The 71,310-nt window shown below is 36.1% G+C and overlaps 1 protein-coding gene and 2 long non-coding RNA genes across 4 annotated transcripts; 2 read left to right on the top strand and 1 right to left on the bottom strand.

The window, feature by feature from the left end:
- The first annotated feature begins 6,312 nt into the window (after window positions 1-6,312).
- On the top strand, window positions 6,313-9,089 carry LOC119082886. Its single transcript, XM_037192545.1, has one exon. It carries the CDS (start codon window positions 7,351-7,353, stop codon window positions 8,266-8,268), a length of 918 nt encoding a protein of 305 aa, XP_037048440.1. The 5' UTR covers window positions 6,313-7,350; the 3' UTR covers window positions 8,269-9,089.
- A 14,837-nt stretch (window positions 9,090-23,926) lies between these two features.
- On the bottom strand, window positions 23,927-39,473 carry LOC119082879. Of its 2 annotated transcripts, none has more exons than XR_005088735.1 (7): window positions 33,587-39,473; window positions 33,277-33,504; window positions 32,923-33,168; window positions 31,785-31,982; window positions 31,554-31,730; window positions 26,198-26,374; window positions 23,927-26,125 (listed from the first exon to the last, which is right to left on the bottom strand). It is a non-coding gene; the product is annotated as an uncharacterized LOC119082879 (long non-coding RNA). The 2 variants fall into 2 exon arrangements; XR_005088736.1 differs by having other exon boundaries at window positions 31,554-31,722.
- Window positions 39,474-51,439: 11,966 nt separating this feature from the next.
- On the top strand, window positions 51,440-52,151 carry LOC119082881. Its single transcript, XR_005088737.1, has 3 exons — window positions 51,440-51,703; window positions 51,769-51,970; window positions 52,037-52,151. It is a non-coding gene; the product is annotated as an uncharacterized LOC119082881 (long non-coding RNA).
- Window positions 52,152-71,310: the final 19,159 nt, after the last annotated feature.

Here is a 71,310-nt window from a genome sequence, read left to right as displayed (position 1 = left end):
AAATACTTCACGTCACTAGATTTGTCACGAGGATACAATCAAATTCAACTCCATCCCGACTGTAGGACAAAACGGCATTTCACCAGTGGCTATCATTCCTATCGTTTTATAAGATTACCACTAGGCCTTCGTAGCTCTTCCCATTCTTTCAATCGCTGTATGACCATAGCACTGGCGGATTTAATCGGGAAAATTTTATATGTATTTTTAGACGATATTGTCATTTACAGCAAGACAATTGAAAACACATAGAACGAATACAAATAGTATTCGATACGCTAAGGACATACAATCTAAAACTGTCGCCCGAAAAATGCAATTTGCTAAAAACAGAAATACCGTTCCTGGAATTTTTCATATCAGAAAGAGGAGTTCTTCCTGATCACAGAAAGGTCATACCAATATTAAATTTCCCTACACCCAAAACAGCTAAAGCAATTAAAAGTTTTATGGGTATTGGTAAATTACTACTCTCGTCACATACCAAACTTGTCTGCATATGCGCAGCCATTATATACATTACTCAAAAAAGATACAAAGTTTGCATGGTCTGAGGAATGTCAAAAGTCTTTCGACCATTTCAAGACCTGTCTAGCCAACCCACCATTACTACAATTCCCGGATTTTGACAAGAAATTCTACATCTGTACGGACATCTCTCGATTTGCTTTCTCGGCAATTCTTTGCCAAAAACAGATGATATTTTACTCCCCATCTGTTATGCTAGCCGTATTTATCTGATGCAGAACACGTTATCCCGGCATCACAGGCAGAATTAGCCGCAATTGTATGGGGAATTCGTCATTACAAAACTTACATACAACAACAACCCTTCGAGGTACTCACCGACTGTAAGGCTTTACAATGGCTCATGCAATTGAAATCACCGAATAGTCGATTACTTAGGTGGAAGTTTGAACTAACGGGATACCGATTTTACCATAAGCATATTAAGGGAAAGACAATCATGTTGCAGATTGTCTTTCTCGATACATTTCTGACCCTCACCAAAAGAAATCAAAGTAGTTACGCGATCGGCAACCAAGCGTGCCAATGAAGACAACGTATCAAACGCCTAGCCAAATAATCAAGAAAATTAATTTAGATAAATCACAACGCATTGAGGAAAACACGATACCTACAGTAATCGAATCCACAGACGAGAAATTAGTCAAGGAATTTCCATATGAGTTGATTCTAGTACACGTGAAAGATGATAAATACCTCCAGAAATTCTCCTTAGACACTCCGCAGATCAAACCATGGTCGCTTCATCGTGATGAACCATCCAAACGTTTTATAATTTTAACGGACGGGTTGTCTATCGATCCAGATCAGTTATCTAAAATTATAACGCAACTTTTTACTCTAACGACAAAAAATAAGATAACCAAAATACATGTAAATCGAAATACTTTTAAATATCATTCTACGGACTTTTCGCTATTACAGGATACAGTTAACGAGTCTTTCAAAACTCTACCACTCATTTCCTATTTCTGATGTCGAAATAACAATACTAATCTTCTAAAGAGGATATTATGCAAACATTGCACGATTTCCACGACGCTCCTCTAGCAGGACATCAAGGAATTAGACGAATGTCTATGAAAATTAACCAACACTTTAAATGGGAAGGAATGCGAAAAGACATTCAAGAATATGTACGGAACTGCAAAACGTGTCAGTTCACAAAACCACAAGGTCTAAATAAACAACCGATGCAGATTACTAGTTTGGGGAGATCCGCCTTCTCTTCGGTGCATTTGGATTGTGTTGGGCCACTTCCCACCAATACTCACGGTTTTAAATATATCTTTCACTTTCCAATGTGACTTGACGAGATATTTTGGTGCAGTTCCAATTATAGACCACACAGCGGACACTGTGGCTAGAGCTTTTGTAGAACATGTAATTTTACGTTTTGGTGTAGTAGAAACTGTAATTTCGGATTTAGGGGGGAGAAATTCATTAATGACATAATGCAAAGGACTCTCAAACTACTAGGTTGCAAACACCACAAGACATCTGGCTATAGACCACAAATCAAATGGAATTTTGGAACGATCTCATAGTACTCTAAAGGCAATACTACGATCTCGCACAAATAACTTTGTAGAGAATTGGCCAAATTTTGTGCCTTATGCTGTTTTCGTCATTAATTCTTCCATAAACTCTTCCACGAATTATTCTGGCCACGAATTACTTTTCGGATATAAGCTAGCATTACCGTCTAATCTCAAAAAGCAACCAGATCCAGTCTACAATTATGACGATTATGTTTCTGAACTCAAATACAAATTACAAATCTCCCATCAGATAGCCAAAGAAGATATTCTCAAAAGTAAAATTAATAACAAAAAATACTACGATAACAAAACTAAAACGATTAAATATGTTGTGGGGGACAAAATACTTCTTACTAACGAAGACAGAGCCACAAAACTCCATAATCCGTTTGTAGGACCCTTTACAATCACCGAAATAGTGTCAGATGTTAACGTTAAAATCCTACGGAACAACAAAGCCAAAATTGTTCACATTGATAGAACCAAAAAGTTCTATGAGGATAAAGACAAATAACACATTAACGACGTAGTACAATTAATATTAACACGTTAGTTTCTGTTAGCAAACTAGGTTATAGTAAAACCATTTTCAGAAATATGGCCTACAAGACAAAACATATCATCCAGGAATTAGACTTTGACGCATGCCAAATAGCACCAATTACCCCCAGTTTCAAACATGGGAAGCTCGTAACAAAACCTACGAAGGATTTTGGCCAAAAACCATACCCGTGCAAATTAAGCGTCTAATATTAAATGGATTATTTTATACTCGGAGGGCAGACAAAGTAGTTTGCTTTCATTGTGGAGGAGGATTCCAATCGCTTAACGACAAAGACGACGTACTCAAACTCCATGCTCTCTTATACGGTTCTTGTCCTTTTCTTTACATTACCCATAGTAAAAATTACATTCTGAATCTCATAGATGCGGAGCCAGATAGACTACAGTGGTCTAAGTCATTTACGGTGCAACCAGAAGATTTGATCGTAATTCATATGGTTAATCCCCACAACCAAATTTCTAAATTAAAAAACCAATTGGCTACTATTAGCAAAGGCCATGCATGGAACTTAGCCCAATCAAATGCAATGAACGAAAATCGCATTCAAAAACTAGAAACATTAGTCAAACAATTCACGACAGAACTAGATAATTACGAAAAACTCGTCACCTGTCTCGTTTGTATGTCTCAAATGAGAGATGCAACAATTGACTGCAGACATACCTTTTGTATGCAATGCATCAAGCGCACTCAATCACTTCAAATGGATTGCCCTACTTGTAGAGCCCCTTTTACCACAATTTATCCATTCCTATTATGAATATGAATATTCATTTTCCTTGGATATTGTAAAGAAACATGAGAGAATAATTACGAGACGTTGTTCGATGAAACAATGTTCACGAATCAAAAGACTAGATTTACATTACCTCCTATGAAACACAAACCACTTACCTTTAGTGATTAAGATCGCATTACCTTATATGCAACAAACGTTTCTTTTGAGTCTAAGAACGATATGTCAACGGCGATCGACAATAAATGATATTTTTCGTACTATAAACGAAATCCGTTGTTTTCATACAGAAAACAGATAGAAAGTAACAAAAACCGACTCTTATCTATGTAACAGCAGAAGAACACATGGTAACATACCTTAAGACATAGTACTGTCAAGGTCAAATAAGATTTCGAATGACACAAGGAAAACCATCATGTTTTAGTTCAACAGTAATCTTTTTTCATTTAGGATTAACAGACGGATTTTGATTTTTTTTTTTTTTGCGATACATAAACAGTGATACTTCTTCAGTCCACTTACATAAATTCTACAGGTTAACTGTATCGAAACGAATTCAAATAAACACAGTAATGAATCAGAAATTTCTTTTACGCAAACAAGTAAATCATTCGACAGATTACGACGAATGGAAATTGTTGCAATACCGCCAGGCGGACTATAGTTCAAATTCGATCAAATCAACGCCATTTCTTTACATTCTGGCACATAGGCTTTACACGTCATACAAGATTCAAAATAAATTCAAGGGTGAACAGCATACAAGCTGATCATTTTTGAGAACGAAAGCTAATTTCTATGATAAATTATGCAACGATAAAAATAGTTTCAAGCCAGCTAAGCGACTTACGGTTAACTCTACAAAAATTTTTTTTTTCATTACCCGGACACCGCGCTCTCCATTGAGGTTTCATGAGACGTTGTTCCTGAACCAAGTACATTACTCTCAGGAAGTGGCGCCTGGAAGGCATAAAAAGCGCGATTCAAGCGTTGACGACTGTAGAATCAAAAAAAATTTTTTTTATTAGTACATTGCATAGCATGAAAAGACAAACAATTCAATCAATGAATCATACCGTACGTAACACCAAGAAACAAGCGTTACAAGACCAGCTACCAGCAACACGCTTAACGCGACAGCCCCAAAAACAGCCAGACCTAACATAAGACCACTATTCTGAGATTCCACATAGGTAATAGCAGTAGGGCGTTGTACGGTTACACACGGTAATCCATAATTAGAATACGGCAACACCGACAGAATCACCAATGTTTTCAACAGGAACGACAAATTCCACATGGTGACTAAAACAAAAAGAATTTCTATTTATCTCGCGATCGACATACAACACATCACTTTTCAGCATATTTATTATATGCATGACTAGAATAACGGAACGAGGTTACCATTCCGTGGTTTAATAAATACAATTGCTTGTTTATAAAAGTGAAACAACTTACCGGTCAGTTTAAGGTTATAAAAAAAAAAAATATGAAAATATAAACGCACGATTGACGCGTACACAAATTAACAACTTAGATCCTTCCAATAACGAAATCTGTATTACACGGACACAGCCTTTGAACACAAAAAATTCGGTAAATGAGTCACTTAATCGGAAATCGCGAATTAAACTTGCACAAGCTGATGCGTATACTAGCGAGTGACAATCTGGTAATGCGCGGGAAATAACATGTTTCCTCTGATAGTAACTACAAATGACATTTACAAACGTCATTTCATCCGTTCCATTAGGCTAAGGAGTCTGTTCATTTTCTTTTAGTACACAAAAAAAAAAAACGATACGAAAAGTCGATAACTTAGGCGGCAATTTAGTTCAAATTTTATTTTTAAAATTACGTTTCAATTCACCGAAAACTAAGATACTGTTGACCACCATTAAACGACTTGAAGGTATTCACAATATTTTTAGAATAAAACGCCTCTTTTCCATAGGATTATTTTAGCGATCCAGCTCTCACAGGGCCAATCACAAACGATAAACGTCACAAATCAATTCAGCTTCCAACCAATCACCGATTCAAACGGACTATACTTTGAAAAAGTGGCCCCTATTCGACTGTACAACAATGAATGGAATGTGGTATACCACATGAATTTAACACAGCTTCAATCAGAGTTTGACGAAATTGAATCTACAGTAAACACACTCACACAGGTGTGTGACACGCTACGACAACGATTTCTGATCACACCAGATGATGTTAACCAATCTTTAAGTAGTCACAATTATTCACGACAATGTGGAGCTTCATACGATCAAATTCAGTTATCGTTACATTATATTAGGGACTTTAATCTGCATTGGTTTTACGAAACCAAATCCAACAGACCAAAACGCGCTCCGTTCAATATAATAGGGTCCGTTTTGAAGTCTCTTTTTGGAACACTATCACAGGAAGATGCAGAATCATTCCTACATCGATTCGAGGAAATGGATAGGAAATTTATCGATCGACAGGTTTTAATGCAAGAACACATGACATTGTTACAATCTACATTAGACACAATGGACTCCATGTATAGAGAAAACCAAATCTTGCATAATAACACAATTCAACAGTTCGATGTTGTCTTTGCACTTATTGAAGAAGTGCACGGAAAATTTGATGACGTATGGCCAAACATGGCACTAAATACACAATTCGACAATCTTATAAAATACATAGATTCTTCACTTACGTTGTACCATCATAAACAAAAACAATTTTTAGAGGCCATAACATTTGGAGCTACTTCAGTAGCAGCAACCCCAATCATATTACCCCCTTCTATGTTTCTTAATGAACTAGAATATATTCAACAACAAATCAGTGGCGAAAACCTAGATTTACCACTCCCAATTACGAAAGAAAATATGGCTTCATATTACCAAATGGCTTCTACCAGATCAAGAATTATCGATGACCAGCTCATATTATCAATGTCCATACCTCTTATTAACCTCAAACAATATACGTTGGTCAAAGTCACAAGCCTACCAACAAGACTTCCATCTGGACTATATCAATTCATAGTCCCTACACATGAATATATTGCAATCGACGATTTTCACGAAACCTATATTTCTCTAACTGATAAAGAATTAGATAATTGTCACGACCTTCGATCTCAATCTAATGAATCCGACATAGTATGCATACAAAATTCCCCTACGTTCCAAATTACACCCACCCGGGACGACTGCGGAATCACGCTTTTAACTGCATTTAATGACACAAATCACTGTGACACAAGAGTGACCGATATAAAATCTGAACTCTGGATACGATTAAGACAACGTAACACATGGATTGGAGTGTTCCCCACTCCACAGACTATTTACGTGAAATGTCAAAATGTACCGGCAAGGGAACATATGGTACAGGACGTCGGACTAATTTCAATCGGGCAGGATTGCCAATTGAAAACTAATCAAATTTTACTTTCAGCACAAAGCAGTTATTTTAGTGAAATTTACGGCCACATTAAACCCAGAGTAAATATCACATGGTTTTATCCAGAAATTATAGAACAAAAACATTTGACGTTGCCATTAATACAACAAATAGATGCGCCTAACGTAGTTTCTTTTGGAGAATCTGAAAAACTTAGAAAACTCAGTACAAGTATCACACAATTACGGACTCGACTACGACAGCTTTCTAATCAAGAACAGTACCAATTAACGACAAGACAGGACGAACATTCGTTTATAGACAACATTTTAGTTTCGATCATTACTGTCTTATCTCTAATGGCTATGGCAGTTCTTATATTAATAATATGGGAACGTTTTTCACCAACCTCTTATAATGTTACGGAAAGGGAAGGCAACAACACATATGGTCTAAACCATCCAGTAAATGCATGCTTGAACGCAACAGAAACTAATGCATAGAAATTTTATCTTATTATATAATAGCATATTTCATACAACAAAATCTTACCCCAATATTTAGAAATAATAACGAAAATGGTCAGAACACGTCGTCATACACCAAAAACTAACGTAACAACACACCTTCTCTACCAATACTATGGGCAATACGACAACCGTCTACGATCTTATGATATGGGACCCCAGAAATTACGACCGTTAGCTTACAAATTGGCAATTGCGGGACTTTATTACACCGGCAGAACTGATATCGTACAATGTTTTGAGTGCCATATACGTCACATGGATTGGAATAGTAATGACGACCCCATCCAGACACACAAACAAGCCAATCCAACATGCCAATACATACTTCAATGGCAACAAACACAAGTGCGACTTCATCACTTCGCATTGAACGACGAAGCGACTTCCATGATGACATTGGGCCAAAAACTATTCTTAACCACGGCAAGATTTACACACTATAAACATCTACCGCTATCAGGGCAACGCGATAATTTAATCGACCAGGGCCACAACATAATTTGGATGAACTGTTTACATGAGGAAATTAAACAATCTTACGTAACTGTCTACAAACGTTCACTACAAGTTCACAAGGGACAACTCAAATTACATTGGTTCAAAGTGGCACCATTCGATTCAGCGTTTCAATGGTACCGACGGTGCACAACTATGAAATTATGGCACGACAACAAAGGGAAACCAATTCTAGAAAACATTGAGGAAACCCAACAGCAGTGGTTACAATTATCCAACAAACAAAGAAGAACATACTTCCGTTTACAAAGACTCGACAGGAAGCGGTATCGTATACGGACAATCGAAACACATTTAAACAAACATGCCATTAATATCGGACTTTTGGGAGGCATCAACGGCAATATCATAGTATCTCCAATGAACGAGAATCTCAAACTAACACCGGTCTCGGAATTTTTTACAACTCTAATATCTACAATGTCCATGAAAATACTTCACGCTTCTTAAGACGCTCACACCATGTATTTTCACGATTGCAGACATAATGGCACCACACAACAACAACCACATAGTTAAGACATCAGTCAAACGCAATTGGTGGCAAACACTAGCGACTACCAATCAACGACTAGTATACTTCTACAATCATACGATAGCAATAACCAGACGTTTACCGCAGATCGACACTCTCACCAGAGCAACATTGAGACACCTGTTCCTCCAAACAATACACCTCGAGTTCTTCAACATCGAAAATCACTTTCTAACGACGCAACGAACGCTTATACTCACACCAGACAAAAAACACTTCATGATCTGCAAACGATGCCAACCGCAATACACTCTACGAAGTTCACTACTCAAAATAATCCCATACGACGGCGAAGACCACCTTACATTACCCGAAACACTAATCTTTTCACTACTGGAGATTACAGCATTATGGTGCCACAATTGCGACGTACAATTATTCACATGGTTCGACAAGAATGAATGCCCACATCATCATTGACGAAACTACACCAACAGGTTCTGACCATATTATTAACCTAGCGAAATTATATTTTTTATATACTCTTTACAAAATAAGTTGAAACGTTTTTTTTTTTTTTAACTTTGGTTATTTTTCTTTTTCTTAATATAAACATAATATGGTGAGCTATATTTCGCTCAACAATCAATTCCATTCTCCGAACCTCACATTTCAAATTACAACAAAAGAAAAACAACCAAAAGGTGTACGGGAGATCGATTTAGGATAATTATAATTACAAAAGGATAATTAAAAAAAAAAAAAAAAAAAAAAAAAAAAAAAAAAAAAAAAAAAACGATAAGAAAATACTATATTATAATGACGAGATGTTTGTCTTTCTGTCTGTTTGTCCGCTATTTACCGTCAAAATGAAAGTTCAGAGCAAAAAAAAAAAAAAAAACACTTTTTGATATGTTGTAGGGAATGGTCTGAAACGTGGAGAAAACGTGGTCCGGTGAAAAGTCTGTTCGGAGATAGTGAAGTTATGACTGTGGGGAGGTGGAAAATGGCTGAATCGGAATAACTCGGTTATTTTGAGAGATGGAGCGTCGGTGAGGGAAGAAGAAATGTTCCATTTATTGCGGTGAACAAAGTTGCAGAAGAAAGTTTTTTTCTAACTTTTCATCGGGAGGTGGTAGAGTGGATTTTATGGGTTTTTTTGAGGGTCTGGAAAATGTTTTAAATTGTGGAGTGGCTGTTTTGGAAGGTGGTGAGGCGTGCGCGGGCTCAAATGAAAGGTATTGATGGTACGAAGCGAAGAAAAAAAACTGGAAAAAAATTGGGGTCAATTTGTTGGAGTTAAGGTGGTAAGTAGGGTGTTTGCCCACCAACGGGAACACGTTTGTAATTGCGGAGCGGCTGTTTTAGAAGCTAGAGGGGCGTGTGAGGATTTCAACGAAAGGTAACAATCCTACGAATCGAGGAAAAAAAAATTTAGGAAATTCGGATCAATTTCGAGCGAGTGACAGCTCTCCAAGTGGGCCATTTTTGAGCTACTCCAACGTACAGCGATCGATGATGATTTTGAGTTTTTCTTTGAGAAAAATGGATTTGTTTTTGGTGAAAGTTGTGTGGGTTTGAGAGGTGAGTGGTGTGGTTGAATAGAAGTGAACACGGTGTACGCTTTTAGGTAATAGTGACCACCCCCTCGATTTTTGTATCTTTGGCTGTGAAGCAGATGGAAAGTTGGTTTCTTCGGCAAAGTTGTTGGTTATCGAAAGAGTGGTTGTATGGAAGTGACCACAGTGTACGCTTCTGTGTTTGAGTGACCACCCCCTCGATTTTTGTAACTTTTTATGTGAAGCAGATGGAGAGTTGGTTTCTTCGGCAAAGTTGTTGGTTATTGAAAGAGTGGTTGTATGGAAGTGACCGCAGTGTACGCTTTTGTGTTTGAGTGACCACCCCCTCGATTTTTGTAACTTTTTATGTGAAGCAGATGGAAAGTTTGTTTCTTCGACGAAGTTGTTGGTTATCGAAAGAGTGGTTGTATGGAAGTGACCACAGTGTACGCTTTTGTGTGTGAGTGACCACCCCCTCGATTTTTTTTAACTTTTTGTATGGAGCAAATGGAGAGTTGGTTTCTTCGGCAAAGTTGTTGGTTATCGAAAGAGTTGTCGTCTGAAAGTGACCACAGTGTCCGCTTTTGTGTGAGAGTGACCACCCCCTCGATTTTTGTAACTTTTTGTGTGAAGCAGATGGAAAATTGGTTTCTTCGGCAAAGTTGTTGGGTATTGAAAGAGTGGTTGTATGGAAGTGACCACAGTGTACGCTTTTGTGTGTGAGTGACCACCCCCTCGATTTTTTTTAACTTTTTGTATGGAGCAAATGGAGAGTTGGTTTCTTCGGCAAAGTTGTTGGTTATCGAAAGAGTTGTCGTCTGAAAGTGACCACAGTGTCCGCTTTTGTGTGAGAGTGACCACCCCCTCAATTTTTGTAACTTTTTGTGTGAAGCAGATGGAGAGTTCGTTTCTTCGGCAAAGTTGTTGGTTATCGAAAGAGTGGTTGTATGGAAGTGACCACAGTGTACGCTTTTAGGTAATAGTGACCACCCCCTCGATTTTTGTAACTTTGTGTGTGAAGCAGATGGAAGCTTCGTTTCTTCGGCAAAGTTGTTGGGTATTGAAAGAGTGGTTGTATGGAAGTGATCACAGTGTACACTTTTAAGTAATAGTGACCACCCCCTCGATTTTTGTAACTTTTTATGTGAAGCAGATGGAGAGTTGGTTTTTTCGGCAAAATTGTTGTTAATTGAGAGAGTGGTTGTGTGGAAGTGACCGCAGTGTCCGCTTTTGTGTGTGAGTGACCAGTCCCTCGATTTTTGTAACTTTTTATGTGAAGCAGATGGAAAGTTGATTTCTTCGTCAAAGTTGTTCGGTATTGATGATTTTCAGTGGAGTATCTCACGGGAATAGGTGTTTTTTTCTAAAAGGTGTATTAATGGTGATTGCGGGGGTCCAGGGGGCGGCAAGCCCCTGGCATGAAAAATAAATAATGGAAAGACGATATTAGGCGTCACAAAGAAGGTGTTGTTTCGGGCTAACTTAACTGTAAAAATGTGGGAGTGTGACACGGGAAGAGGTGTTTTGTTCGAAAAGGTGTGAGAGTGGTGATTGCGGGGGTCCAGGGGGCGGCAGCCCCCTGGCATGAAAAATAAATAAATAATGAAAAGACGATATTAGGCATTACAAAAGAAGAAGGTGATGTTTTGGACTAATTTTTCATAAGAATGTTTGAGCGGAGCGAAGCGATGTTTGAGCGGAGCGAAGCGATTTTCGTATAGCTCTTTAGCAGACTTAGAGTTGCTTTCGAATAGATGTTAGTCTCTAACAGGTGTCTGCCCGGTCTAGCTTGCTAGGATGCGACGTGGCACGAAGTGCCACAGGATGCAGACTAGTACACATATAACATCCATAAAATACAACATAGTTATAGGAATAGAACACAACATGAACGATATTCCACTCTTTTACGATCAAAACAAAAAATGGGACATTTTTTAGTTTTTTTTTAAGGGGGGGAGGTGATGTAGTGTACCAGCACCACGCCTCAGTACGTCCCTGTTTTAGTACAAATTATAGTAACGCCTGTTAGACTAATTATTTGGAGTAGCATAAATTAAGGCGATTTAGCAAAGATGAAGCATAAATAGATATCACTAATTGGGTAGATTCCCACAATATTAAAATAGCAGATAAGGAAAACATGGAAAAACCATGTAAATAAATAATTGGGGTGAATAGGTTAGTGATTTAGATAAGATAGGATTTATGAGCTTAGGATAAATAAATCTCGTGTAATCTTTATAGCTCAAAAGATAAAGGGTTTAACACAGGATCTTACGGGAGCCTTATCGAATTGATGGGAATTTAACGGGAGTTTAATGGGCCACTATCCTTCACATGTTAGTTCTGGGCATATAAGCGATAGTATGCCCAGATCGTAGAGTCAGTTGTAATAAGTAATCGAGAAGCATATTATCGTTCGTGTTGTTAATAATTGTAATAGTATATTTGTGTTAGAATATTTGTGAAATTAATGTTTTACTGTGAATAAAGTTATTGGTTTGCATAAAATAAGATCTTTACTTGGTACGCTTACATACGCTCGGTCAGCCTTACTGAGTCCAGTCCGCACTCTACAAATTCATGCAGATAATTTAATATGTTTAATTACTTATAGAGAGCATTTGTTTTATCGTAAGTTAATGTGAGACGTGAAGAAAGTGTTTGTTGAAATTTATTTGATTTTGATTCCCGTTAGTGTCATGGGTCACGAGCAGTCGTCACAAGCGGAAGTGGCTGGTCAAGCCAATACTAAGGTAATAGTGGAAGAAGTAATTAAGGATGTAGACATGTTTCATACAGTGGTCCTGGTCTTGTTGTTGATAATAGTTGTTACGCAGACTTTGTACATTCTGTATCGACAGAACCAACGTAGATTGAAGCGGAACTATTTAGAGCGAACCATTACCCCCCGCAAGACATAATTGCACCACGGGCTGCAAGTAGACAGACGTTTTCTCACGTCGACGGTTTTTGCTATGATTTTTTGATTGATTCTAATTTTTTTTAATTATTATTTTTTTTCTTTGATGATAAGTACAAAGTTGGGTGATGATATTTCCAATGGAGTGCAGATTTCTCGACGATACCGCTTAATCTGTTTTTTTTTTTTTTTGGGTGGTTGATGAGGGCATCTAACCAGTCGAATGGCCGAGTGTGGGTGTGGCCCAAATATTCAGTAAGAAATATTATGACTCAACGAATTGACAACGATTCCAATGCAGAATTGTGATGACCCACTTACGATGTTAGTGCGTTGCAACAATTATCATTGGGTATTGCTGAGTGCGGAGATATTGCACAGAAATGACTGTCAATATCTACGCCTAGTTTTTATGCATGACGGGCAGTTGTATTTAGACCTTTATAATAAACGGACGTGTTTGTCCCTTAAAACAAACATCTAAAGTCTTTTACAAACTCACAAAAGAAAACTTTATGAGTGTCAGTTTTAAATAAAAATTAAAAATTTCTGTTTCAACATAATTGTCAAAATTTTAAAAGAATCATCTGTTTAACCCTTATTCATTTTAGTTTAGTTTTAAAAGAACCTTCATACGTGGTAGAACGAAACAATATATTTTTCAAAAAATGATTTTGTTGTTTCATGTGATTAGTATCTCACACATTATTTATCAAATAATTGTGATAATGGTTAAAACTATTTTGGAAATTTTGTTTGACATATTTGAAATATATTCAACAACATTAAATCTTGTGATTAGTGTTATAATGGTTATCTTTTTATCGGTACGTTTTAACCATAACCATATAAAATCAGTGCAAACAGTGCAAAAACCGCGACCTGTGCATAGAGTGTCGCCAACAGTTATAAACCCTCCTGTTTACAAAGGCAATTTACAAAGATTTTACATTTTCAATTCAAACACTGACAATCCAATTCTTGCGTATAGAGAAGATCGTCAAAGTCTTATTTTGTACCCCGTTGATTTTGCTAGTATTAGAAAATATAGTACTGTGTCAGAAGTCATAAGTGAAAATAAAGTGCATACAGTTAAGTGTAAGGAAAATGATGAATTTCAATTTGTAGATTATAAATACATTTATGATTCTCTTTATTCGCGAAGTGATATACATAATAACGAACAAAAGATAGTAATGCTTTCGAACGATAAATTAGTGTTTCCTGACTATCAATCAAAACTTTGTTTTAAGTTTTTTTTTTTATCTAAACATGTAAAGTATTTTGATTATGATTATATGTATGAAAAGAAAAAATGAAATTTACCAGCACCATTATTGAAGATGCAATGAAAAAGTTTTTGTATCTAAACAAGTAAGGCTGTTTACTTATGATGGGACATATGATGACGATGACATAGAAATGAACATTATTATAAACAGATGAACTTATAAAAACCCATGTCCACTAGTATCTATCCACTAGTGTCTATTTCACAGTTATAATCAGTGCATTAAACATTTAATTTTACTATCTAAAAAGCAGTGTGTCATTTTAAAAATGGATAACCAAAACTTTCAAAAATTGCTATTTGCGATGATCGGTACATTGTCAAACGGATTCAAATCTACAAACCTAGTAGCGATGTTTGGTGTGTTGCGAATTGTATTTAAATGTGTACCGATAAATTCAAATGTAACAGAAGAATTTACAATGAAAAAAGTATATAAATTCTTCAGACGTTTATTTCAAAGAGTTTGTGTAGTGATTGTGACTCCAAGATATCGTGTTGTGGTATATATTGAACCGATAATGGCACAAGTGGATCAAATAATTAATTACGGTACTGTTTTTGATGTTCCACAAATACCACCAGGAACAATTTGTGCAAGATGTGTTCAAGCTGAATCGACCAGTATTTTAAAACCGTGCAATAATACAGTTTGTCTTGAGTGCGCATATATTCTATTGGAACATCTATTGGACAGATGCATTTGTGGAACAGGAATCCAAAAAATCCTTTACTATGGAAATGCACGATTCGACTTGCGATTCGAAGCACCGAGACTAATCGAGGATGATCGTTACATCAAGTTTATGGAAACACTAATAAAAATTGTAACAAAATCGTTCAACATTGGAGTAACGATGTGTGTAATTGGGACGTACACGTTAAAATTGTACTGTATGCTGAGAAATCGTTATTCTATGAGAATATCAACATTACTTCAAAGGTATGAATACGATGATAATTGAGGAAAACTAAAAATTAATAATAGTAGGTTACAGTGCACCCTGCGAAAATGATTCATTACATGGGGGAACAATTTTGAGATACGAGCAACTCACAAGTGTGTGTTTAAGCGCCAAGGTTTGAAAACTGCTATTTTGACAAGGGTAGAGTTTGCATATCCGAGCCGAAGGCGAGGTATGTAACTACCCGCGTCAAAATAACAGTTTTCAAACCGAGGCGCTTAAACACACACGCGTGAGTTGCGAGTTTCAAAATGGTTCCACCATGTAATGAATCATTGCAGCAGGGTGCACTGTATTCTATTTTATTGCTTGCCCATGCGAAAATTGATTCTTACATATCAATTTCTATAAATAGCAACAAAAGCTGATTTAAAAACAACTATATCTGTAGACAAAATCAACAAAACAAATAGAAATTTTTTCGGCACTATAAAACCAGTACACAGCCGAAATCGGCTCTTACTTCTTCATAAAATATCCCGAAAATATTGGTATTGGTACAGCAGTACCAACCGTACCGAAAGTGATCGAAGTGATCACACCATAGCAGGTGCCGTGCTGTCATTGAATTGTTATTCCGTACCACGATAATACATTCTAAGCAATGATTTTGTTGTTTTTGTTATTTAGACGAAAAATTTTGCAGTGAAGTGAAATGAATTGTGTCTAAAATTAATCAATGTGTAAAGTGTTTTCGAATTTAAGTGAAAAATACGCAACTAAAAGTGCTCGCTATGTGTGTTCATAACAAACATTGAAATTATTGCTAGAACAAAGATGGGTGACGCTTTCAGTTTTGTGATTTTTCTTTTTATGAATTGAAATTCTTTTGCCACACTGAACTCTCGCCACTGCAAAATAATTGTCCAAAAACACAAAACATCAATAATTATTCCCGTTTTCATGTTAAAAAGCATAAAATATTTCAGATGACGCATTCACCTTCATATGGCTGCACCCGATGAAAACTGATTTTACATGAATGACTCGAGCACCCTGCGAAAATAGAGATTCGTGGGGGGCAAATTTATATGTATGAATTTCGCATGTGGCAAGCAATAAAATAATTATTATTTTGTTGCAGATCAAGAACGGCATCCTCAGCAGAAACAAGTGCATATTACATCAATTCGCTCTTCCAAAGTTTAACATCTACATATTGGTATAGTTTTTTTCAATGTGTTTTTACAATAGAAAACTTTAATGTTGTTTCCTGGAGAATTAATAATGTGAGAAATAATAATAGAATGATAATGAATGATGAATGTTGTGTATGTAAAGATAGGATGTGTGATTGCATAATTCAAAATTGTCAGCATCCAATATGTTGTGTGTGTGCGTTAAAATTAATGGAGTTTGTTAAGCGTGGTTGTTTCTTGTGTAGAAGAAATATTTTAAGCATAACAGATTACACATAATCTATTTTATAACTATGAAATATACGGGTAATCATTTGTTTATAATAAATACTCATTTTAATCTTTGATAAATAAATTTTTAATAATAATAATAATATTCATTTGCTAGAGTTTTTTCTATTTCAATTTTCATGATTGCCTTATTAGTGAGGTACATCAATCACCTTATTAGTGAGGTGCACCAATCACCTTATTAGTTAGGTGCATCAATCGCCTTATAAGCCAGGTGCAACAATCGCCTTATAAGCAAGGTTCAGCAATCATCTTATTAGTGAGGTGCAACATTTAAGTACAAAAAATAATTTACAAAAATTTCTCGGATCGGACTTGAGCTACCAGGAGACATTTTAGATTAAAAAACTGAAAATATTTTTTTCTTCAGATAAAAAAAGTTTTACTTTTTCAAAAGTTTTACTTTTTCAAAAGTTTTACTTTTTCAACTTCCATACGTTTGCTCCCCCAACTTCACACTACTTGACTTGGAAAAACAAAACGACGTAAAACGGCTTAGTGATGATATGAATAAGGCAGTGGAACCATTTGAAGATCATCAGAAGGGTATGCAGAAAGTAATTAAGCTACAAGAAAGTAACAATTTATCGATAACTTTGTCGATACCATTTATCAAGCAGTTAGCAACGTTTTATCGAGCACCTTCTGAGCATCTGCAAAGGGTTGAAATCGAATTCATAAGTGTGGGTATGGCCTACTGTTCCTTCTCAATGATCCTATTTCTGTCCTCGTAGATACTGAAATCGTTCGGCTCGTTTACAAATGACCAGATCCAAAACATTCGACGACCTGTTGCTTACGTTTGAAATTTGTGATAGTGTCATGCTCATCATTTTGTCCAGAAAATCCAATGCACTGATTTGATACGATTCTAATGGTGACATCTCACCCGATAATAAATTCGCAAAATTACCGATTTGTATCTGCGCAGGATCTTCAATCTACGGCCAAAACGATTGGTTGTGCGAGTAACTTCGATTTGTATGGTTGACAGCGACAATACAACCTCTGTATCGACATTTGAAATTTATCTTGCAATGATCAAAGCTACCGCTTGGAAATGCAATTTCATGTCGTCAAGCGTGTGTGGTGTACGCCGAGCTCTTCGTAGATGGAGTCTTGTGAGCTGAAATGGTTATGGTCAGAGAGCTTATTGAATTCTGCGTTTAATAAGCCAAACTTGTCGAAGAAGAAAAACCCATCTTCAGTGTCAAATTCCCATTTTTGCTTCAAATTTCTTTCATTGATTTGACACTGACAAGATGGGATTTTGAACCGCTACAAGTTTCGCTTATTTCATGCAGAATACGATCAGCTGTCTCCCCTATCAATTTCAGATTGCAACGCTCGATCTACGAGTAGCAGCAGCAATTTAAAGGAAAATTGTGAAGCTTCAAATTTCTTTTATTGATTTCACACTGAAGATGGGTCTTTTGTTAGCTGCTTCGGTAGGATATGCTATGGTGTTGAGTATGCGGTCGATGTACGCTCAGCGGTACATGATGTCGTTATGTCTTGGTCATCGCCTGTGGGAAGCAATTTTATTAAAGGAAAAACTGGATTGCGAATGGCGTATATCTCGGCAGGAACATCTAGTTCCAGTCGTTCTTCAACGTAGAGTTATTGTGGAGAATTTGGAGGAATGCTTTGAATCTTTGGACGTGGAGTATTATTCGGTGAAGATGTCGGAGAAATGGTTGGTCGATCGATCGATCAATGCAATGAGATTTATCTGGTTGGGAGTGTACTCATTTACCGAGTTGCGAGTGTTACATTGTCGGGCGGCAAATTCAAGGATATCTAATGGTATGGTCCTGCGATATGTGACGAAACAGAGAGATTCGGTTTTGGTATCGGAATGTGCTTGGTTGGATTTGGCTTTGCGGAAACCATTAATGCTGCACCCGTGGGGATGGTAAGTGTCGTTTTTGAGAGAAAACAATTATTTTTAGTTTGGTCTGATTATTTTAGATATTCACGATGTAACACTTGTTCTTGCAGATGTGGTCGTAGCAGTGCGGTTCACGTGGATTGTTTCTGTGTCTTTGGATGAATTATTCAGTTATTAATTATTATTTTTTTGTTTCGAGAGAGAGAAGAAAAAAAATTATTATTACTTGTGTTTCCGTTTATAGTATCTTTTAGTGAATTATGTTTGCATGTATTAATATGTAAACTTCCGAAGTGGTTTTTTTTTTTGATTAAATAAAATTCTTTCTGTGGAATTTATTTGGTTGGTGTTTTTTTTGATATTCATAACGTTAGGTGGTGTAGTATAAAAATACCTAAGATCCTCCACTACACTTTATTAATATAATGTAAGTGGGGAGAGCGTATGCACTCTCTCCTTATACTAACCAGTTGAGTTGAATAAACAGTTATAATACAACCATCAAAGAACATAGTTTATTCTTATACTATATGGCGACCGTGACAGGACAGAAAAAAAAAATTGGTGACATTGTGAAATTGTTTCAGTGTGCAGCAGTGTTAATTTGTAAAATGGAAATAATTAATTAAACTGAAATATGGGTACCTCTAAATCAAAAGAATTAAAAGCGGAAGGAAACTCAAACACAAATGATATCACAATAATTGAACAATTGCAAGACCATAGTGACATGACCAGAATTTTATTGGTAATAATAGTTGCAATTTTATGCGTACACTCACTGTACAAAATATATACGAAGCATCGTCAATGTATTAAGAAAGCTGCAATTAGAAAATCCAGAGACACTCTAGAAAACATTTAAGTGAATCCCGAAATGCGATAAGAACATTTAAAACAAAAATAAGGTGTTGGAACAGAAAATTGACGGTCATAAGAAAAAATTTTGGCGACAGTAATTTTGGTGCACATAGCAACAAGTTGGTAGCGTGGCTTGCACAATAAATTCGATGGTCAGCAAAATTACAAACAACAGCACACAGCAACAAGTATATGGCGTGGCTTGGCAATTTCGTAAGGTAATCCGATATTCTTGCATATTTTTCTTTACCAACGGATGTTATTGAATATGAACGTTTTGAATTAAAAAAAATTAGTCGCGCGTGTTAATGCAATTTTGTTTAATGTTGAATTTTTTGGGTATAAAAGTGATGATGGAAACTTTTCAAGCTAAACCGTTTTCGAGTATTTTTGCTATTTCAAACGCGTCTAATTCGCAATTAAATTTTGTCATATTTTTTATTACTTTGATTTTCATGTTTTACATTGCGTTACGTAAATACTTTTATGTTTGCATAAACTTTGCCTAATGCTAATACCATGTCAACATGGGAAGAAATAGTAAATGAAACAAGAACTCTTAAAACAGAATTGGTACGAGTGGAAAAGTGTTTATTAGCGAGAAGGAAGAAAAGAGGTTCACCCGAAACTTTTGAAAACCACCTGACTAATTATATACTGCAATATAATGCGATTTTGAGAGTAATAATACCGCAGTATTCAACTTTTACAAAGGAGCATAAAATTGACGCGAGTAGTTTTCACACGGCATTAAGAGACAGAGTCATTAAGCTTTTTTCTATTCTGAAAATTAGAATAAAGGTTCCTCCGAATATTCAAGTAATCGATCCGTTAGATATTGAAGTGGGTTCTGATACTTCTGAAAGCGAAGACGAAAACATGCCCCAGACAGAAGACGAATTTTTAGCCTTGGCAGGCAAACTGCTAAGTAAAAGCTATTCAGGAGACCCGTTGGGATTAAGAGCATTTGTTAACGTATTGAGGTTATTGAAGAGGCGCGCGGGTGACACTCATAAAGTATTGTTGATTGAATTCATATTGACCAGATTAGAGGGAAAAGCGTTAGAAGAAGTTCCAGAAGCACCCCTTGAAGTAGATGAGATTATTGACGGTTTACAAAATGGTATTACGACTGAATCGTCTGAAGTTGTTTCTAGTAGAATGCTAGGGTTGAAACTTAACCGATCTGCTATACCTGATTTCATTAAACAAGCCGAAGAGTTAGCTGAAGCTATGCAGAGAGCGCTAGTTTCGGAAAAAATCCCAAAAGATAAAGCTATAGTGGGGGTGTGGATGAAAGATTTTATATCGAGGAGGTTAGGATGGCTATAAGTGGCCTGGGTATGATGTATTATTCCTTTTTCATAGGAGGTAAGTTGTGGTTCTGTCAATAGGAGGAAAAGGAGAGAAAAGGGCAAGTATATATTAGTGGAATTTTGGTAAAAATTGATGAAACGACATGAGAGTCAATATTGATGACTGCATTTTTCGTATCATGGCTGTAGTTGCTGGAAAAGCAGTGTTTTCAGCTGTTCTTCTAAAGACTGACCACGGTTGTAAAGAAATTGTTAGGCCGATGTCGTTCAAATTACGTTCGGCTGAGTCTATAGCGATGCGTCGTGTTTCCATGTGATAGAGGGTTTTAAGAGTGTTACGGTATAGTTGAATGTTTGGCGGTTGAAACGCCATAAACCACTCTAACTGCTGTAGTGGCGAAAAGGTATGGAAATTAGGGATGTGGTTACTGCACCAACAACCACATAACGATTCGCATTCAACCTACAACCACAGGAATCAACAAATACGAACATCCCACGTCCAACACCATCAACAAAAACTCTCTTCCCAAACACCACACCAAACCTTAACCAACCCACAACCTAAGGTGAACTCTTCTTGCATACAAAAACAATTTAAAAACAAAATATATTCTTAATCAATGTGTACCAATATTAACCATAAATTAGGCCTGCGGAATCTCAATAGAACGTAAGAATACACCAAAACAACATTTTACGTTGTAGTCCCTAAGATATATTTTAACCCAAATTTACAATCTTACCAAACTAGTACGTAAGATACTAATCCCAAAAATATTGTTTTCATGTGTTTCACTAACTGTAGTGGACCACCACTACGTTGAGTGGTGAACCTTCACTACAATATAGACTTGATTCTTCAAAACCTATTAAAGTAAATAAATGAACTCTCCAAACCTTTCATATGAATTTATGAATTGTTTACGCACGAAATTAGGCAATATTATTTCCAATAAGATTGGTTTCCCAATTGATACAATGGGATAACATGTTGGAAATTGCCTACGAGATATATACCAATAAAGGAATGCAGTTCGTAACCGTCGCATTCCTTATTCGGTAATAAAAATGATCAAAATAAAATAACAAAAGGATGAATTCCGATAAAATGTCTTATGAATTGCATAACGATAAATCAGGATTTAGAAGAATGGAGAAAATAATTGAAAATGGGTTTTGATGAAGAAAGGACAACAGCTGCAAATCGTCCTATCCTCCTAATGCTAAAATTTAGCATAAATACACGATACAATCACTGTATCGTGGTCAGTTTATCTTGGAAAGTATTGCGGTTCGTAACGTCGGTTAATTCCAGATCATTATTTGGTTTAAGTCTTTGAAGTGAATACCTCGAATCAAGTGTTTGAGATAAAGAGTTCCTATGTGTTGATAGAAGTGAATAGAAATTAACTTCGCTGAATAAATTAGTGTGTATGTAAATTTGGTTTTTCTATTTACGCCCCTGGTTCGCTCGGCCGTCGGGATACGTATTCGGGAATGTAACTTTACAATTGGTGTCAAATAAAAACAAAGAATTACCTATCTTTTTTTGTATTGCGGTTGAAGTGTCGGTCGAAATAATTTATTTTTTTTTTATTTTTATCACTCAAAATATTTCAAAGCGGGTCTCGTTGACAATTTAAATCTTGAGTGTTGACAAGAAAAAAAAAGGAAAACCGAAAAGAAAGCAACAAAGAAAGAAAGGGAATCATCAAAAGAATGCAAAGATACGTACCACTGCTTTGGTAAGTTAATATAAATTCTTTTTATCCTTTTTATTATTACCTTTATTCAATAAAAACAAAATATATCGTAACATATATTTTGCGATTGTATACACCTACTCTCCTTTGTTCGCACATACTTCAGGGTTAAGAAAGGAGTCCAATAGAGAATATAAGGATATTCTGTTTACGCATTAATTGCGGTCAAGTGTGACATAAACGGTTTTTTTTTTTTTTTTTTTCATCAAATAACACCGATTATTAAATTACATTAGGGTTGACATTTATTGGGGAGAACGAATTCCTTAAGTACTTTCTGGTCCTGGGAAATTTTCTGTACGTCGAGATCAAAGTCTTGAATAGGTCTTCGTACCGATCTTACAATTTAGTCGTGTGGTGATCTTCTTGGCATAAAGACTTGTGAAGTGAATGTAAAAGTGGTCTGACCTCAGCGATAAAATTTGATTTCATTTTATTTTTACAAAAAAAGGACTTAGAAAAATTTGAAACGATTTTCTGACAAAATTTCGAATTTACAAAGTGATTTTTCAAAGGACACTTAAAGAAAAATAAAATAATTGTTTGAGTTTGTTTTTTTTTACAAAAAGGACTTAGAAAAATTTGAAACGATTTTCTAATAAACTTTCGAATTTACAAAGTGACTGTTCAAAGGACAATTAAAGAAGAATAAAATAATTGTTTGAGTTTGTTTTTTTACAAAAAGGACTTAGAAAAATTTGAAAGTGATTTTTCAAAGGACAATTAAAGAAAAATAAAATAATTGTTTGAGTTTGTTTTTTTTTACAAAAAAGGACTTAGAAGAATTTGAAACGATTTTCTAATAAACTTTACAAAAAAAGGACTTATAAAAAGTTGAAATAATTTTCTAACAAACTATCAAATTTACAAAGTGGTTTTTCAGAAGACACTTGAAGAAGAAAAGAATGATAAACTGTTTTTTTTAATAAATAAGACTTATTGTGAAGGTGGTGAAAAATATTTTCTTTTGTTTTACGGAACGATTTGGTCAAGTTACGACAAACGAACCCGAATCAGTATCGAACTGACCCAAGTGAACGAACTTTGATAATTTTTTTTTACTTTTCACTTTTTCCCCAAGTTTCAAATTCTCGGTAGTGTATCCAGCGATATATCGCATATCAGTGCTGTGAAAAGACCTTACATTCTCTTTCAAAGAATAATTGAATCGATAAGAACCAGAACGAAGTGAGGCAAACGGGAAAATACGATATTTCATTGTCATCATTCGATCAGATCACATCACTGAAACCAACAAGGTACGATTCTTACATAAGTTTCCTACTTTACAAAAATTACTAACACTTTGTCTCGAACGAAACTGAACTAAAAACGTAGTTCTTACTTTGCAAAGTTTATGTAATAGACAAGGAAGGGAAGGAAGAAGAATAATAGAAACCAACATCTGTGACATTTTTTTTTATTTTCAATATATTTTTTTTTTGTTTTGTTTCACATGATCCATTCATTTGAAGTGATATAAAAAAAAATTTTCCAAATTATTTCCACTCTCAAACGTTCCCATTACTCGTGCGGCAGTTGTTAACTGTAAATTGAAGTTACGGAACGTTGTTAACTGAAGAGGGAAATAGGATTGATTTTCTCCGTTGTAACACAAGACACAATAGTTTTTTTTTGACCTTGTAACGTACAGATTTCGTAAGAATTGTTTGCCGATACGTAAGTAGGAGGGACTTCTCTTTTACTCTCTCTCTCTTCCTATCGGTCTTTTCTTCTACGTCTCCCAGCGATTTCACAAAACATAAAAAAAAAGGAAATTGATGACAACATTTAAAGACTTCCTTCACAATAGAATCAAGAAAGAACAAGTTGACCCACGTGAAGCTAGAAAGCTTGGCCATTTGATCGATTACGGGAAGATCAACCAAAGGAATTTGCGTTCAGGTCGTAATTTAGAAACGGTGGTAACGCCTGTTAATAGACCATTAGAACCCTTAGGAATAAAACTTCCGAAAACCTTCATAAGTAGACCCCCGGGGTTGTCAAGGAAATCTTTGAGCTTTACAGACATCGTAACGATGGTTAACCCGGGGAATGATGGTAATGGTGACGCCAATGCGCCTCTGGGAATGGTGTTCTCTACAGCGGATTTCAACCGCATGATACCGGAATTTAAGAGTGACATTAAATCACTCCCGGTGTTTGTGAAGAGGTGTGATACCTTCCATGACGCTCTTAACGCCGATGGAAAGAGATCCTTCCTGTCACACCTAATATTTAAATTGGGAGGAAAAGCATTTTTGATATTTGAAAGCAAACAGTATACCTGTTGGACTGATTTCAAAAAAGATTTGTTAGAAGGAATACGACTGACAAAGTCAGCATCAGCTCTGCAGAACGAACTGATAAATCTGACCCAGGGTTCAGATAAATCGGTACGGGAATTCGCAGACCTTATCAGAGAAAAATTGAAAGAGCTCAGCGACATTATGAGTTCGCAATACAATGCACCGGAGGTAACAGATTCTTTTAAGTTAGAACATGAAAAAGTCGCGATAAGGACCTTTAGGGAAGGTCTGAAACCCCCGTTGAAGTATCGGATAGTGAACTTTGAGGCGAAGACCTTAGATGAGCTCGTGAAGAAAGCGGTTGAGGAAGAGCCATTCGTGAAGGTAAATAAGATCACCGGCCAAAACGAATCAGATAAACCCAACGTTGAAAGGTCCCCTAGGAACCCGAAACAGTGGAACGGGTATGGGAACTACACTAGGAATAATTTTAATCCGAGTTTTCAACGGAGAAGTTTTTGGAATAACCCAAATTCGTCTAATTCTGGTAACGGTCATCGTTTCCAGAGCAACGTGAACAATCGGAACTTTCCGAACAATTTCCCGAGAAGTTCCCCGAATGACTTTGATAAGTCTAACGCGTTTTGTACGAGGTGTCACCGGAACGGTCACACTGTCGAGAGGTGTTTCGCTCGAATTCCTAATAAGGAAAACGAGAACGTGAGAAATGGTAAAGACAGCTCCACGGATTCGCGCCAGGTTGCTTTTTTAGAAAGAACCAGGCCACCGAATACGAGCCCGAGAGGTCAGACACAAATCAGGCTCCACGGCAAGGAGAATTTGATATAAAGACCCTGATCTCTACGGACGAACAAAGCCTAGCATATAGGCAAGTTGAGTTATGGTGCACAATCGGTAATAATAAAAATAAACTTAAATTCTTGATCGACACAGGTTCGGAGTTATCAATTTTGAAGTATAAACATCTTCCAGACCAAATACAGGTAAATGACACGAATTCTACCACGTTAATTGGAATTACTGCCCCTAATGCTGTTACATTAGGAACAGTGGAGGCAGTAATAACGTTAGATGATATGGACATCCCTCACCAATTCCATGTCACGCGCGACGAACATTTGCATCTGACACAAGATGCCATTCTCGGTACTGATTTTCTGAGCAAGAACCGATTAAGAATTGAGTATGAGGATGGGGTAATAAAGATATCCCTCCGTGACCATAGAGAGAGAATGCGTTATGATTTAAGGTTGAAAACTAACATATACATTAAAGCGGTATTTTTGTCAATATTCGAACATTTCGCTATAGACTTGAATTCCAAATCGTCACAATTTGGATTTCCATGCGAATGTTTCGGATGTGAATTATACCGACTGTTGACAAACGATCAAACAATAATACACACATTTTATAGTTTGATCGAAGGTGATTTGAGTTCCGTCAAATGGAACCAAATACCGAACGCCGTTAGAAGTAGTATGCTAAGCACTAAATGCAAGAATACAAACAATACTTTTGTAAACGCCGCACTGTCCATTCACGGACGGATGCAAACTGTAATGAAATGTAGAAGTTGTTTTTATATGAAAGTTGTTACTACGAATTTCCATAAAATTAATTTTTTACCTTCTAAATCAGTGCAACACTCAGTGTCACAAATGTTCACTCCACGCCCGTATGGCGACGGAATAAACCGATGTCCACAATGTTCAAGATCTCACTCGTGTGTACAAAGAGAAAAACTCGTATCTGCTCCACTCTTCCTATACATAGGCTTCCTAAGAAGGAAAACTGACCAACAATCTGTAAAAAATGAATGCAGAGTTAAAATACAAAGAACGATTACGTTAACGAAGTTCAACACCGTGAATCTCAATTATGTAAAAATCGATTATTATCTCACATCGATCATAATGTTCAAGAACGATTCGGAACCGGTGACGTCAGTCATCACGACCAAGTCAGGACTGAATTCGAGTTTCCCACGTCAAACTGTGATTGAAGATTATAATGCTCTCAGCACGAATGCTTACGAATTGATTTATAAACTATCTCGTGATGATAGTAGCACAGTTGACTATGATGAATTTGACCCACAAGCGAATGTTAATCATTCCTCACTTAATACTGAAAGTACGAGTAATCAATCTACGGATGGATTATTCAATGATTTCTTAGATGGAATAGTGCCATCCGAAGCTCTACTAGAGACTTGTAATAACCAAGTCAATGACGGAATGTATCCAGAAACGACATTAGGAGGTGAGACTGAAAACGATCACACATTGGACCCTCAAGGATCGTATTTCAATAAGATGATAAGGTGTTGGACACCTAAACACTTTCTAGATAGATTTAGATCTGAATCGAAGATGAAACAGGTAAAACGTGAGAGAATGGATGAAACTGAATGTCGATATGACATTCCATTTAAACGTGTGAAAACAGAAACATTAAATGGGGCCGAGGCTTTGAACGACGCTTCACACCATAATGGTGAATTCACAGATAAACAAACGGCCTTAATGAAACAGAGTGATGTTGACTCAAAGACCACACGTGTAATTGGTCTTATAAATACCAGTACCCTATGCTATGCAAACTCTTTATTGCAAGCAATTCTATTCGAATTGATGATTCGAAGTTTCCAGACGCACAAAGTCACTAACATAATGTCTCCTTGTAATTGTGTAGGTTGTATATTAGTTACAACGACTAAGACTTATTTATCCGCGGACGAACCATTCGAACCATTGGAATTTCACAATTGGTCCAACTCGAATTTATGTACTTCATTGGAAAGTATTCAAGAGGACGCTCACGAATTACTGAAGGTCATTGTCACGACACTCTCTGAGAATAATTGCACGTACGGCAACAATTTCTCCAATGTTACCAACAGTTTGTTAGGACTTTCCAGGATACATACCGAGTGCTCGATATGCGAAAAATATAATGTGTTCAATGAACCGCTGATGGAAATATTTTCCAAACCAGAACCGTCTATCGACGGAATTTTGAATGAATTTTTCAGCACCGAAGAAGTGACTGATTATAGGTGTGACAATTGTCACAACAAGTGTTCGACGCGAAAGGAAATTAGGATAGAAGTTCTTCCACGTATCCTTTCGATAGTATGTAACCGGCACTCAGAAGATGTTCTGAAAAACGATCAAGCCATTGAAATAGCGAAAGAACTCGATATGCGGAGTTTTTTGCTACCTGGCAGTACGACGATAGACACTAAGTACGTACTTAAGTCTGTTATTTGCCATGAAGGCGAATTTAATAACACCGGCCATTATTACGTTGTGAAACGGATAAATGACCGATATTTTAAGATTAGTGATAGTAGAGTGTCGGACACGCGGTGTTCCGAGCATGAGAAAACCGCGTACTTATTCTTTTACGAATTGCAGAAGAGCAATGATAAATGTGTTGCACTACTGACGAAAGATGTAAACGGATCCGTAGGGAAAACGGATAGATTTCAAACGATTCAGAAATTGATAACAGTTAACGGCGAAGACCCGGTAATCCACGAACGAATTGAACGAATCGTTTACGACAATCGTGATTCTTTCTACATCAAGGGGGACAAATTATCTTCTTGTAACATCTTGAAGCACAGAATTCCGTTGTATACTGATGCCAAACCGGTCAACATAAGACCTTACAATCGAAGGTCAAAATTTGAGAAGGAAGAAATTGAACGTAAAGTTCAGGAATTGATATCTCAAGGAATAGTGGAACCTTGTCGGAGCCCTTTCAACAGTCCGTTACATCTAGTGAAAAAGGGAACAGATAAGGAAGGGAACCCGGCATTTAGGCTTGTGGTGGATTTCCGTGGGTTGAACCAGATTACCATACCTGAAATCTTCCCTTCAATTCAAGTGGTAGACATTCTAGACCAGTTGTCCGGGCAAAAATATTTCTCGAGTTTGGACCTCAAGAATAGCTATATGCAAATTGAACTAGAGGAAGGATGTAAAGACAAAACAGCCTTCACGAGTGGTTACAGCTCGTATCGTTTTGTACGTATGCCACTAGGCCTACGCTCCAGTTCCCACTCGTTCAATCGTGCAATGAACATAGCTTTGGCAGACCTGATAGGCAAGATACTGTACATATTTTTGGATGACATCGTTCTCTACAGCGCAACGGTACCGGAACACTTACGAAGATTGGAACTTTTATTTGACACTCTACGAAAACACAATTTGAAGTTAGCCCCTGAGAAATGTAAATTCTTACAGACGGAACTGCCATTTTTAGGGTTCACGATATCACAGGAGGGAGTTTTGCCCGACAAAAAGAAAGTTTTACCGATAACGAACTTTCCGACCCCGAAAAACCCAAGAGCAATTAAAAGCTTCATGGGTATGGTGAACTATTACTCACGACACATTCACAATCTGGCGCATCACGCTAAACCACTTTATAATCTTCTGAAGGCAGACACCAAATTTGTCTGGTCTCCCGAGTGTGAAATAGCATTCCAACATTTCAAGGAATGTTTATCCTGTCCACCTATATTACAGTACCCAGATTTTTCAAAGAAGTTCTATATTACCACGGATGCTTCGAAATTCGGAATCTCGAGTATTTTGTCCCAAAAGGACGAGACCAGCCTCAAACCAATATGTTACGCGAGTCGAACGCTCAACGATGCCGAAACTAGATATCCCGCAGTACATCTGGAAGTGTTGTCAGTAGTATGGGCAATCAATTACCATAAAACTTATATTTTCCAACAAGAATTTGAGGTTCTGACCGATTGCAAAGCTTTGCAGTGGCTCCTTCAATTGAAATCACCGAATAGTAGGTTAACCAGATGGAAACTCCAACTGGCCGAATATGATTTCCAAATTACCCACATCAAGGGCAAAAATAATCCAGTTGCTGACTGCTTATCAAGGTATATATCTAGCAGGGATTTTGCAGAACCGAAAGAGGTCAAAGTGTTGACTAGAGCACAAAAGGTGGCCCAAGATAGGGATAAAAATTATTCTACTCCCCAGGACACAGTCCAGGAAATAAAATCAGACAAGTTACAGCGACCTGTCAAAGAACACTTACCACCAGTAATCGAATCGACAGATGAGAATCTAATTTCGGATTTCAAACACGAACTCCGATTTGTGAATGTTAATGACACAAAATTCTTCTCTAGACACTCCATTGACTCACACGTGTTTGAACCCTGGTCGGTGACACTATTGCATGACACTTCGATTTTTTTGATAATAGTTGTAGGGAAATCAATCGAGATACCTCGTTTGCACGATCCTCTGACGAAACTAGTCCAACTCTTGCATAAGGACAAGATAACGAAGATTTACTTCAACAGAAATACCTTTTTGTATAGTGATCTCGATTTCAACTTGATAAAAAGAGAGTTGAATAAACTTCTATACAACTCAGGCATAAATTGCCTAATAATAACGTCAAAAATACTTTTGTTGACTGAACAAGCAGACATTCAGCGTACGATGAAGGACTTCCATGATCTCCCACTAGGTGGTCACCAAGGTATTAAAAGGATGACTAGTAAAATTGGACAACAATTTAAGTGGGTGGGAATGCGTAAAGACATTAAAAAATACGTCAAAAATTGTAAGACTTGCCAAATCTCCAAATCTGTAGGGTTGAACAAGCAACCAATGCAAATAACGAGCTACAGTAAGACCCCGTTCTCTAAGGTCCACATAGACAATGTTGGACCATTGCCCGACAACCCACAAGGTTTCAAATATATTTTCACTTATCAGGATGATCTGACCCGCTACTTCGGGGCGGTACCGATACCTGACCACACAGCCGAAACGGTAGCTAAGGTATTGATCGAGCAAGTAATACTCCGTTTTGGAATAATGGAAATCTTGATATCAGACCGCGGGTCTGAATTTCTGAATACGGTAATATCAGGAATAATGAAAACGTTCGGAATTAAACACCGTACCACGAGTGGATATCATCCACAGACTAACGGAATGTTAGAACGCAGCCATGGTACATTGAAAGCCATACTTCGCTCACGTACGAACAATTTTGTACATAATTGGCCAGAATTTGTTCCATACGCGACATTTATTATCAATTCCTCTATCAATAAATCAACTAATTACTCAAGCCACGAGTTATTATTCGCGTACAAATTGAGGTTGCCCTCTAATTTAAAGAAATCTCCGGATCCAGTCTACAACTACGATGATTATCTGTCTGAATTGAAGTATAAATTGCAAATTTCCCACCAAATTGCATTAGACGAATCCCAAAAAAGTAAACAAATTAACAAGAAATATTACGATAAAAACACCAAGACTGTTAAGTATGAAGTTGGGGATAAAGTGCTTATAACTAATGAAGATCGCCAAACGAAATTGCATAACCCATTTATTGGTCCGTTTGAAGTTACGGAAATAGTCTCTGATGTTAACATCAGAATTAGAATCAAAGGGAAAAATAAGATTATTCACATTAATCGAACGAAAAAGTTTTTTGAAAATGATGGAAATCAGTTAACACTCGAAGATCCACTAGTCGAAAGAAACACAGATTTGAAGCAAATGAATGTACCACCGGTATCTTCGTAAGAAGAAAACAAGCGGTATTAAATGAACGTAGGGTCAGAATGCGCATACTGCTGATGACCAATATTTTTTTCCCTCTTCCCTTTTCTTCGTATTTTTTTTTATTATTTACTCTACAACTATAAGTTTGAACTCAAGGCGAAACCCCCAATGGAAAAGAAGAGACGAACCAAATTCTATGACACACGTCTTACTTCAATTGGTAAATTATTATTGAATAGACAAATAGTCGAGAAATCGTTAATTGAAATCATATCCCAGGATTGAACCAATAACCTATTTTAGTCCAACTATACCTTTCTAGGTAACATATAGACCATTTTAGGCGTAGTGTAGAATGATTAGACTAACGCACTCCTTCAATTTTCTATTGCTGTATGACGGCTTACCAAATATGAATTTCGTCCCTTCCAGAATTGGAAATGGCATTTTATCCGAGCTCATCGAATGCCACAGATGATAGATCCTTAGTCAGGCCACTGTACCCACAATTCCAAACTTATGACCAACGGAAAGCTACATTCCAGGAGTTTTGGCCACCACAACTACCGGTGACGACTGAAAAACTGATATTACACGGATTATTCTATACACATAAAGCAAGCAAAGTGATATGTTACCAATGTGGTGGAGGATTCGTCAATCTATCGGAGAATGACGATTTACTGGAACTTCATGCAACATTGTATAGTAACTGCGCTTTGTTACATAAGAATTACTCTAGGCAAATAATGAGAGCGTTGTATGGACACCCCCCCACCAAACAACAATTGAAGAAGGGTTTTACAGTAAATTCGGACGATTTAACCATTTGTAACCTAAAGGAACAACAAAACGAAATTGAATCTCTACAAAAACGAATATTATCCATGCAAGTTATACATCAAAGAGAATTACAAAGGAGTATTCATATCACTACAGTCTATATACGTGAACTGACGGAAACCCGTCGAACATTAAGTCGTCATGCAAGAGGATTGAATGAATTGACAGAGTGCAAAATTTGCCTCGATAAACAGAAAGATTGCATTTTGTATTGCGGTCACGCATTCTGCCGCGAATGTATAATGAACATCAATAAGGCATGCCCATTGTGTAGAACACCATTCCAGTATGCCAGACCATTTTACTGGTAAAATACCAACCACAGGTAGGCATGAGTATGGTCAATTAGAGGTGGACCCTCTCCACCACATAAGTAAACTAGTTTACTAACCCGGTGATAATTATTGATGTCAATCGGAATACCAGGATCGTTCTTTCTTTCTTTCTCCGTCTATACACCCTGCTCCGATATTATATCTCTGAGACGAATCATGGAATTGGAACCATGACCTTCGACACTTCTCGGGAAACTTCTTGTAACGCTTACGTAATGATAAGATATTTACAGCTAGTATAGGCCAGGATTTACAATCGTCGTAGGAAACGGTGAAATCCTTTACACCTCAATACTTACGTTCACAATGTTTCTTCGAGTTAGTGGGAAATTTAGACCGAACGTAAAATTCAAAAGTCTTTTATTGAGCATCTTGCAATGCAAGTAACAAAAAAGGTGGTTCATTTGAACCTCTGGTTCACAGTCATTTATAAAAAAAAAAATTTCTAAAAAAAAACCCGAACAGTTGTATATGAAAGCGTCTTCTCATAGTTGAAACGACAACTACTTTATACCCAACGGATTTTTGAGTAACAATATTCATTCAAAAAAAAAAGTGGCAACAAAATGATGGATTAAAATAACCCTTCAGGACTTACATAATAGTCCAGTCTGGCTACTGCATCGGATAAACCGGCATAGTGGGGCACGAACGAGGCATCAGGTCAATAGGCCCGGGATTAGGACCCATAGGTATCGGGAACCGACCCATTTCTTCACAGACGCAACTTCGGTAACTTGAAACATCACCAACAGCGGGTCCGGACGATGCTGAATCAACGAGTTCAGGTGGCGGCGGAGTGTTGGCATTGAACGTCTGGTAAGCACGAACCATTCGATGTCGCCTACGGAAAATACAATTACCAACAGTTCGACACAACATCCACTGACACATGGAGTAAACGTGAACTTCTCGTTCCCTTTTACTGTTCCCCAACGACCCTTTCAATTACCTGTAAACGCACCAGGCCACGCTAAACCAAAGACCAACTAACAGCAACACGGTTGAGATTCCAGCACAGTAAACAAGGAGTCCATATTCCAATGTCCCGAACGGACTGCCGACCTCTGTCCTCTTCACTGTGACGCATGGGGCACCCCACACCGTATGAATATAGAGGATCACGAACATTAACCTCAAAATGGCTAAAGTCATTTTTTCGATCGATTGATCACGTACACTTCAAATACAATAAGGATAAACACGAACGAATGATTACTCAACGATATTGAAATTGACAGGGATAAATCACATCGTCTTACCTTTCAAAGTATTTAGACAGCGATATATTTTCGCTACAATGACGAATGCACAAAGATATAATTGAACCACGGACAGTCCTTCTGTATACTTTCACGATCGGTATAATAATGCATGAGAGGACGCGATACACACGCGCCACTTTCTTTACGACGAGATCGATAATAGAAAATCGATGCGAATGACAGTTCACATTAGTCCCAGCATAAATGTTTTGGTTCGAAAATTGATCGTTCAAAAACATTACGCGGGACAAAATGAGTTGTTGTTTTGAATTTCTTTGGTTCAAACGCTTTGTTTGACGAATTTCATTTTACACAAGATTATTGTAAGTTCTCTTTATTGAGAAATTATGATAAGTTTTCTTTTATGAGTGTTGTTTGTTGTCTTAGAGTCGCGGATCCGGAGAGACAACTCTTAGATTGATGAGAGCTGACTGTCGTACACCCAAAAGTTGGTGAGACGTATGTTCACGAATGTACTCAATTGAAGGACACGATATCGGTTATGATTTAAAGGAAGAAGAAAGAAAATCACTTCGTTTTATTTTAACCGTATTTTAGATTTTAAGTCGTCGACCTCTTTCACTGAAAGATTAGCGTAAATGGATCCTAACGTTTTGACGGATCCTGCACTTATTTCTTTGATACGACATCCTCCAAAGAGGTTATTCACAATGCACCCACGGGCTACAGTATTGACCATGACACTGAATGAACTTCTGATTGATGGCCCTAACTGCAGTATTAGCTCCAGGGCCTACAGTCACAAACGTAGTTTAATATTTGAAAAAGAAAATCCCTGATGATTGTTATATGTTGGAAGCAGAAACAATATTTGTAGTATGTGATGACGACACCAAATTTAGCTTTTTCTTTTTTCTCTTAAGAATTGGCGAAAGCAGGTGACTGGATGGTAAACTCTGATATCATATTCCACACTAACCTTCAAGTGGTAAGTGACTTTACCTATCCTTGCTCCATACGAGTGAAATTTACGAGTTTAAGATTGAATCTTCTACACACTCGGAATACTCCAGTAAGATTGTTTTTTTTTAAGCATGATATTTTCAGTTGGTGCTGCCACAATTAAATCATCCATATGAATGACACATTTAGAAGTTGATAAGCCACTGAAGGCTATGGACATCATTCTTTGAAGAGAATTACTGAGCCCTTTCTTAAGTTCATTATACAAAGTTTATAATTGTTGCGTTATGTTTACACAATAATGTTCACTGTATTTTCCGACGAAATATTCTAAGTTATTTTTATTTTAATGACTTAAAAAAATTTCGAAACTGTCACTGAGTCGCCATGTGAAAATGTGGATTGTTAATTGAGAAACTTTATTAATTTTTCAAACACTTTGTTTCTTATTGTTGAATTATTACAAAGTTCTTTTTACACTTATTTTTATTTGAGAAATTCTTCTATGACTGAATACCCCCAGGTCTCATAGGACACCTCTGTTAATGTAAACTCAACGGTTTCACGACTGTATTATAATCCAGAATTTGTCAGGATGACTGGTGAAATGGTTTGTAGTAAATGACTCAACCAGTCGATCATATTGAGTGAATAGTCCCTTGATCACTCCGTTACGATAAAAGGACTTTTCTTTTCTTTTGAATTCGAACGAACTATCGTTTTCGATCATTCAGACAACGGACAAACAGACGAGGAAGTATGACGTTACAGTTGAACTCCTGTTTTTGCATCGGAATAAAGACAGGTAGCTTGATGGTCACATGGTTGTATCTGATAACATCCATAGTGATATTTTACGCAGGCATATTCGCGATTCTACTGTTGTCTATGTACAATTGCGACGATCTGACCAGATCAACAACACATGAACATTGTGACAAGTTTTTTGAAATTCCGATTGAGGAGATGATTTTCATTACAATATTCAGCATAGTACTCACTTACATAGCTTGGAAATGCAGTAAGGGAATTAAAGCAAGAGACCACGCCATGATGACACCATTCGTGGTACTCTTAGGAATCACAGCATTGCTTTCGGCATTGAGAATACCAGCGTTCAGCATAACTACAGTAGTATCAAGACTGATCGAAACTTTGGTGAATACCTTTTGCTTTGTGATAGTTTACTCAATGTATGACATATTGAAACAAGAATATCGTATCGTCCGGGATTCCCAACAGCATGACATTGAGATGGTAATCACATGATCACTGAACGAGGTGAAGAATAGTTTGATTGCTTATTATTTGGAAGTCACTTGGTTTTATTTAACTAACTTATATTGCTCAAATTATTTGAATACTTGATACACACAAACACCGAATTCACTTAGAACATAAAGACTGAACGAAAGGAATTAGATAGAAACTGGAATTTTTTTTTATGTTGAATCTTGCATTAGTAGTTTTCCTTTTTCTTTTAACTAGGATCAGTTTTATGATCCGCCACTGTGTATGATATTCGTCCAAATTCCGATTATAAGCGCACTATCGACGCCTGGACAACTTGATATCAAATCTTAGCTGAATTATTATGAACTACTATTGCAAATCAAACCTTAAGGTCAAGGACTGACGCGACGTAAATACGACCCGCGAGAATACTGACTGTGTGACTTCTTCCCTTTTAAACAAGAATTGTTTATTCTGATGAAGTTTAGTTTCACTTCACTAATTTTTCTTTGTCCATAGAACCCATGTGATGACGTTCATTGTAAGATCATTTATACAAACACTCGCACAATGCGATATATCTGTAAAACTCCTAGGTAAAGTGGTGCCGAACAAAGATTGAGGGTATAGATGAATGCTTATACAAAACATTTATGAACATATTATTCCTCTAGCGCAATACTAAACATAGCATGGACGACAGAGACGAACGAAACAAACCCTAATTTTGTATTCACACCATTGCATACTTCGGGAGGAATATATTTTGAAAAATTGGCACCGATCAAAATATATAACAACGAATGGCATGTGGTATACCACATTAATTTAACAACTCTACAGGAAGACTTCGATCACATTGACCAATTCGTGAACAAATTGACGAGAATGTGCCAACAATTAACCACTGAATTCAATCAACATAATTCAACGATAGAAGACCCCCAACCATCATTCGATAGCCATTTATATCCACGACAGTGTGGAGCATCCTATGAACAAATATTAATTCTCAGATCACATATAGACAATTTCAATGTCCAATGGTTCCACGATAAAATGGGAACACGAAAACGACGTGGTTTGGGCAGTACAATGGGAACATCAATCAAATCATTCTTATCATCATTGACACGACAAGATGCAATGACATTCCTTGAGAAATTTACAGCCATGGATTCATGGAACTTGCCGCGACAAATACTATCGTCAGCACATACTACACTTTTGAAATCCACATCTCAGGTTTTGGCAAGAGTTAATGGAATACGGCGTGAAATGGAAGAAAGAATTGACAACAAAATCGCATCAATGAACGAAACCATCGCACACATGCGATTGGATTTTGAGAATGTTTGGCTTAATCTAGCACTACAATCCCAAATGCAAGATCTACAAACGTATATCACGGTCGCGTTGAATTCATTTCATAACAGACAAAAACAATTCCTTGAAGCCATTACATTAGGGGTAGAAACGGTACAGATAACTCCAATCGTTTTACCACCAGCTAAGTTTATGGACGAACTGACGTCCATACAATCTGAAATCAATGAAAACGATCTGATGCTTCCATTACCCATTAGTAAAGATAATATAGCCACGTATTACCAAATTTCAACCACCCGGTCAAGAATTGTTGACGACCAGTTACTGATTGTAATGTCAGTACCTTTACTCTCAACGAAACAGTATAATCTGATCAAACTCACTAGTCTCCCGAACCGACTCCCTTCGGGTGTGTACCAATTCATAGTACCTACACACGAGTACATTGCCATGGACGATTATAGGGAATCTTACATTTCTTTGACCAACGAGGAACTAGTAAAATGCCACGACTTGAGACACATCTCTCAGCAAAATAACTTAATTTGCCCACAAACATCTCCCATATTTCAAGTATCGGAAAGCGATGACGACTGCGGTACTACCCTCTTAGCAAATAAGAATGACTCGGCAAATTGTGATATTAGAATCGCGAAAATAACTTCTGAAATGCTTATTAAGGTAAAACAACCAAATACGTGGATTGCCACATTTCCACAACCACAAAATGTGTATGTTAGATGTAATGATATGCCAACCACTAACGAGAGAATCGAAGGGATTGGGTTATTAAGCCTCAAACAGGACTGTCAGCTCAAAACTGATAAGTTGTTGATTATGTCACAAACTGATTATTATTCTGAAATTTACGAACAATTAATACCGACGACTCATTACGCTTTACCGAACTCTAACGAGACACCAATGGCATTGAACTTGGTTCAAACGGTAGATAACCCTCGGGTAATATCATTAGGCGAAAATGAACAGTTAAGGAAGATCAGTTCAAGTCTACAAGACTTGAACAAAGCAGCATCTCGGGAAATATCATTTAAACGTATGTTTGACCTACCGGAATATTCTGATATGAACATAATACTGATCATAATAATGATAACAGGAATGGTCATATCAATACTGATGTTACTAGGTACTTTCTGTTATAAGAAGAGTACCAACGATCACGTCCGCACGAATTCAATTTCATTCATAAGAAATGAAACATTGAACCCCCTCCCAACACCGCTAGAAACATTAGTTTAAGTGAACTAACAAAGCCTCGATTGAGTAGGAGCAATTTTTTTTTTATTTTTTTTATCTTATTTTCTTTATATTTTTTTTTCTTCTTCACCTCTCCCCCCATTTCTCTTTATTCCCAATCATTCCAACAATCCAAACAATTAGATGTCAACAATACGAGGTCTACGCCAATCCAAACGAAACAAAAAGATTACCACCATCAGACGAGCCTTCTTCAGAAACCTACACAACAGAGCGGGTTCTTTCCATAACGCACCTGCACACATGAAACGAAGATCAAAAACGTTCGCAATCAATGGCTTCTTTTTTCAACAACAACCAGACGTAGTACAATGCCCATACTGCCTCATACGACTGCACACGTGGAGCATTAACGATAATCCATCAATAGTACACGACAAAGCCTCTCCAAATTGCACCAGACCAAAACCTGTGACCACAACAAACCGAATCACGACATGCTCAACTGAAATAACTATATATCCGATATCATTATTTAAATCCGTTCAAAGACTGAAACACTACCAATTGTTCTCAACACTTCAGATCGAAGATGAAGCAATCGACAGCGATGCAAATTCATCCTGGAATAATCTACTTGACAAGAAATATAAGAAATATTACGAATCGTTGGCTAAACAAACAAAGGACACAAAAGTATTGACGACAGAAGAAGAAACGACACCAAAAACCAACCTACAATGGTACAGCGACATAGTTTTACAACGTTACTGGCTACATAACCACAAAACACAATCGAGCCCACCTTCCGAACGAGCCACACGAAAGCAATGGACATCACTATCGACACAAGAAAAATTATCATTCCAAAAGCTACAAATAATCGACTTCAAACGTCATGCAGCATCCCAAATTGAGAAGGTCCTTGCAACCAAAGGATTATCAATAGAAATTAATAACTACAAAACATACGACATAAACATAGTACCACAACCAACAACGACAACAACGTACAAGGTATCGACTTCTTTAGCTTTTAAAATATATAGCATTAAATGGGCTTTACTGAAAGAACCATTAGACAAATCATATTTCGATTAATCTTTTTATTTTTATTTTTTTTTCTCTTTGAAAACGAATTAATTTATAGGAGTAAGTGAAACCATAAAAAAAAAAAAAACAAAGGATACACCACAATAAGTTCCTTTTCCTTTTTTTATATATAGTAAACTTATTATTACCGAAAGATTGACATTCCAAACAAAAAAAAAAAAAGAGGAATTTTTTTTTTTAATCCTTTTAATTTTTCTTTCTTTATATTTGTAAACTGATTTTTGCATTAGATGGTTAATTACTTTTTTTTTTAAGGTTTGAAACAAAAAAGAACAAAATGCAAAAAAAAAAAAAAAAAAAATATGAAATTAAACAAACCTCCATGATAGATTTTATGATAACAAATAAGATTTTTTTTTGTCGTTCTCTGTTTTCTTTTTCTTTCTTTTTTTAACTTGACATTAAATGATATACTTATAAGCATTTTCTTTTTTTTCTCTTATATATTGTTTTTTCTTAATTTCTTTTTTTAAAAAATGACATAACAAAACAAGAACCGGATAATTCAGGTTCAATTTAGTAATCACATTTTTTTTTATTTTTTTTTTATTTTTTAAGTTAAGTAGGAAACATTAGTAAGTTCACTTCAATGATTTGGAAACCATTATTATGAGGGTTTATAGTGGGTCAACTCCGGATTCTCCGAACCGTTCGTTTTTTTTTTTTTTTTTCTTTTCTCTTTTATAACAACAACTTTTCTTTTAATCGATTGGCGCACGGGAGGTTGACCAAAACCCAACAAAAAAAAAAAAAAAGAAAATTGATACATCACACAAATTGGATACGATCCGCAATTATTAAAAAAAAAAAAAATTTTTTCAATTCGTTTCAAAATTTTTTTTTCTCAAGAGGGGGTGACGATGTAGTGGACCACCACTACGTTGAGTGGTGAACCTTCACTACAATATAGACTTGATTCTTCAAAACCTATTAAAGTAAATAAATGAACTCTCCAAACCTTTCATATGAATTTATGAATTGTTTACGCACGAAATTAGGCAATATTATTTCCAATAAGATTGGTTTCCCAATTGATACAATGGGATAACATGTTGGAAATTGCCTACGAGATATATACCAATAAAGGAATGCAGTTCGTAACCGTCGCATTCCTTATTCGGTAATAAAAATGATCAAAATAAAATAACAAAAGGATGAATTCCGATAAAATGTCTTATGAATTGCATAACGATAAATCAGGATTTAGAAGAATGGAGAAAATAATTGAAAATGGGTTTTGATGAAGAAAGGACAACAGCTGCAAATCGTCCTATCCTCCTAATGCTAAAATTTAGCATAAATACACGATACAATCACTGTATCGTGGTCAGTTTATCTTGGAAAGTATTGCGGTTCGTAACGTCGGTTAATTCCAGATCATTATTTGGTTTAAGTCTTTGAAGTGAATACCTCGAATCAAGTGTTTGAGATAAAGAGTTCCTATGTGTTGATAGAAGTGAATAGAAATTAACTTCGCTGAATAAATTAGTGTGTATGTAAATTTGGTTTTTCTATTTACGCCCCTGGTTCGCTCGGCCGTCGGGATACGTATTCGGGAATGTAACTTTACATAACCAATGTAAGACAAATCGAACATACAAGGAGATACCCGACTAGAAATTTATAAAAGATTTTTGCTCTCCTCGTCATTACATTTTAAGGATAGCAACAATCTTTTCATAGGTGAGGACGATGATGTAGTGAAACCATCACTACCAAAATTAATTACAGCAAAAAAAAATGAATCCAAAATCCATCTCACATATGAATCTACGATCTCAATACAAGCGACCTCGCACGTGCACAGATTTTCTAAATCCCCCACATATTTAAATATTTATAATCTGAATTATACTAGTTAAATCAAGTAGAAACCTCTCACACATAGTTTATGCGCATAAGAAAAAAATAGGTAACAATAATCATATAACTAAAATCCCTAATACAGAACATTCAAACATATACGATCTGAACTAAACTGTAGTGCACCGCACTATATTTACACTTTCACCCAAGACATGATCCATTGATACTTGAATCATGGATGAGCTTTCAAATAAATAACGCCCTGACGTTATACACATCAGCGAAGTTATTCACATCTGCTCACAAGGATTCAATTTAGTTTGAATCATTGTGTGCAATAATAAAATGATCAGATGTTTACAAAAGTTGTTAGAATAATAGGAAAAAAGATTAAGTCATAAAAACTTGAGTTCGCACTTTTAATAAACGCGTATCCGCAATAAAAGTGCAGCTGCAAGTTTGTTAGAGGGTTATTTGGTCCTCCTATCTATTTCTATGTTAAAATTTAATATAAATAGAGGACTTTTTCCTAAGACGAGGGATCAGTATATTGTGTAACGTCATCCCGTCAATTCGTGTGTGTTGTGAGTTAAATAATTTTTCTAGAAAATACTTATAAAAATTTGTTTAATATTTCTATAAACACTCAGAATCATTTTAAGGTTTTTTATAAGAACTTGAAAATATTCAATTGTAATAATATCTCTGATTGAAGAGTTATACTTTTTATGTGTGAACTATCCTTAGAATATTAGTGATTTTGTGGAAATAAATATTTGTGTTCTTAAGAAGTTTTGTTGATCCAACCATTAGCTCGAGTAATCCACTCTCATTATGCGGTTAACTACCGCTCGGCTATCCGGTCGATAGTGTTGTGCACTACAACAAGCATGATTGGTCCGTACGAAATAGTTCGCATTCTACGTAACGGTCGTTATCAAGTCAAAAAAATTGGGTTCGGCCAGTTAACACGTCAGCACCGACAGAACGTATAAAACCGTGGGTCCAACACGTCCACGACGAAGAAGAAAGTGGCTAAATTGGGTCACTAGTGTGTTAAAAAGATAAGTCACTCAACATAGCATAAGGAATTTTTATTTACTTACGATGTTTTCTAGTTTTAGATTGCAAGTTTCGAAATGACACGGCGACATTGCTGGTGACCGTATTACCTTGAAACATGGTTGGATTTTTTTCTTAAACGAACGTCATACGAAATACGGAATGGTGATCGTATTGGTATGACGTTGGAAAATAATAATTGTGCGACTGATCCGATTTACATCAATCTTAGAAGGGCGGATCAGTTCAATAGCGAGGCAATTTTAAGTCATATCATGAAGATATTTGACAGTAATAAGTCGTTTTTCTTAGATGGTTTCCTTAGCATACAATTTCACCACAGTTACCGCATGGGTCAGGTGATGTTACTAAAAAGGAAATAAGCGAAAATACTCTGAATCTATAAAAAGAAAAACAAGTTTTATAAAATAACTGTTCCAAAGAACCACATTGACCAATATTGTTTACCCTATGCTATCATTATGGGTAGAGAATGTGTAAAGTTAAATAATATGGAGATCACTAAAGCAGATTTTGATAGTTATAAAAATGTCAATTTATGTTTACAATCAGGTGTGAACTCAATAAAGAATAATTTTACCGACAAAACAAAGTTTTTTAATTTTACATCCAAACCATTCACTAAGAGAATTTCATTTTTTACACACTGCCATCTATTAGATGGAATAGGTGACATGACAGTAGAGTTAGCCGGACACTTGTTGAATGTCAAAACAGATCAACCGCCAATTGTATTTGGTTTTGTTATAGGAAAAATGGATATGATGGGAGTTGTTTGAACCAACACCATTAGATTGTTTAGAATTGACCAACTCTGTAAATTTTTTAGTGCGCAACCATTGATCGCGCAACCAACAGCGATCACAGATACGCTCAACACAAACAATATGTCACAAAATACCCCAGCACAGATGGTAGGTCTTGACTGTACACAGGGTTGTACACCGTGTACCATCCAGAACACAAATTTTGAACCACAGCATGCGTCAGCAACCTCTGATTCTGATGATTTGTTCGCATTTGTTGCGGGTATTATCTTTTTCTTCGTACTATTTCTCATCCGAATTTAACCGAAAATCAAATTCGTGCAGTGTTGCTGCTTAGGGAAATATATTCTTTTATCAACAAAGAATACATTTCCAAATTAGCAGTTATTATCACATAACATATAGATGCAGTGTCGAATATGTCCATGATGCGGACGTTACCAAAATTGAGTGCATGTAAACATAATTTAGATTTGCATGCAAAACAAATGGTTATGTTCCGTGTTATGGGTATAATCGAGGAAGCGTAAAAATGCTTCGCTCGACATTGCACATATATCAATATGCGATTATTATATTGAAGAATGGTAAACAAGTTATTTGTTATCAATGGTCAGTCATTGCGATGCGTGTACAAGTTATTTTTATGTGAAATCATGTTAATTATTCGTACACCAAAATATATAGAAGATATTTGGGCAATCGAATAAACAAACTCCCGGACGTTGAGACGATAGACTCAACAGAAAAATATTTAACCAATTAACCAATTTTTGAAAAAAGGGTCAGTAGAGCATAATGTCTTTTAAATGAGGTGATGCTTGTATTTAAGCACCCAATAATTTTGTTTTACTATTCAGGAATCGTTATTTCTGCATAGTGAAAAGATGTGTTTCAAACCAAACAAGGAAAACTTAGAAAAACCGAACGAATCAGACTTGCCAGTGCTCATACAGCTTCAATCTGATGATGATACTGAAAATGAGGGTGACTCAACAATGAATCAATTTATGCCATTGCCGGCAGTTAATATTTCGGAAGCAGTGGCAGTGGAAAATATCACTGCAAGTGTGGCAGCAGAAGCCGTTTTTTATCCATTGCTTGATGTGGATACGACCAACGCCGTACCGAATGAAACTGCGGCACCAGATAACCCTGAATTATTGGAAACCATGACGCAACTGGGTCGTAGCTCGATGATGCGACACATGCAGCATTATCTTGAGGTTTCTTAAAGAGTTCGGTTGTTTTACTTAATATGGCGACCGAGTACAGAAGTTCGATAACACGAATAATAAAAGTGATCAAATAACTAAAGTTCAGTTCAAAAAAAAAAAAAAAATTTCAATTAATTATTGACTTTAAAAAATAAAATGGGAACGACAGATTCAAAACCACAAAACACCGATGCTAGCGGTGATTTTTCAAACGCGAATTCTAATAGCATAACAATAAATGAGACATTAGAAAGTCATTCGTCAACAGTTATAGGTATCTTAATAATTGTCGCAGTTATTTTAGTAGTTAACTTACTAATAAAATTATACGTAATGAACAAAAAGAACATACAAAGAAAAGAAAGAGCCAAGAGTAGAATCAACTTATCAAGTGTTTGATGTACGAATAACGAAAAAAAAAGAGTGCAGTTGTTGTGAAACAAAGAGAAAATCAATTTATGAGAAACTTGAACCAAAGTGTCATAAAGTATAACAAAAATTTTCAATATTTTCTATTTTTTTTGAACTAAAAACAATTTAACAAAAATATATACACTGAAAATAAGAATTAAGAAAGCCGTTTGGAACAATTATTTGTGAAAGACAGTGAACAGAGTATGTCATGGAACAAGAGTACTAAGAAAGCCGTTTGGAACAATTATTTGTGAAAGACAGTGAACAGAGTACGTCATGGAAACCGAATCAAATAGCAACGTGTTAAAAGAAATACAAGAATGCATGATTTCCATCGTCATCTACACTTTAGCATTCTTTTTTATAGCTGCTGTACTGGTGGTAATAGTCAATATCATTACAAAGAAAAATAAAAATACAAATTGACTATAGTTGGTGAGTTACACTTAAACATTTTTTTTAATTGATCGAAGGAAAATTTTTATATAAAATATTTACTCGCCATATTTCGCGAAATTTCAATCAGTTCAAAAACGTAACAGTTCACATAGTAGAAATATATTGCAAGTTATTCAGCTACAAGTTAATTATGAAAAATATTTTGCCAACGTGACAAGAAAGAAAAAAAATAATATAAAATGTTTGTTAATTCCAAAGAAAATAAATTTTTGTGTCAACTCAGTGAAAATAAAATAAAACAATTTAAAATGAATGTCCGTTGCATATTGCTGAGGTAAAGAATTCTTTTAAATTTAAAATTTTTAATAAATGAATTAATTGAAAGTTATCAAATATTTTGTCAATTACACAAATATTCTGTCAATTTAGTAAAAATAAAAAATAAAATAAAAAAAAAAAAAAAAAAGAAAATAAAACAAAGAAAAAGAACATATCCAATTTAAAATGAATTTCAGTTAATTTTTGATGACGTTGTGAATTCTTTTAATAAATAAATTAATCGAAAGTTATTAAATATTTTGTCAATTAAACAAATATTTTGTCAATTTGGTAAGAAGAGAAAAAAAAAAAAACCCAAGTAAAATAAAATAAACAATTTGAAATGAGTTTCCGCCGAATTTTGATGAGTCTGATAATTCTTTTGTAAATTTTATTTCGGGATTAAATATTGAATATGGAACTTTTTATTGATTTTAATGGATGACTTAATAAAATTTTACAGATTATTGAAAGAAGATTTCTTAAGAGCAACGAAAAGAATATTAAAAGAGGAAGTACCAAAACAAGAAACAACGTTAGAAGACGCTAGGATTGACATTATCACTACATTTAACAAAATAGTTCAATTCTATATTGACCATTGGAACAAGTTTTCCGAAAAAGACCAAGATACGTTGCTTGAGAAATTTGAGACTAATAAAAACAAGTTGATAGATTGCTTTAAAGTGTTGAATGTAATTGCTGATCCAAATACAATTACATACAATCAATTACTAGTAGAGTCTGAGCTCAAAAGGCAAATTAATTCTAATCCCAATTCAAGATCTGATCCAAATCAAACTAACGAGTCTGGACCAGATTACAGTCACAAGATGTCTGCCGAAGAAAATTTTCTCAAATTATGTGGGTCTACCATAAACAAACCTTACGATGGAGATCCATTGTCACTTAACAGCTTTGTGGACTCTCTGAATTTGTTGAACAAAATGGCAAAGTCTGATGCTTTGAAGGAGATCTTGATTGAATTTGCGCTTACTAAATTGATAGGAACTGTTCGAGATGGAATAGTGGGTACACCGGGAACTGTGAATGAAATTATAGACGCAGTGAAAGCAGTAGTTAAACCAGAGAGCTCAAAAGTAGTTGAAGGAAAATTTCATGCATTGAGATTAGATCGTACGCCTGTACAAAACTTTTGTGACAAATCTAATGAATTAGCAGAACGTTTTCGCAGAGCACTCATTTTAGAGGGAATACCCCCAGAAAGAGCTGAAATTATGACTGTTGATAAAACAGTAGAAGTCTGCCGCTTGAACGCTAAATCCGATTTGATTAAGTCAGTGTTAGCATCTACTCCGTTTACCGATCATAAGGAGGTTGTTTCTAAGTTTATTTGTGAAATAAGTTCTCAACGACAAGAGAAACAAGTTCTTTCATACAGGGCTCAACGAGGAAATCCTAATAATTATAGAGGCCGTGGTAGAAATCGAGGTAATGGATATTCTCGAGGTAACAATCGTGGCGATCAAGTAAATTCTCAGACGTTCTACAATTCGAACAGGAATGACAATTCTAATAATAACTATTACCGGAGAAATAATAGATATAATGGTAGAAGTAGAGGCACCTCTAATAGAGGGTACCGCTCTAACAATTTTAATAATTCTAGTTATCCTGTCAGATATTTGGGAAACGAGGAAGCCCCCCAATGGGGACTGGGGGGGGAAAGCCAGGAAATAGTCCCTCAACGACTGGCAATAACAAATTGAAAACAGTGTATTCTCTTAATTCAAATTTTTCCGATTTCGTCATCTTATTTTCTAAATTAAATTACGAAGGCTCCACAATGTTAGTTGATACTCAAGCCGGAATTTCTCTTATAAAAATTTCTTCGATAAAAAATTATTTTAACGTGGCTAAGCGTATGAATGTAAATGATATAATCAGCATTAAAGGATTTACTAATGAAATAATATTATCCTTAGGAACGATATGCGTTGATTTTTATGTTGATAACGAAATTGTGCCAGCATTACTCCATGTAGTGCCAGATGATTTCGACATCCCTTCAGATGGGATTATTGGGAAGGATTTCCTTCATTTTTACAAATGTAGCATTGACCTGAATAAGATGACTCTTAATATTAATTTGAATGGCTACATTCTACCAATTCCACTACTGGAAGGCCCTGAAGATGATGTGATGGTTTTACCAGCGCGTAGTGAAGTAGTTCGTTCAATTAAATTATCTTCTGTAGGAGATGTACTGGTATTAGACCAAGAAATTGAAGAGGGTGTTTTGGTACCACGAACAATTGTATCATCATCAAATCCTTTAATACGGATACTGAACGTTAACACCTCCTACAGAGCAGTTAAAAAAAGTAGTTTCATTGAAACAGAGCCGCTTTCTAAATACGACATAGTCGATCTAAAACAAGCCAGCTCAAAAGAAAACAGAAAAACACAACTTTTTGAAAAACTCAGAAAGAATACAAACCCCTTATATAGGTCGAAAATGCAAAAACTGTGGGACAAATATCCTGACATTTTCACTTTAGATTCTGATAAACTGACAGTTAACAATTTTTACAAGCAAGAATTAAGAGTTGTTGATACAGAACCAGTTTATATAAAAAATTATAGGTTACCACACTCACAGAAAGAAGAAATAAATAAGCAGATCAAAAAATTTCTAGATAGCAATCTCATTGAACCTAGCCGTTCAAATTACAATAGTCCCATAATACTTGTCCCTAAGCCACCTCTCAATGGTGAGAAGAGATGGAGGCTCTGTGTTGATTACCGCATGGTTAATAAAAAACTTATTGCGGATAAATTTCCATTGCCTAGGATAGAAGACATCCTTGATAATTTGGGCCGTGCAAAGTTCTTTTCAATTTTAGACCTCTACGGAGGATTCCATCAAGTTCCTTTGGAGGAAACTTCAAGAGACATAACGTCATTTAGCACGGATAATGGGTCATACCGGTGGAAAGTTCTACCCTTCGGGCTGAACGTATCTCCAAATTCATTCAGTAGAATGATGTCTCTAGCATTCTCAGGAGTGTCACCATTGCAATGGTTCCTCTATATTGATGACATAGTAGTAGTCGGATGCTCAGAAAAGCACCACATGAAGAACCTCGAGTCAGCTTTTCAAGTTTGTGAAAAATACAACCTAAAACTGCATCCTGATAAATGTAAATTTTTTAAAACTGAAGTAACTTATTTGGGTCACATGTGCACTGATCATGGGATATATCCTGACCCGTCCAAAACCGAGGCAGTTCAGAAATATCCAGCCCCACAAGACAAAGATGCTGTAAAGCGTTTCGTCGCATTTATGAATTACTATCGTAAATTCATTCCGAATTTTGCTGCACTAGCAAAACCCTTGAATAACCTGGGACGGAAACGTACAGATTTCCATTGGACCAAAGAGTGTCAGGTTTCCTTTGATGAACTTAAGCAATGTTTATTGAATCCACCAATATTACAATATCCTGATTTTATGAAAGAATTCACATTGACAGTAGACGCCTCTAAATATGCAGTTGGTGCCGTATTAAGTCAGGAACATGAAGGACATGATTTACCTGTGTCCTTTGCGTCTCGAAGCTTTACCCAAGGTGAAATGAATAAGGCGAACATAGAAAAAGAATTAGCCGCAATTCATTTCGGAATTACCCATTATCGCCCCTATCTGTATGGATATCATTTCCATGTTAAAAGCGATCACAAGCCCCTGACGTATTTATTCTCGTTGAGAAATCCATCCTCTAAACTGACTCGTATAAGACTCGATTTGGAAGAATATAATTTCTCAATCGGACACATAAAAGGAAAAGACAACGTGGTAGCGGACGCGTTATCACGTATCACGATAGAAGAACTCAAACTGGTATCAGAACACTCTACTCAAGTAAATGTCATGACAAGAGCAATGAAAAGAAATATGAACAATGACAAAATTGAAAATGAAAAATCTAGAAGCCATGAAATTAATGAAAGTGAACTTAACTTACACGTATATGATGGCATTAACGATCGTAATAAACCATTGATAAAATTCGATATTAACGAAAATAAATTACAAATTTTTGAAAAAAGGAAGAAAATAATTGAAATAAATAGAAATGATATGGATCGACTAATAGCCATCCACTTTGAAAATAAAATACCTAGAAATATTGACAAATGTACAATACTTAAACTATTCTTGCGCAAAGTAGATGAGTTAGCCAATGACAAAAATGTGACACATGTGCAAATCCTTAACAATGACAAAATATTTCAATCATTTGGAATAGTTAATTTTAAAAATATTTGTAATGAAACGTTGAATAAATTGAAAATAATTGTAGTAAAACAACCAAAAATAATTAATTCGGAGGACGAAAAGAAAAAATTGATAAGTGAATACCATGATCATCCTATTTTTGGAGGTCATTCAGGCCAGAGACGCATGTACGCGAAATTGAGAATTAATTATTTTTGGAAAGGTATGAGAAAAGACATAGCTAAATATGTAAATAATTGCAGTAAATGTAAAATGAATAAACCTAAAAGAAAAAAACGTTGAGCCATTAGTGTTAACAGATACTCCTCAAACATCTTTCGACACCGTTATTGTTGATACAGCAGGACCATTTAAGTTGACTCCGAATGGAAACAAATACATTGTTACTCTCATATGCGATTTGACGAAATATCTTATCGCTATTCCTATTAAAAATAAAGAGGCAGAGACAGTGGCACGTGCCATATTCGACAACTGTATACTTATTTATGGTCCTATGTCTAAAATATTGTCGGATAAGGGTACTGAATATTTAAATGAATTGTCCCGAGAATTATATAAATTGCTAAGTGTTGAATATCGTCAATCAACAGCTTACCACCACGAAACGGTAGGATCTATAGAAAGAAGCCATAGGGTCCTAAACGAGTATTTGAGGTCATATGTGAACGAGGAATTGGATGATTGGGATGATTATTTAAGATACTTCACATACTGTTACAACATCACTCCTCATACTAGTTTAGATATGCGATACTCACCATTCGAATTAGTCTTCGCAAAGTCACCAAAATCATACGACTTTCTCTTAAATCATAAGATAGATCCAGTTTACAATTTTGACAATTATGCAATTCAAGTAAAATTTCAATTACAAAGAATGCACAAGATGGCTCAACATTTTTTGAAATTGAACAAAGAAAGAAGTAAAGTTAGATATGATGAAAAAGTTCATCAATTAGATTTTAAGATAAATGATAAGGTATTAGTAAAAAATCATGATAAGCATAAGTTAGAACCAGTATATTCTGGACCATTTACACTTAAAGAAGTTAAAACATCTAATGTAGTCTTGGTCAATGACAAAGGAAATGAACAGGAGGTTCATAAAAATAGGCTAGTTAAATATTGTCAGAGTTAAATAAGATAATTATTTCAATTAAATTACTTTATATATTATTTTGATAATACTTTATTAATTATGTTTTAATTCTTAAAAAGCAATTCTTACAAAAAGACAAAAAAAAAAAAAAAAATAATAATAATAATAAAAAAAAATAAATAAAAAAAGTGAAGACGAAGAAAGTATACTCTAAATTTTGTTTGGCATTCTAAATTTTGTTTTCGTGTAAGTAAATTTTTGAAAAAAAAAAATTTTATTCCACTCTTCTAAAAGGAGGGAGGTGTAATGTAATTGTCTACATTTAGGCAATTACATTATACAGTACACAGTTATTATATGCATGTAGAGAGAGTGGGGAGACTGTACTTTTAATTTATTAATTGTCTTGAATAAAATTAGTCTTTGGCAAACCACTAAAGAGTTCGGTTGTTTTACTTAATATCTCTCAGATCAACCATGCAATGCTTTTTGGGAACCATGTATCCTATTACCGTATCACGCCAATATATGGGTATGTGATGTCCCAGTCCCGGCTAGAGGATGTTCTGGGCCACACATAGATCACTTTGATCACAAAATAATAATACCTCAATTGGATCCAACAGTAATTTATTTATCAAAATGTGAAGTGATAAAGGAAATTAAAGACAAAAAAAAATTCCGTTTTCGAAAATTAATTAAAAAAAACTGCCAAAGTGTGAAATTGGACAGAAATCACAAAAGAAAGAACAAAAAAAACCAAAAAGAACATAAACATGACCCCAAAGGTGTTTGAAGGTGTTGGAGTGATGCCACAAGTGCCGCATGGAGCAGTGCAATTACCGCCGGCGTCGCCGACAGTTCAAGATGAATCGGAATCAGATGACAGTGACGAGGAATTACTCGTGTCGAGAATAATGCCATGTAAGTACAAAAAGAAAAACAACCAACATAGGAAACAATTATAAATCAGTATATCCACCTTGTAGGGTATCGACATAAATATTTCTACCGTTTCCTCGTACCACCGACGCATTCACGTTGCAAGACGATTTCTGCCCAGATCAAGGGAACGCATCGTCGGAATACGAGGTGGTCGGGTGGATGCGTGTGAAACGCTGTTCCGAAATCTGGAAAGTGGATGCGCTCGTGAGCAGTGGCATATTCCATCAGGATGGGATGGGGAATTCAGTAAGTAAAAGAAAAAAAAAACTCATCCAAAGGAAGCGTGAGTAACAAATGAATAACTATTTACAGGCATCAATTGGACAGAAGGGGAACCAGCATAACGAGGGTCCATAAGCATTAGCCCTACTCACGTTAAAAAAATGTGGTTCAGATCCTTCGGAGGAATGTCGATTTCGTTTCATTATCGGACACTAAATAATTCTCTAGAACATCATAATTGACAAAAAATTGTTTCTGAGTCGCGCAACGCAATCGAAAATGCATGCGTTTCTATACGTTACCATGCGTTTCTATGCGTTTTCATGTAAACTTTGAATGCGTTGCGCGACTCAGAAACAATTTTTTGTCAATTATGATGTTCTAGAGAATTGTTTAGTGTCCGATAATGAAACGAAATCGACATTCCTCCGAAGGATCTGAACCACATTTTTTTAACGTGAGTAGGGCTAATAAGCATGCAATTCAAAACGTGTAACCAATTATATCAAAATAAAGAATGGATACAGAATAGATTGTGTGCATGTAATTGAAGACGGTGTCGGCACCAAAAGGGAAGCTGTACATGGGCATACAGGAAACAGCAAAGAAAAATTAAGGTAAAAATTTAATATCTAAAGAAAATATGAAAACTGCTCAAACGAACGATGGTAAGTCATGCAATCAATTCTTGTCTTTCACGGCAATTTCCTTCATCTCATCTTTCTCTTGAAAACTGGACTCATCACATATGGAATCAAACGTTCCACGTTCATAGTTTCGGGATGTTTTTTCCCAACCTGCTTAACAGCTACAGTGTGATCGTCATACTTGTGAATAATTTCAAATAGCCCTTTAAATTTCGGGTCACGTTTCTTACTTCTGGGAGGTGCTGTAGCAACAGCCAGATCACCAACATGGAAATTATGGACATTAAGAGTACGGTCATGATATTTCTTAGAAGTCACCTTAGCAGCAGCCAAATTTTTTCGTGCCAATTCCCAAGAAACTTGGGCATCTTTTCTGCACATCAACACCACATCATCCTCATTATAAACAGGTGCAGGTTGTCGTTTGAGAACAACAGGGATGGCGGATGTAAAGCCGAACAACTGTGTTGAAGGTGCACATTTAGTACCCCGATGTATAGTAAAAAAATTGTTAGAGCGTTGCTGGCAAACAATCGGTGGTAAAATACAAGTTGTCGGTGGACAGAATATCAATAACGAATCAAACAAAAAAGTAAATGACCAGAAATAGGCAGTAAAATAATGAATGGACAAAATATCGGTAGAAAAACAACGGAATTTATCAACATAAATTAGATTTTTAACGTGAATTCTAATAAAAATGGCATCCGTTCACGTCTTCGAATATTTTTGCAACAAATGTGAAACTTATCTGTTCAATAATGGAGATATACATCTAAGTACGGTATTATTTAAAAGGAATTACATTTTTGTGAAACCAAAATTTCAATCCGACCAAGGATTCCCGCTTCCATCGGTATAATATGTAGGAAACGGTTGCATAAAGTATAGAAAGTGTAAAGCCTGTTTAGGTGGATATGTTTTTGAATCAAACGATAGACCACTAGTTAGATTTTGTCGTCACCTTTTGTCGAGAAGAACGGTCTACTTTGATATTTATCGTGTTGTATACGATGAAGGAGAAGAAGTTAAAAATGAAATGAGAGTTAAATATGAAGTTAGACTACATTACAGAAAGTTTGAACATTTTTCGTTAAATTGAGTTCTAAATCTCTCTCACACACTCACACACACACACACACACACACACACAAAGTATTCTTTGGCCGTAATTGTTGATCATTCTCATGGTAACAACACCATTAGATTGCTTAGAATTCACCACCTCTGTACATTTTTTAGTGCGCAACCATTGATCGCGCAACCAACACCGATCACAAATACGCTCAACACAAACAATATGTCACAAAATACCCCAGCACAGATGGTAGGTCTTGACTGTACACAGGGTTGTACACCGTGTACCATCCAGAACACAAATTTTGAACCACAGCATGCGTCAGCAACCTCTGATTCTGATGATTTGTTCGCATTTGTTGCGGTTATTATCTTTTTCTTCGTACTATTTCTCATCCGAATTTAACCAAAAATCAAATTCATGCAGTGTTGCTGCTTAGGGAAATACATTCTTTTATCAACAAAGAATACATTTCCAAATTAGCAGTTATTATCACATCATGCATATATGCAATGTCGAATATGTCCATAATGCGGACGTTACCAAAATTGAGTGCATGCAAACATAATTTAGGTTTGCATGCATAAACAAATGGTTATGTTCCGTGTTATGGGTATAATCGAGGAAGCGTAAAAATGCTTCGCTCGACATTGCACATATATCAATATGCGATTATTATATTGAAGAATGGTAAACAAGTTATTTGTTATCAATGGTCAGTTATTGCGATGAGTGTTTCATAGCATAGCTGAAGTAGTATATATACGAGTTGTAGTATGTAAGAACAGAAGTTCGTTTTGACAAGTTAGTCAAGTGAGTTTAACTTAGTTTTTCCTAATAGAACAAGTGTTATAGCGCTGCTCAAATGCAGAACAATTGTAGCAACAACAATCAGTAAATTATAAATAAAAAAGCATGTTTAAATAAAGTTGTATGAATTAAAACCAAAAAGTTCAACGTGTAATCAACCTTGACGGCCTTTGGTGACAACATACATGCCATGTATAATTCCTCTGATGAGTTTTGCGACACGACACGTCGTCTCAGGTTTCTGCTTAGGTTGCATGACCTACACGAATTAGTGTGGGAATGCCTGCTGAACCTGGGTATGGACTTGGGACCGGAAAAGATCCGCGGGATGTGTATACGCCAGACGTTAGGTAAAGTATTGACGCGTACAGAATGTGAGACAAAACCGTGCACATGTGACTTGGTGTACGGCGAGTGGGAGACGACAGATCCATCACCGAATGTGTCGGGTTATTGACCGACCGGCCTTCAGACCGAATTAGATAAACTACACCTTGAAATGACTCATATGGGCATATCGTACTATCGCTGTAACACAAATTATTACAGCTCTCATAAACTGCTAATGCTTTTATTAAGCATAGAAGTTGACGATAAAAGTTGTATGCGTTTGAAACTCTTTGTTTCGTAACGCCCATCCTGAAATCGCTCGGCAGAATCCGGTGTACCTAAGGGGTGAAACCTTACAACATCAGGTAAAAGCAGATCAAATACAGTTTCAATGTACGATATCCGATCCAGACTAATTAACTGACAAAACTTGTTAAGAGAATACAAAAACTTACAGACTGGCGATTTTATGATTCATAAGGCAATATTTGATAAGAAACCATTCTATCACTTTAAAATGACTTGAGAAAAACAAAAACAAAATTGCTTTTCGGTGAGCCAGTTCAATTTTTTTCAAACATTATTGTTGCTTGGTGGACTTCGGAACCAGATCCTAGTTCTCAAGCGAATCCTATGCCCTTTCAGCGGTAGAGGTTGCAACGGATCCCAAGTTTTATATATCACGAAAACGGCACTTTTTTACCACAAATGAACTACTTTATTTTTAGTACACAATACACTTTTCAGAATTTATCAAGTAGATTACTTTGGTAGGAATTGTTGCTGCTTAGGGAAATATATTCTTTTATCAACAAAGAATATAGTTCCAAATTAGCAGTCACTGTCATATGATATTTATTTGCAATGTCGAATATGCCTATGATGCGGACATAGCCAAATTGAGTGCATGTAAACATAATTTAGGTTTGCATGCATAAACAAATGGCTATGTTCCGTGTTATGGGTATAATCAATGAATCGTAAAAATGCTTCGCTCGGCATTGCAAATGTATTCATATGCGATTGTAATATTTAAGTTTGGTAAATAATAATTTTGTTATCACTGGTCAGTTATTGCAATGAGTAGGTTATAGCATAACTGAAACAGTATATATAAGAGTTATAGTAAGTAGGAACTATTCTGTCGTACAAGTTCGTCTTAATAAGTTCATTGTGACAAGTTCGTAAGAATAGTGTAACGGAATCTTATAAAGTCTAATAAAACGAATAAATGTATAATGTGTTAAAACAAAAAAAACTCGAAGTGTTTTCTTTACTAAGATTGATTTATACCACGCAAGTGACGAAAAGTGAATAAGCACAAATAGAACAGAAAATATTTCCTATGAATACACGGGCTTATTATTAGACCCGATATTAGGAATTTTCCTATTGCAAACCAATAGGTAACAGGAATGATAGTTTCACTATGACGTTCATAAGACGTATTTAGTAATAATAATGATCGACTTAATAGACTGATACACTTATTGAGTGATAGACAGACGAGTGATCGACTGCTGAGTGACAGTGACTACTGACTGAGTGATGATGGTGCTAAGCAAAGGCACGCTTTTTATAGTGAATGTTATCATTCCCACCTTGCATATGATATCAAATGCTTACATAATAAAATATTATTGCTAGAGGAATTTAGCCTCAAAACATCTTCATTTATAAATATAAAATATGCTAACGGTGATTAGCCTCCGGTCATACTACAACAATAATAATACTGACTTTAACAGTAAACTAATTATGTTTATACGCTTATACTGCAAGTATATTCAAGTTCGCATTTGGTGTTATGCATATCAGGTAAACAATCAATTATATGCATCCGTGTACAAGTTATTTTTATGTGAAATCATGTTAATTATTCGTACACCAAAATATATAGAAGATATTTGGGCAATCGAATAAACAAACTCCCGGACGTTGAGACGATAGACTCAACAGAAAAATATTTAACCAATTAACCAATTTTTGAAAAAAGGGTCAGTAGAGCATAATGTCTTTTAAATGAGGTGATGCTTGTATTTAAGCACCCAATAATTTTGTTTTACTATTCAGTAATCGTTATATCTGCATAGTGAAAAGATGTGTTTCAAACCAAACAAGGAAAACTTAGAAAAACCGGACGAATCAGACTTGCCAGTGCTCATACCGCTTGAATCTGATGATGATACTGAAAATGAGGGTGACTCAACAATGAATCAATTTATGCCATTGCCGGCAGTTAATATTTCGGAAGCAGTGGCAGTGGAAAATATCACTGCAAGTGTGGCAGCAGAAGCCGTTTTTTATCCATTGCTTGATGTGGATACGACCAACGCCGTACCGAATGAAACTGCGGCACCAGATAACCCTGAATTATTGGAAACCATGACGCTACTGGGTCGTAGCTCGATGATGCGACACATGCAGCATTATCTTGAGGTTTCTCTCAGATCAACCATGCAATGCTTTTTGGGAACCATGTATCCTATTACCGTATCACGCCAATATATGGGTGCACGACCGCAATTTTGTTTGGAATGTGCTGATCCTCGAGTGTCAGATATCAATGGGCAACCTGTGCGACGTGGTCAATATATTCATCGATTCTTGGCTACAGCGGCTCGTGATTTACACTTGGAATTGGTGTACACTGTGCCTGGGCGTTGGAATGAATCAATTCATTCCACTTCTGGTTATGGGCTTCCGTAAAGGAAAAAAGTGAAACATTGTGTAGTGCCACTATGTACTTGCACTGTATCCCCTGACTAATTAGTTAAGCTTTAGTAAGAGAGAGTATTGTTCTCTCATTAAGTATATGTATTAACCATTGTGTGCACCATTGGATTATGAATAAATCAGTCTGAATATAACCACAAGCCTGATAAGACTTATTATACAACACCGATCACAAATACGCTCAACACAAACAATATGTCACAAAATACCCCAGCACAGATGGTAGGTCTTGACTGTACACAGGGTTGTACACCGTGTACCATCCAGAACACAAATTTTGAACCACAGCATGCGTCAGCAACCTCTGATTCTGATGATTTGTTCGCATTTGTTGCGGGTATTATCTTTTTCTTCGTACTATTTCTCATCCGAATTTAACCAAAAATCAAATTCATGCAGTGTTGCTGCTTAGTGAAATATATTCTTTTATCAACAAAGAATACATTTCCAAATTAGCAGTTATTATCACATCATGCATATATGCAATGTCGAATATGTCCATAATGCGGACGTTACCAAAATTGAGTGCATGTAAACATAATTTAGGTTTGCATGCATAAACAAATGGTTATGTTCCGTGTTATGGGTATAATCGAGGAAGCGTAAAAATGCTTCGCTCGACATTGCACATATATCAATATGCGATTATTATATTGAAGAATGGTAAACAAGTTATTTGTTATCAATGGTCAGTTATTGCGATGAGTGTTTCATAGCATAGCTGAAGTAGTATATATACGAGTTGTAGTATGTAAGAACAGAAGTTCGTTTTGACAAGTTAGTCAAGTGAGTTTAACTTAGTTTTTCCTAATAGAACAAGTGTTATAGCGCTGCTCAAATGCAGAACAATTGTAGCAACAACAATCAGTAAATTATAAATAAAAAAGCATGTTTAAATAAAGTTGTATGAATTAAAACCAAAAAGTTCAACGTGTAATCTGTTGCTGCTTAGGGAAATATATTCTTTTATCAACAAAGAATATAGTTCCAAATTAGCAGTCACTGTCATATGATATTTATTTGCAATGTCGAATATGCCTATGATGCGGACATAGCCAAATTGAGTGCATGTAAACATAATTTAGGTTTGCATGCATAAACAAATGGCTATGTTCCGTGTTATGGGTATAATCAATGAATCGTAAAAATGCTTCGCTCGGCATTGCAAATATATTCATATGCGATTGTAATATTTAAGTTTGGTAAATAATAATTTTGTTATCACTGGTCAGTTATTGCAATGAGTAGGTCATAGCATAACTGAAACAGTATATATATAAGAGTTATAGTAAGTAGGAACCATTCTGTCGTACAAGTTCGTCTTAATAAGTTCATTGTGACAAGTTCGTAAGAATAGTGTAACGGAATCTTATAAAGTCTAATAAAACGAATAAATGTATAATGTGTTAAAACAAAAAAAACTCGAAGTGTTTTCTTTACTAAGATTGATTTATACCACGCAAGTGACGAAAAGTGAATAAGCACAAATAGAACAGAAAATAATTCCTATGAATACACGGGCTTATTATTAGACCCGATATTAGGAATTTTCCTATTGCAAACCAATAGGTAACATAATCAACCTTGACGGCCTTTGGTGACAACATACATGCCATGTATAATTCCTCTGATGAGTTTTGCGACACGACACGTCGTCTCAGGTTTCTGCTTAGGTTGCATGACCTACACGAATTAGTGGGGGAATACCTGCTGAACCTGGGTATGGACTTGGGACCGGAAAAGATCCGCGGGATGTGTATACGCCAGACGTTAGGTAAAGTATTGACGCGTACAGAATGTGAGACAAAACCGTGCACATGTGACTTGGTGTACGGCGAGTGGGAGACGACAGATCCATCACCGAATGTGTCGGGTTATTGACCGACCGGCCTTCAGACCGAATTAGATAAACTACACCTTGAAATGACTCATATGGACATTTCGTACTATCGCTGTAACACAAATTATTACAGCTCTCATAAACTGCTAATGCTTTTATTAAGCATAGAAGTTGACGATAAAAGTTGTATGCGTTTGAAACTCTTTGTTTCGTAACGCCCATCCTGAAATCGCTCGGCAGAATGCACGATATCCGATCCAGACTAATTAACTGACAAAACATGTTAAAGAAAATACAAAAACTAACAGACTGGCGATTTTATGATTCATAAGGCAATATTTGATAAGAAACCATTCTATCACTTTAAAATGACTTGAGAAAAACATAAAAAAATTGCTTTTCGGTGAGCCAGTTCAATTTTTTTCAAACATTATTGGTACCGTTGCACTCAATGCAGTAAAATACAAATCTGCAGTTATGCAGTCACTAATACAGGCCTTCAGACCGAATTAGATAAACTACACCTTGAAATTACTCATATGGGCATATCGTACTATCGCTGTAACACAAATTATGACAGCTTCCATAAAATGCTAAAGCTTTCATTAAGCATAAAAGCTGACAAACGTGAATGGGGGTGAAGAAGCTGTTTTCAATCCATTATCAATCCTGATGTCGATACGGCTAATGCCGTAGCAAATGAAAACGTGGCAGCAGATAATCCTGAGCTGCTAAAAAACTATGACGCGACTGGGGCGTGACCCAATGATGCGGCATATGCGACATTATCTCGAGGTTTCGTTAAGATCGAACCTCAGTTGTTATTTGGGGCTTGCGGGCGAAATAAAAGTATCATACCACACTATGGGTTTGCGTTGGCAATTATGGCTGGAATGTTCGGATCCTCGAGTGCCGGATAATAATGGACAACCAGTGCGGCGTGGTCGATATATTCTTGAATTTTTGAGGACCGCAGCACGTAATTTACACTTGGTATTGGTGTACACAGTGCCCGGCCGTTGGGATGACCTCATTCAGACGAGCTTGAACCTTGTAGCGTAAACGCGGAAAAATTTATTTAAAAAAAATGTCTTTTCGTGATAAGTAACTACCCTGGAATCCGTTGCAACCTCTACCGCTGAAAGGGCATAGGATTCGCTTGAGCAACAGGTTCCTGATTCTGCTTAGGAATCATATTTTATTATTTGCTCATAAAATATAATTCCGTATTTACTGCACCTAGTTTAGAAATGCATAATTGCATTGTTATCTATTCGCATGAAGCGCATGTTCCATAAGGAAGTATTTCGACCGATATATTCGAACCATTGGTTTGTTTACATGCACCGAATTATTTCTTTGTCATATTTGCATATTCAGCTATGACTGATATTTAATGTTTTTTATGTTGATATTTGACCCCGATGAGAAGTAGCTTGTATTGACATAGGTCAGTCCATCCATTCCACTATGCGCTTTGGCATAGTGAGCGGTATAAATACAAGTGTTCTTAGCGGGGATTACTCACTCTTGATTATTACATTCAGTTAGTTACTTTTCGATTGTATTCGAAGGAGGAAAACGGTTTAATTATCAATCGGTGATTAGTAGCCTAATTCTTGTAAAATATAATTAAAGGAATAAAATTTTAATGAGTAAAATATAAACGATAAAGTGTTTGTATGAATATAAAAACTATCCCACGCAAGGGACATAAACGAATAGCACGAACTAAACAAAAATAATTCCTATGAATACACGGGCTTATTGCTAGACCCGAGATTAGGAATTCTGAACATCAATTGGAAAATTACGTTTCTGGCCTTTACGAGCTATAGCAGCACAAAACATTGCAAAAGTACAAGCAGAAAACAAGAAAGGATTCGATAAAAACCGAAAACGAGCTCGACTCTACGTACTGGACGAATTGGTTGCTATTACGCGACTACGGGGAGAAAAAGGTGGCAAGTTCCTGACACCAATGCTGGGACCATACAATCATGCTAGGTCATTTAAAAGGCGTAGAACAAATTCAATGGTGAACTCTTGTAAAAAACGCACAATAAGTGTAAGTGGTACACAAATAGTAGCGGATCATCAGAACAACAAGACGTTCAAAACGAAAACGGCCACGAACAAGCCAAGCAGGGCCATAGTAGGGCAGAAAACAACGAGGAACGAGATATCGTTCAGCATACCGACGAAACTTCCAGTTCAGGATCAAGGTCAAACGGTGAAGACCAGAACAGAAGACCAAACGACGAACACAATTTAAACGACGAACACAATTTAAACGACGAAGACGAATTACCCGAGGACAACATGGCAATTTCATTTAAAGATATCTGCGATTCCATGACGAGATATGGTGGTTTGCCATTCGAAGATTTCGAAGAGTGGGAGGCAGAATTCGTCGAATCAGCAGATACGTATAAATGGAGTGACTCGCAAAAGATGCTATATGCGAAAAAATTGTTCACGGGAGCTGCAGCAACGTGTGCAAAAACAAAGAAGGGGCTACGCACGTACAAAGAGCTAAACGATTTCATGAAGAAGGAATGGCCAAACAACACGACGACGTTGGACGTTCAAACTAAAGTAATGACGGAGTAGAAATCAGCAAAGGAGACACACCTTGAATATTTCTACAAGATGAGAGCAATCGGGGAGCGAAGCTGAATACGTTACGTCATCATACAAGGAGAAAACACAAGACGTAGTCGCATCGGTAATGGAACTTGCTAGTAGTCATGTACTAGTCATAACTGGCGTTGATCCGAAATACGATTTGATAAACCGACCAGCGGCATTTCAATATAGTGCAATGCTGAACGAAGATGGCACTGTGAAGGAAGTCAGGCCACCCGTCGACCCAATCCAAGGGAGAATCCATTTGAAAATTTGGACTCGCGTTCAATGTCCGTAAATGATTTACTTAATCTTTCGGGAAGTACTTCCCGCAACAACGGCCACGCCAATTTACTTTCATCAATACAAGGCATCGAGCAGGTGATCACAGAGATGGAGCAAATGAATGACAACGATCCCAAATTATTTTCAAATGGAAACGTGCTTGTTGCTGCTTAGGGAAATATATTCTTTTATCAACAAAGAATATAGTTCCATATTGACAGCTATTATCGCGTAACATATATTTGCAATGTCGAACATATCCATGATACGGACATTACCAAAATTGAGTGCATGTAAACAAAATGTAGGTTTGCATGCATAAACAAATGGTTATGTTCCGTGTTATGGTGTAATCGATGAAGCGTAAAAATGCTTCGCTTGACATTGCACATATATCAATACGCGATTGTTCTATTTAATTTTAGTAAACATTATTATTGTTATCACTGGTCAGTTATTGCAATGAGTGTCTCATAGCATAACTGAAGCAGTATATATAAGAGTGATAATATGTAAGTCGAAGAGTTCGCTTAGGAAATTCGTTTAGACGATTTCATGAGAATAAGTTCATCAATTTAAACTAAATGAATCTATTATAATCGAACAAGTGTATAAGAAAAAATCAAATGTAAAACTAGTGTAATACCAATTGTTAAATGATATAGAAGATTTTAAGTTAATAATAAAAATTTCTATTGAAAATAAATAAATATCAACGCGTATTCAATGCAATAAAAATCGGAATAATCGTGATAGCAACTTAACATTAGCTGCACCGAGTATCCCTCCTGTGGATGAGTCTTCCACAGGTAACAGTGCTCACCAATCGCATGAAAGCTACATATGGAATCCACGAAAAATTACTGGTAAATAATGATAAGTATGATCCTTCAATATTCCGTGTTTTGGAGGATAGAGTTCAAGCAATGCTGGAGCGTTTGGACGTAGCTGGATTCCATCGGGGACCAACAACTGTTACGGGCCCGCCACAACAACATATTAAAATGCCAACAATCAACATGCCCACCTTTGACGGAGACTACACGAAGTGGCGATGGTCCAAAGACCTATTCTTGGAAATGGTCAACCGGCGGCCAATTAGCAACGTGGAGAAATTTGTGTATCTTCGGCAGAATTTGATAGGAGAATGTGCCAAATTGATCGGGCATCTACCGTTAACGAATAAACACATTGGATGTAATAAATGTCATGAAGACAGTGAAGTGAAAAGACTAACATTTTGGTTTCAACATAAATTAGAGAAGTGGCTCGACTATTGTCGATTGCAATTATCATCTACATCATCGGAATAGCAGTTATGGCTAATCCAATTAAGGATAAACGCTTGTGGGATGCATTGGATGTAATAAATGTCATGAAGACAGTGAAGTGAAAAGACTAACATTTTGGTTTCAACATAAATTAGAGAAGTGGCTCGACTATTGTCGATTGAAATTATCATCTACATCATCGGAATAGCAGTTATGGCTAATCCAATTAAGGATAAACGCTTGTGGGATGCATTGGATGTAATAAATGTCATGAAGACAGTGAAGTGAAAAGACTAACATTTTGGTTTCAACATAAATTAGAGAAGTGGCTCGACTATTGTCCATTGCAATTATCATCTACATCATCGGAATAGCAGTTATGGCTAATCCAATTAAGGATAAACGCTTGTGGGATGCATTGGATGTAATAAATGTCATGAAGACAGTGAAGTGAAAAGACTAACATTTTGGTTTCAACATAAATTAGAGAAGTGGCTCGACTATTGTCGATTGCAATTATCATCTACATCATCGGAATAGCAGTTATGGCTAATCCAATTAAGGATAAACGCTTGTAGGATGCATTGGATGTAATAAATGTCATGAAGACAGTGAAGTGAAAAGACTAACATTTTGGTTTCAACATAAATTAGAGAAGTGGCTCGACTATTGTCGATTGCAATTATCATCTACATCATCGGAATAGCAGTTATGGCTAATCCAATTAAGGATAAACGCTTGTGGGATGCATTGGATGTAATAAATGTCATGAAGACAGTGAAGTGAAAAGACTAACATTTTGGTTTCAACATAAATTAGAGAAGTGGCTCGACTATTGTCGATTGCAATTATCATCTACATCATCGGAATAGCAGTTATGGCTAATCCAATTAAGGATAAACGCTTGTAGGATGCATTGGATGTAATAAATGTCATGAAGACAGTGAAGTGAAAAGACTAACATTTTGGTTTCAACATAAATTAGAGAAGTGGCTCGACTATTGTCGATTGCAATTATCATCTACATCATCGGAATAGCAGTTATGGCTAATCCAATTAAGGATAAACGCTTGTGGGATGCATTGGATGTAATAAATGTCATGAAGACAGTGAAGTGAAAAGACTAACATTTTGGTTTCAACATAAATTAGAGAAGTGGCTCGACTATTGTCCATTGCAATTATCATCTACATCATCGGAATAGCAGTTATGGCTAATCCAATTAAGGATAAACGCTTGTGGGATGCATTGGATGTAATAAATGTCATGAAGACAGTGAAGTGAAAAGACTAACATTTTGGTTTCAACATAAATTAGAGAAGTGGCTCGACTATTGTCGATTGCAATTATCATCTACATCATCGGAATAGCAGTTATGGCTAATCCAATTAAGGATAAACGCTTGTAGGATGCATTGGATGTAATAAATGTCATGAAGACAGTGAAGTGAAAAGACTAACATTTTGGTTTCAACATAAATTAGAGAAGTGGCTCGACTATTGTCGATTGCAATTATCATCTACATCATCGGAATAGCAGTTATGGCTAATCCAATTAAGGATAAACGCTTGTGGGATGCATTGGATGTAATAAATGTCATGAAGACAGTGAAGTGAAAAGACTAACATTTTGGTTTCAACATAAATTAGAGAAGTGGCTCGACTATTGTCGATTGCAATTATCATCTACATCATCGGAATAGCAGTTATGGCTAATCCAATTAAGGATAAACGCTTGTAGGATGCATTGGATGTAATAAATGTCATGAAGACAGTGAAGTGAAAAGACTAACATTTTGGTTTCAACATAAATTAGAGAAGTGGCTCGACTATTGTCGATTGCAATTATCATCTACATCATCGGAATAGCAGTTATGGCTAATCCAATTAAGGATAAACGCTTGTGGGATGCATTGGATGTAATAAATGTCATGAAGACAGTGAAGTGAAAAGACTAACATTTTGGTTTCAACATAAATTAGAGAAGTGGCTCGACTATTGTCCATTGCAATTATCATCTACATCATCGGAATAGCAGTTATGGCTAATCCAATTAAGGATAAACGCTTGTAGGATGCATTGGATGTAATAAATGTCATGAAGACAGTGAAGTGAAAAGACTAACATTTTGGTTTCAACATAAATTAGAGAAGTGGCTCGACTATTGTCGATTGCAATTATCATCTACATCATCGGAATAGCAGTTATGGCTAATCCAATTAAGGATAAACGCTTGTAGGATGCATTGGATGTAATAAATGTCATGAAGACAGTGAAGTGAAAAGACTAACATTTTGGTTTCAACATAAATTAGAGAAGTGGCTCGACTATTGTCGATTGCAATTATCATCTACATCATCGGAATAGCAGTTATGGCTAATCCAATTAAGGATAAACGCTTGTGGGATGCATTGGATGTAATAAATGTCATGAAGACAGTGAAGTGAAAAGACTAACATTTTGGTTTCAACATAAATTAGAGAAGTGGCTCGACTATTGTCGATTGCAATTATCATCTACATCATCGGAATAGCAGTTATGGCTAATCCAATTAAGGATAAACGCTTGTGGGATGCATTGGATGTAATAAATGTCATGAAGACAGTGAAGTGAAAGGACTAACATTTTGGTTTCAACATAAATTAGAGAAGTGGCTCGACTATTGTCGATTGCAATTATCATCTACATCATCGGAATAGCAGTTATGGCTAATCCAATTAAGGATAAACGCTTGTAGGATGCATTGGATGTAATAAATGTCATGAAGACAGTGAAGTGAAAAGACTAACATTTTGGTTTCAACATAAATTAGAGAAGTGGCTCGACTATTGTCGATTGCAATTATCATCTACATCATCGGAATAGCAGTTATGGCTAATCCAATTAAGGATAAACGCTTGTGGGATGCATTGGATGTAATAAATGTCATGAAGACAGTGAAGTGAAAGGACTAACATTTTGGTTTCAACATAAATTAGAGAAGTGGCTCGACTATTGTCGATTGCAATTATCATCTACATCATCGGAATAGCAGTTATGGCTAATCCAATTAAGGATAAACGCTTGTAGGATGCATTGGATGTAATAAATGTCATGAAGACAGTGAAGTGAAAAGACTAACATTTTGGTTTCAACATAAATTAGAGAAGTGGCTCGACTATTGTCGATTGCAATTATCATCTACATCATCGGAATAGCAGTTATGGCTAATCCAATTAAGGATAAACGCTTGTGGGATGCATTGGATGTAATAAATGTCATGAAGACAGTGAAGTGAAAGGACTAACATTTTGGTTTCAACATAAATTAGAGAAGTGGCTCGACTATTGTCCATTGCAATTATCATCTACATCATCGGAATAGCAGTTATGGCTAATCCAATTAAGGATAAACGCTTGTGGGATGCATTGGATGTAATAAATGTCATGAAGACAGTGAAGTGAAAAGACTAACATTTTGGTTTCAACATAAATTAGAGAAGTGGCTCGACTATTGTCGATTGCAATTATCATCTACATCATCGGAATAGCAGTTATGGCTAATCCAATTAAGGATAAACGCTTGTAGGATGCATTGGATGTAATAAATGTCATGAAGACAGTGAAGTGAAAAGACTAACATTTTGGTTTCAACATAAATTAGAGAAGTGGCTCGACTATTGTCGATTGCAATTATCATCTACATCATCGGAATAGCAGTTATGGCTAATCCAATTAAGGATAAACGCTTGTGGGATGCATTGGATGTAATAAATGTCATGAAGACAGTGAAGTGAAAGGACTAACATTTTGGTTTCAACATAAATTAGAGAAGTGGCTCGACTATTGTCCATTGCAATTATCATCTACATCATCGGAATAGCAGTTATGGCTAATCCAATTAAGGATAAACGCTTGTGGGATGCATTGGATGTAATAAATGTCATGAAGACAGTGAAGTGAAAAGACTAACATTTTGGTTTCAACATAAATTAGAGAAGTGGCTCGACTATTGTCGATTGCAATTATCATCTACATCATCGGAATAGCAGTTATGGCTAATCCAATTAAGGATAAACGCTTGTGGGATGCATTGGATGTAATAAATGTCATGAAGACAGTGAAGTGAAAGGACTAACATTTTGGTTTCAACATAAAATTAGAGAAGTGGCTCGACTATTGTCGATTGCAATTATCATCTACATCATCGGAATAGCAGTTATGGCTAATCCAATTAAGGATAAACGCTTGTGGGATGCATTGGATGTAATAAATGTCATGAAGACAGTGAAGTGAAAAGACTAACATTTTGGTTTCAACATAAATTAGAGAAGTGGCTCGACTATTGTCCATTGCAATTATCATCTACATCATCGGAATAGCAGTTATGGCTAATCCAATTAAGGATAAACGCTTGTAGGATGCATTGGATGTAATAAATGTCATGAAGACAGTGAAGTGAAAAGACTAACATTTTGGTTTCAACATAAATTAGAGAAGTGGCTCGACTATTGTCGATTGCAATTATCATCTACATCATCGGAATAGCAGTTATGGCTAATCCAATTAAGGATAAACGCTTGTGGGATGCATTGGATGTAATAAATGTCATGAAGACAGTGAAGTGAAAGGACTAACATTTTGGTTTCAACATAAATTAGAGAAGTGGCTCGACTATTGTCGATTGCAATTATCATCTACATCATCGGAATAGCAGTTATGGCTAATCCAATTAAGGATAAACGCTTGTAGGATGCATTGGATGTAATAAATGTCATGAAGACAGTGAAGTGAAAAGACTAACATTTTGGTTTCAACATAAATTAGAGAAGTGGCTCGACTATTGTCGATTGCAATTATCATCTACATCATCGGAATAGCAGTTATGGCTAATCCAATTAAGGATAAACGCTTGTGGGATGCATTGGATGTAATAAATGTCATGAAGACAGTGAAGTGAAAGGACTAACATTTTGGTTTCAACATAAATTAGAGAAGTGGCTCGACTATTGTCGATTGCAATTATCATCTACATCATCGGAATAGCAGTTATGGCTAATCCAATTAAGGATAAACGCTTGTAGGATGCATTGGATGTAATAAATGTCATGAAGACAGTGAAGTGAAAAGACTAACATTTTGGTTTCAACATAAATTAGAGAAGTGGCTCGACTATTGTCGATTGCAATTATCATCTACATCATCGGAATAGCAGTTATGGCTAATCCAATTAAGGATAAACGCTTGTGGGATGCATTGGATGTAATAAATGTCATGAAGACAGTGAAGTGAAAGGACTAACATTTTGGTTTCAACATAAATTAGAGAAGTGGCTCGACTATTGTCCATTGCAATTATCATCTACATCATCGGAATAGCAGTTATGGCTAATCCAATTAAGGATAAACGCTTGTGGGATGCATTGGATGTAATAAATGTCATGAAGACAGTGAAGTGAAAAGACTAACATTTTGGTTTCAACATAAATTAGAGAAGTGGCTCGACTATTGTCGATTGCAATTATCATCTACATCATCGGAATAGCAGTTATGGCTAATCCAATTAAGGATAAACGCTTGTGGGATGCATTGGATGTAATAAATGTCATGAAGACAGTGAAGTGAAAGGACTAACATTTTGGTTTCAACATAAAATTAGAGAAGTGGCTCGACTATTGTCGATTGCAATTATCATCTACATCATCGGAATAGCAGTTATGGCTAATCCAATTAAGGATAAACGCTTGTGGGATGCATTGGATGTAATAAATGTCATGAAGACAGTGAAGTGAAAAGACTAACATTTTGGTTTCAACATAAATTAGAGAAGTGGCTCGACTATTGTCCATTGCAATTATCATCTACATCATCGGAATAGCAGTTATGGCTAATCCAATTAAGGATAAACGCTTGTAGGATGCATTGGATGTAATAAATGTCATGAAGACAGTGAAGTGAAAAGACTAACATTTTGGTTTCAACATAAATTAGAGAAGTGGCTCGACTATTGTCGATTGCAATTATCATCTACATCATCGGAATAGCAGTAATGGCTAATCCAATTAAGGATAAACGCTTGTGGGATGCATTGGATGTAATAAATGTCATGAAGACAGTGAAGTGAAAGGACTAACATTTTGGTTTCAACATAAATTAGAGAAGTGGCTCGACTATTGTCGATTGCAATTATCATCTACATCATCGGAATAGCAGTTATGGCTAATCCAATTAAGGATAAACGCTTGGATGTAATAAATGTCATGAAGACAGTGAAGTGAAAAGACTAACATTTTGGTTTCAACACAGCATACGCGGAAAACGACAGCCTTACATGTTATTTTATGTGTATTGAAGAATGTTCGACAATTGATCAGCTTTCGTGTAACACACGATTTGAGCTGTGACGATTTGAAATAATGGTTCAAAATTAGGTTTGAAAAGAAGATGTCTACGGTCCACGGTGGCTTAATGGTTCGGGCATCGGCCCGGCAATTTGAAGATTGTGGGTTCGTCCTCACCCGTGAACCAAATTTTTTTTTTCAAATTTCATTTCATTCCAATACGATTTCTGATAATTGTTGTACCAGTTCTAGTTACCTTTACTAAACATTAGTAAAAACAAGAAAATAATTGCAACAGAACCTGGGGCGAGATAAGTATTTTTGATTTACCTCTTCAGTAGTCAAATATCGGTGTCCTGAGTGGCCACTTTTTTCGCAGTCACCAGCCATATTTATGGACACTAAAGTGAAATTGCATGTTCATGTTTTAAATCTAGAAAATTGTTGTTCCATAAATAGATCTGAATAAAGTTACCACAAAAGACAATGGTACCGAATGGTAATGGCTTTCAGCACCACTCATTATAAGTTTCGATGTACCATTCAATATTCTGTAATTGTTACGTATGAGATGCGCAAGGGTATGACGTAAGGAATACGTGCGTCACTTCAGTACTTATGTTGTTCTTACATACTATTACTAATGTCTAATTAATTCTAAGGAAATATATAGTTTACTGCACAAACCACGATATCGTGGCAATATTAAAAACGAACATTCGCTTTGCATGAATGTCGGATCAAAAAAATTAAAGGAAAAATTTAACCTCTGACTTGAACGCCTCTGCAAAATGTTTCAACTCCTTCTGATGATGTCGTGTCGAATCGTTTGAATGCGTTGAAAAATGTGTTGTTCATAACATGTCGAACTGAAACAAAAGAAATTTTGGTGAGGAACGGTCGACGTCATCAAATTCGATTATTTTGTTCGCCCCGTACGAAGTAATTAGGATTACAGGAGCGCTATTCCGTTTGTAACATGTGAAATTCGAGGCAGATAATAAGGATCTCTGTCCTTATGGTAACTTGGTAACATGGTGACTTGAGTAGGATAACGACACCTGTTGCGAACCTATGTTTGTCTCACGCACAGAGTCGAATCATTTGTTTTTTTCTTTCAGGGCTCGTAACTAGAGAGTGCCTAGTAACCGGCATTCCAAATTACAACCGATTTGACAATTGTGAGACAGGCGAAAATGAGGAAAATCTGTCAGGTTTGGAGGTTTTTTGGGGGGCTGGGGAAGGTTTTTCGCATATATTTACGGTGGAAGTGAGAGTTATTGACTATACTAATCGGAGGAAAAAAGTTTATGAAAATCGGTTCACTAGTTTTGAATTAGCTAGAGCTCTCAGAGTGGGCGTAGATCGGCAGGCGTTCTTTTTGCATCTAACTGAAGCAAAGCCCGATTTTCTTAAATTTCA

Source organism: Bradysia coprophila, unplaced genomic scaffold, assembly GCF_014529535.1.
Source record: "Bradysia coprophila strain Holo2 unplaced genomic scaffold, BU_Bcop_v1 contig_50, whole genome shotgun sequence".
Taxonomy (NCBI): Eukaryota; Metazoa; Arthropoda; class Insecta; order Diptera; family Sciaridae; genus Bradysia; species Bradysia coprophila.
This window is presented reverse-complemented; position numbering and strand designations above follow the sequence as displayed.

Excerpts from the sequence above, each read along its gene's own strand:
- LOC119082886 (XM_037192545.1), top strand. The coding sequence starts at position 7,351 with ATGGTCAGAACACGTCGTCATACACCAAAAACTAACGTAACAACACAC.